The sequence below is a fragment of the Prionailurus bengalensis genome, chromosome B4, assembly GCF_016509475.1.
Source record: "Prionailurus bengalensis isolate Pbe53 chromosome B4, Fcat_Pben_1.1_paternal_pri, whole genome shotgun sequence".
NCBI lineage: Eukaryota > Metazoa > Chordata > Mammalia > Carnivora > Felidae > Prionailurus > Prionailurus bengalensis.
In genome coordinates, this window is record NC_057358.1 from 93,085,187 (window position 1) to 93,157,275 (window position 72,089).

Genomic DNA, 72,089 nt, shown 5'->3' on the forward strand with positions numbered 1-72,089 from the left:
TGCTAGAAGTAAGTGACAGTCTTTCCCAAATTGGACCCAGACTTCCAAAAGAAAAAATAATCTGCTCTGAAACTAATAAAACATTCTTCTGTGACCTCATTTGGAAGTCGCTGAGTGGCTGAAGACAATAGATAGCTGTCCAAGAAAAGATCTGCCATCTACTCGGAAAATATAGACAGAGAAAACATATGTCCTGCGTCTGTGATCCTCAGCACAGTCTTCTCCACCAACGGACTGGTTGAACAGCAAGAATCATTTTCCTTAAAACATTGTTTTACTATGAGAATTATTACTTTTATCCTCAGAGAACTGACCGTGCCTCTTTCCATCCTGACATACTTGTCGAAAACTTTGCCCTCTGTAATAAATAATGCTTTGGGGCGCCTGGGTGGCTCAGTCGGTCAGGCATCCGACTTCGGCTCACATCATGATCTCGTGGTCCGTGAGTTCGAGCCCCGTGTCAGGCTCTGTGCTGACAGCTCGGAGCCTGGAGCCTGCTTCAGATTCTGTGTCTCCCTCTCTCTCTGACCTTCCCCTGTTCATGCTCTGTCTCTCTCTGTCTCAAAAATAAACATTAAAAAATTTTTTTTAAATAAATAATGCTTCATTCATTCATTCCTATGACTTTTTGAGCCCCTACTAGGTTCTAGGCTCTCATTAGATGTTTGCAGTACAATGACCAGCGAGGCATAATCCCTACTCTTTTCGTTTTGTTTTGTGTTTTCATTGTGTTGTTGTCATCGGTTCTAACGCCTGCTCTTGCTGAGCTCTTGGTGGGACGAGAGAGCTGGACAAAGGAGTCACAGGTCACAATATAGTGTGTTAAGTGGCACAGTGTAAGCATTTTTCAGGCATCGTGGCAGCAAGAAGAATCCAGAGGAGGAATCTCACTAGGCCTGCACTGAGGGTTAAAATAAGAGAGGGGCCACCAATGAATAGATAAGTAGAGCTCTGAACTACTTGGACAAGACTTATGATCTTGTAGAGATAGGAACAAATCTGGAAGGAAGGGACACTGGAGCTGAGACCTGAATGGAAGGAGCCAGCTGTGCAAACAGGAGGAAGACATTCCAGGGAGAGGAAGTAGCAAGAAGAAGGGCCCCAGAGAGTGACCTTGAATGCTTCAGAAACAGAAAGGTTGGCAAAGAGATGAGGTCACTGAGAAAGGCCAGGCAACTCATGCAGGAACTTCTAGGCCAGATAAGACTGTTCGTTCCCAATGCTAAGGAGACCACTGAAAGGTATCACACAGGAAGGAATATGCTTTCGCTTTACACTTTTAAAGTCCTCACCGGAGGGACGCCTGGAGGGCTCAGTCGGTTAAGCATCCGACTTCAGCTCAGGTCATGATCTCACAGTCCGTGGGTTCGAGCCCCACGTCGGGCTCTGTGCTGACAGCTCAGAGCTTGAAGCCTGCTTCGGATTCTGTGTCTCCCTCTCTCTCCGCCCCACCCCCACTTGTGCTCTGTCTCTCTCTGTCTATCAAAAATAAATAAAATGTAAAAAACAAAAAAAAAAGTTCTCTCTGGAAGCTGTGACAAGGCTGGATTTGGAGGCAGGAGGCAAGTGGAGACAATGAGACTAGTCAGATGGGAGGCTTTCGCAGATGCCAGTGACACAGGCTGGGGAATACTAAAGCAGGATTTAGGGTATATTTGGGGCATGCTGATAAATTTGGTTTGGGGTATGAGGAAAGAGAAGAAGTCAAGGATAACCTTAGATTGTTGGCTTTAGCAATTGAGTAGGTGACGATTTATCACATAATGATAATAACTCACACTTTATAGTTTTTATTATGGCCCCGTCATGGCTCTAACTACATCACATATATGACTTCATTTAACCCCCACTGACACCACCACAAAATGGGTACCATTTCCATCACCCTTATTGTACAGAGAAGGGGAGGGAGGGATGGAAAGATTAAGCTCACTCAACTACTGGGGCGCCTGGGTGGCTCAGTCAGTTAAGCGTCTGACTCTTGGTTTGGGCTCCGATATGATCTCACAGTTTCATGAGTTTTGAGCCCCGCATCAGGCTCTGCACTGACAGCGCGAAGCCTGCTTGGGATTCTCTCTCTCCCTTTCTCTCTGCCCCTCCCCTGCTCACATGCTGTCTGTCTCTCTCAACGTGAATAAATAAACTTACCAAAAAAAAAAAAAAAAAAAAAAGCTCACTCAGCTTTTAAATTCCAGCCAATATTTGAACCCAGGATCTGCTGGCTCCAGAGTCTGTGTGCTTGCCATGATGTCATCCTGTCCAGCATTTCCAAGTTGCTGCACACTAGAGGATGAACTGATCGTAGAAGGCGAAACAAAACTTTTGCTTTTGACATTCTGTATGCAATGCCTCGTGGGGCAATGTCAACTACACAGCTGGACGTGTGAGTATGGAATTCAGGGGCTAGGTCAGCCTGGAGATACCGATGGAGTCATCAGCTCATGACAGATAGTGTTTAGAGGCATGGGGTTGAACTGGATATATCTAACAGCAATCTCTAACAAGGTTCAGAAAGCCAAAGCCAAGCCCTGGGGTCCTCCAGCTTGTCATGTTTAGATAGGAACTCACTTGAGAGCCTGAGAAGCAGTAGCCAGGTGAGGTAGAAAGAACCCCAGAGGACCCTGGATTTCTAGAACCTCCGAGATTGAAGTGTTGGCTTGATTCTCTGCCAGGCTCTGTCCTCATGGTGGCAGCTGGGTTGCAGTAGTTCAGCTTATATCCTTTCAAGCTTAAGGCTCATAAAGAAGAGAGAGACTCTCCTCCCAGGGAGAACATCCTAGAACTCACTCTGACTGGACCTTCTTGGGCTTATTCCAGAATTCTGTACCAATCACTGTGACTAGGGAGCCCTAGTGTAGGGTCCCACCCACAACATATGGAACGGCACTATCCACTATAGTTTATACTTTGCGTGACATTATCACCAGAATTTCAAAACCACCATGGCTAGAAAGTATACAGAGACACGATTTCTATGAAGAGAATGCTTTCTCGCCAGTATCCAAGAGCCAAAAGATTAACTTACCATGCCAAGGCTGCTGGCACTCATGGCTGTCCATATCTAAGCTCCAAATATGCCTTCTCTGTCTCAGCTACTCTATGCCTCATCTAAATGGTACAAGTAAATGGAAAATACAAAGTCACCAGAGCTTCATTTCAGATCAACTGCTCTGCAAACAGTTCTGGTTAAAAGAAATGTAACCACATGATTGGGAAGCCATTTCACCCACTCTCTTGTAGGAGTTTCTATCCTGTCATAGAGGGTAAGGTCAGGAACCGGCCATGCTTAGAATTTGCAGCATTCTTGGCTACAGAGGTCCTTTGACCCTTTCCCCTTATCTCTTCTCCTTATCCCCTTGACATTCACTCACTCATTTATTCATTCAACAGCAGTTTATTGAGTACCTACTGGATAAGGCACTGGTTAGGTCCTGGAGACAGAGTAGTAAAAGAATCCAACAAAACCCCTCCCATCATGAAATTTAAATTCTAATAGAGGGAGACAGATGACACTAAATTAAAATAATATGTAAGTAATTTACACAGTATGTTAGGGGTGATATATACTATCAAGAGGGAAAAAAAAAAAAAAAAGGATGTGGAGTGCCATGACAGGAGATGTGCAATTTTAAAGAGGATGGCCGCTTCTCTTAGGTAATTTTTCTGTGCCAACTATCTTTTTTTTTGAAATTATTATTATTTTTCTTAATGTTTATTTTTGAGAGAGACAGACAGAGTGTGAGTGGGAAAGGGGCAGAGAGAGAGTGGGAGGCACAGAATCTGAAACAGGCTCCGGGCTCTGAGCTGTCAACCCAGAGCCTGATGCGGGGCCCGAACTCGGGAATGGTGAGATCATGACCTAGGCTGAAGTTGGACGTTTGACCGACTGAGCCACCCAGGCGCCCCGTAACTATCTTTATGTATAGAGAATTTTTTCCTGATTAGTTAAAAGCTTAACATCAGTGATGCGTGAAGACATTTAATGGAAGGGGACAAGTGGGGGTCCAGAGGACATCAGTGGACCATCCCTGGTCCTCAACGGCTATGGATCAGAGTTTATTCTTGGGAAGGTGGGCCAAGCATGACTTATCCTAAATCCTGGAATTATGGCTTGTCTAGTTTTGAAGGGTGGGGAGTAAAAGGAGTTGGAGGAAGCTTTGGATAGGAGCTGACTAGGCAAGTGGAGCCTCCTTCCCCCTGGAGAATTTTCAGTCCCATCCCTACTCCCCACAGCAGATGCAAACACCTGAGTTTATGGCTGGGGTTCTCCCTCTCCCTCCTACACCCAAAGCAGCAGAGAGCTGGGGTGCGGCACCCTCCAATCTCAGGGGACATAGGGAGAAGCCATTGCTGGGCAATCTCTGGCTGAGCAGAGTGGACTTTGTGTGGGTAGAAAAGAAGCACAATGTATTATCCCGGGCATGCTTCTCTCTATTAAAATTATGTGAAACATTAAAATCAACTACCATTTGTAGTTAGGCTTGGCTGAGATTTCAAACTTATTGTTAAATAAGTGGCCCATAGGACATTTTAGGGTATGTCCCTCAGACCAAGAAAAGGTAGAAGGAGTATACATGTGAAAAGATGATCAATTTGACAAGTTGCCAGGGAAATGCAAGCTATAACAACGTGATGCCATTTTTGGTCATCAGGCTGGCAAAATGGAAAAATATTGACAATATCTAATGCTAGCAAGAATTTGGGGGAAATTAGCAATGTAAGAATTATAAGAAATAATTCGGCAGTATTTAGCACATCTGGTGACCCTACAATCCTGCTTCTAGAAAACATCCCTATAAAAATAAAAATACAGATGAGGAGACACACACACACATACACACACACACACATGTACGCTTATTACAGCCTGTTTTGTAGGGACTATAAAACCAAAACAACAAACTAAAATAGTTGAATAAATTATGCTGTCCTCATTCCATGGACTATTTTGCAGCTATTAAAATGAACATACATATATTTGGAAAGATGCCCCTGATGTGTTGAGTTGTAAAGTTGAAAGGTAGAATAAATGTGATGCTGTTTGTGTCTCTAATAAAAAGAGAAAGATATGTGTATATATCTCTTTTATTGTTGTTGTTGATAAAAACAGAAAAATCATGGCAAGAACTAGCAAACCATCATCACTGGCTCATGGAAGGTGGAGGTAAAGAGACAGAGAGAGATGACGATTTTCTTTATATGTCTTGATATTATTTTGATTCTACAGCAACATATATATATATTTTGAAGTAATAAATTATAAAAGAGAAAAGCAAAAGAATGTGAGAAAATATGGCCCAAGAGCCCAACAAGGATTCACTAACCGTTGGGAATGCATTTGGAAGAGAATAATCCCCTGACATTGAAAGCGCCCATGGGGCGCCTGGGTGGCGCAGTCGGTTAAGCGTCCGACTTCAGCCAGGTCACGATCTCGCGGTCCGTGAGTTCGAGCCCCGCGTCGGGCTCTGGGCTGATGGCTCGGAGCCTGGAGCCTGTTTCCGATTCTGTGTCTCCCTCTCTCTCTGCCCCTCCCCCGTTCATGCTCTGTCTCTCGCTGTCCCAAAAATAAATACACGTTGAAAAAAAAAAAAAAAAAAAAAGAAAGCGCCCAAAACCATGCCATTGGAAAACAAGTGGGGGAACGTGGAACCATCTCATCCAGAAGAGAGATGAAGGGAAGAAATGATGGAGCTGAGACGGAAATGAGTGAAACGCTTGCTGTTTGCAAATGTTTAACATGTGGATGTGTCACCCAATGTCCATTCTCCCCCTCTCTCTCACAGGACAGAACCCTTGATTTTTAACTGAATGCATGCCTCCCCAAATACAGACTGCATTTTTCTACCTCGCTTGGGGCCGGGCGTGACTCTGTAACCAAGTTCCGGCCCTGCTCTGTGCACACACACAGGGTGCATGTTAACTTCCAGCCTGAACTTTTAAAGGGAAAGGACAGAGCCTCTTCTTCCCCAACATACCTCCCAACTAATCCACCTGTCCCATGGAGGATGTGTCACAAGTACTCTGAACCTCAAATTTTGGAACTAGGAAAACAGATGATGAATTTCAAGAGGATAGATTTCAGGCCGATCCCAACAAATTTCTAATAGGCAGAATTGGAGATAGAAAGGGCTTTTCCGGGAAGTATTGTGTCTCTTTTAAGTGCAAGTGCTGTATGAGAGCAGTGTTATAAAGACGATTCTGGTATAAGATGCAAAATTGGACAATACGGTTGGATTGGTCCTTTCAAGTTAGGAGGGTCTATGTTCCTGTGAAGTCCAAATTTCAAAGCGTTTCTGTGTTAGGCTAAAAAAAGATGACGGACGTTCATTACAGTGCATTTTTCTGAGGCCGCATTTACTACACATCAGTGGAAAATGTGAAACTCCAGAGTCATCCTAGACTGCTTCCTCAATACTGATCCCCCCTCAACCAGTTGGTCTCCAAGTTCTTTCCGTTTGACCTCCTAAATATCTCCCAAATCCATTTCCTCTCTTCCAGCTTCACTGTCACTATTTTGCTTCCCCATTGTTTCACTCCAAAAACATTTCCTGAATATCCGTTGCACGACAAGCACCATGTTAAGCACTGAGGACACAATGCTGAACAAGACACTGTCTGTGCCTTTAAGAAAGAGATAAGCAAGCAAACAAAAAATTACAATCTGATGCGCTAAATGCTATTCTGAAAATACGCTGTGCAAGGGGCACAGCCTGGGAAGAGGGAATCAAGCAAGGAAGGCTTTCTGGAAGAGGTGACACAGCTGAGCTGAGTCTCGAAGAAAATCTCCCCAAATATTGCCTCCTCGGTGGAGGAGTGAGTCTTGCCCTCCACCCCATGCACTCTGTATATTTCCCCATTTTGCTTACATTTCACCGTATATTTATCTTCCGATCTCCCTTCCTAGGTCCTAACTTGCTAGAGAGACTGTGAGTTTTATTTATCATTATTAGCTTAGCCATGACTGCATGACAAGCACATAGCACACATTCAATCAATATCCCATAGAATTGATTGGTTTTCATTTTAGCTAATAACTCACAGCCCTGGTGAAGGACTCCATTTTTATGAATCCTTCTCATGTGTAGTAATTCGCGGCACAGTTCCACATCAACCTTTGAGACTCTCTGCTCAGCCTGACTGAACTTTCACTTTTTGTTACTACCATCGTGTATACATCTGACCGTTCCAGAAGACTCCCTAACAGGAAGGACAGTGACTCTCATAGCCTTCCTCCCTGGGAAGCTGCATCAACCATGGCCTACCTGGGAAGACAGTGCTCTCCCAGAGGGCCGCAGAAGGAAGGACGAGGGCCACACTGCCATCCCAGGATCCTCTGTCAAGAGCGTCAGTCATAAGTACCGTGGAATGACTGACTGGGTGAATGTGCTTCCGTACCTTCATCTCTGGAAACAATGACAAGAGCTCTGAAACCAGTTTGAAACCTGAACATCGTGGCTTGACTTTTTTTTTTTTTTTGCATGTTATCTGTGGGCAGGTTAAAATGATCAAGTTCTATTTTCTAAGCTGGACCAGAATGAGGTAGTGGAAATTCATTATAATGCAGTGTTTCCCAATGTGTAAGACACATTCCACCCAGGGTTTGCAAGATGATTCTATGTGGTACGCAAATGAACGTGTTTTAGTTAAGAATTTATCTGTTTAAGGGGCACCTGGGTGGCTCGGTCGGTTAAGCGTCCGACTTCGGATCAGGTCATGATCTCACGGTCCGTGGGTTCGAGCCCCGCGTCGGGCTCTGTGCTGACAGCTCAGAGCCTGGAGCCTGTTTCAGATTCTGTGTCTCCCTCTCTCTGTGACCCTCCCCCCTTTCATGCTCTCTCTCTGTCTCAAATATAAATAAAGGTTAAAAAAAAAGAATTTATCTGTTTAAGTTTAGCAACCTATTTTAAGAGCCATATATGTATTAACAGTTACCTTTTACTGGGGGCAAGTAAACATATATGTTGATTTAAACCCATTGTTATGCAAATAATAGCACAGGTATTCTTAGAGGAGAACCACTGTTACATTACATTCCTGAAGATTCATACCAACCAGTAAAAATTACGGCAGGAGATGTGCCAGAGCCAGAAGAAACCTTGGAGACTATCTAATTCAATTCAATACTTCATTCACTTATTCACTCAACAAATATTTATTGGGCACTTACTGTTTATTAGGGTTTGGGCAGAAGAACTACAGCGAACCGGAGATAGTCTAATGAGTGAAACAGATATGAAATATACAGAGGAATTATAATTACGATAGGTTCTGTGAAGAAGTAAAGCATATATGAAACCATTAACAGTAGAATAATGTTTGAATGAAATCTTAAAGGATCAGAAGGAGTTAACCAGGCAACCCGAGCTTGCAGGTGGTACTGAAGGCAGGCGGTGGGAAGAGAGGAGGGTGTGTGAGACCCAGACAGAGCAGTGTACCTGGACTAAGGGACAATCCAGCCCCTCAGTATGCAAATATCTGTATAGATCACCTGTGGTAGTTAATTTCAATCAGGACCAATCCAGAAATGGAGGCCCAACAGTGAAGTGACCTGACATTGGCCACACATCCTAAGAGCAGCAGGACCAAAGCCTCAATCTATTCCCTCCTGGGTCCATACATTTACCACATGCTTAGGTAGCGTCCTATATTTGGCCCCTGTACTGGGTGCTGGGGATTCTACAGGGAACAAAACAGACAAAACCTTGCCCCACACAGCTTCTACTCTGATATGGTGGAGACAGCCAATAAACAAGTCAATGTAAGTGTGTCTGTCAGTGGGGTGATGAGGGGTGAAAGGGTGGCTCTGGAAGGGGTTGATACTTTGTATGAGTGACCCTCTGATGATGCGGGCAGAGGCCTGAAGGGAGACAGAGAGAGCACAAGTGGGGAGGGCCAAAGAGAGAAGGAGACAGAATCCAAAGCAGGCTCTAGGCTCTGATCTATCAGCATAGAGACCAACGCAGGGCTTGAACTCACAAACAGAGATTATGACCTGAGCCAAAGTCGGACGCTTAACCGACTGAGCCACCCAGGTGCCCCAAGACTAGTCAGGTCTCTTAACCCCACTGTGGCCTATTCCTACCACTCCATGCTGTTCACCGGCCTTCCGGCTCCTTCTGTTCTACCTGTGCTAAGAGCAGGCTCAGCTCCTTCAGCTCTAATGATATGCTGACCTACACAATGTTTTCATAGGAAATTTAGTTTCCTGGGTATAATATAGGAGGGATCTCTCAGAAGGAATCTCCATCTATAAATGCTAAATGGCTTTAGGGTTCATAGAGCACTTTGTGGGTGTTTGGGGGTATGTGTCCATTTCCCAAAATGTAACCATCTCTGGTTCTGATAAAGTCCAGAGTAGGACCTATAAACCAAAGGGAAGGCTTCATCCAAAGCCCAGTGGCCCCACCAAACACTTTTTCTCACTGTGCCTCGGGACACCAGCTTCTCTCTTCTTGCCTTTTCAATAGTCCAGTCTCTACTCAAACACACTAAAACCATGCTTTTTCCTTAGCATTTGAGAAAGTTTGCTTGTGAATAGGCATTGAGACATGGATATTGATTGGTTTCTTACTGGGTGATGACCTTTAGAGTCCTATAGTGCTTCTGACTGAGTTTAGCAGCCTTTTGACTATTCTGGGCAAATGAACGATTTTGGGAAATAAACAAACACATTGAATTCAATCACCAAAAATATTGGGGAGCACGAGTGAAATTGTTTCCTTAAGGACCTCAGGTTTGCTGACCAGCAAATGAATATTTCATAGCCCCGCTGATGTCTGGAGTCCATAAGCAATGCGGCAGGTTAGGCACGGTTTGCAACCAAGACTGGAGACCCTGGGCTCTGTGGAAGGACAGCGTGGTCAAACTGAGGCACGAGGGGCAGCTTCTAAAAGTGGGGTAATGACAGGCCATGGGTACACCACCTCCTCTCAAGTCCATGGCAAAGCCAGGGGGCATATTCCTCATCGCCAGGATCCCATCTCTTCCAAACGTTCCTCAAAGAAAGTAGGGGGCCCAAAACAGACCCATAACTAAATACGGAGTACAAACTGATGGTTGCCAAGGTTGTGGGGTGGGGCAAAAAGGAGGAAGGGGAGTGGGGAGGTACAGGCTTCCAAGTATGGAACAAATAAGTCAGAGGAATGAAAGGTACAGCATAGGGCCTATAGCCAACGGTATTGTAATAGTGTTGTGTGGTGACAGGTAACGGGAAGCCCTAGGTCAACAGTGCAAGATGAAGAGAGTCCTCCAGGCTCCCCCTTTCCATTTCCTTCTTCTCTCCACAACTTGCCCTCTCTGGGGCGTCTTAATAGAGATAAAACATGGGACCACAGGGTGTGGATGGGGAAAGCAGAGAGGAGGAGTGGCAGGGGACAAAGAAGTGATTTTTGGAAAATGAGCTAGATCGAGAGAGGCTAGTCCCTAGCGAATAGAATAATCAGCATATGATTGAAAGGAAGAACTGGTTGGTGGGAAAGCAACAAAGAGAAGAGGGGCCAAGGACCAAATCCATACGGACCTGGAGGAGGCCCTGCCTATTCATATCACAAAACACCAAGTCACAGTGCTGTCTGTGTGCCTCGGCGGCACGAGGAACACTTTGCAGAAGTGAAACCGGCCATCACACAAACTGCTCGCCGAAATGGCCCGGGTCTTGCAGGCCTCTAGGTGAGAAGCCGAGTCCATGTAATGCAAAAACAAAGGCCCAGCCATATTATTCATTTAACTGAAGGGCTAGCTGGCAAGTGAGGCTTTTAAGCCCTGAAAACTTTCCTGTAGAGGAATTTCAGCCGCATTGAGGCTTTTATTTGACCTCCATCGACTTTCCTAACTGTACAGCACCTGGGAGGAGCATGATCAATCTCCGACAGCATCTCAGGTTGGTAGCTTGTGGTCTTTGAGGCTTGAGTTATCTGTCAAAGGCCTTCCCGTTAAACCATTCCGAGCAGTTAGTTTACATGTCTGTCCCATTTGATCTGATCTGGTTGTTACCCACTGTACTCAAAAAAATTCCAGCACGCTGTCATAGAAAGGACATCCAGCAGAAGGAAGCACAGTTTACTTATTAACATGAAGATCTGTTGGGAGCTAAGTTCACACCAGACATAATTAAAAGTCATAAAAACCTGGGGCGCCTGGGTGGCGCAGTCGGTTAAGCGTCTGACTTCAGCCAGGTCACGATCTCGCGGTCCGTGAGTTCGAGCCCCGCGTCGGGCTCTGGGCTGATGTCTCAGAGCCTGGAGCCTGTTTCCGATTCTGTGTCTCCCTCTCTCTCTGCCCCTCCCCCGTTCATGCTCTGTCTCTCTCTGTCCCAAAAATAAATAAACGTTGAAAAAAAATAATTTATAAAAAAAATAAAAGTCATAAAAACCCTTAAGTAGATAATAATCACAATAGCATCTCTGAAAGTCTCGATAACATTATATTGTATTCCAGAAAGCTGTCATTTTTCCTCCACAAATATTACATGAGTTAATTCTGATTATGCAGCTTTAAATTAAGTGTACTTGAGGATAATAAAACATGTCCAGGATGAAAGTATTCTTTGAAAATATAGAAAATGTACATATGAGAGATAATTTATGGATCTCCAAAACTTTATCATGTTAAATTTACCTAGTCATCTAACTTGGTATCAGTACCATGTACAAAAGTTTTTTAAAAGCAATACAGTCTTATAAATTTATTTCCAGTGGTTCTCATTATATTCCAAAATAACAATCAAATCCATGCACTTGGCTTCTTGCATTACTTAATGCTTTCCAGGAATTGTTTAATCCAGGAAAGAAGAATATCCAGTTCACTGACAGCTTTGTAGATTCCTTTGTTTCCAATCTGCAGATAAAATAGAGATATAAAAGCAGAAATGTTCACATTTTAAAAAAACAAAGTACAGTATTCAAAAACACTGATTTGAAATCCTTACCCCATAAAATGTTCTTTTCATCCTGGTAATTGTTTTCATCTCTCTAGCTGATGAAGCACATGAAATCTAATAAATCAACAGAAAATACCGGTTATATTATTGAAGAGGCTGTAATAATACTTTTCTACCCATTCAATAAACATTTATTGAGCAGGTATAATGTTCTGGGCATAGATGTGCACTGGCAAATAAATAATAGTTGGTCTCTGTCATCACAGAGCTTACAGTTCCATAGGAGACGCAGATGATAAATAAAGAAACTAACATTAAGTTACAAATTACAAGGTACAAGTAAATCTGTGTTTGTAATGCCGGGGACTCTATGATAAGAATTTACAGGAATGGCCTACTTTCAACTGGATGGTCAGGGAAGACTCTTTTGAAGAATGACATTTAAATTAAAATCTGAAAAATGAGAAGGAACCAGTAGTCTGGGAGCATGAAGAAAGGATAAAGGGCATTTGGGGAAGATGCACAGGAGAGATGCGTGAAGGCCCAGAGGCAGGAAGACAACAAGACTAGAGTAATCCAATCAGAGAGACAAAGGAAGCATGGGAGATGTGGGAACTTACAAGAACAAATTCCCTTTTTGGAAAATCATCCTGTCCACTACGTACATCGCACAGTACGGTATTCAGGCACTAACTGCCAGGAGAAAACATCAGGAAATATTAGTTTCTAAAGCAGGAGAAGGAGCGTTCAATGTTTTGAGAAGATGGCTTGTAACCAGGCTAGGAGAAACTGCCAATCTCCTTTGAGGAGGTGAATTTTCAAACCCTTTCTGAGCACAGAAATCACTTAGTAGTCAAGTAGGAGGTCATTAACATTGTCTTTTGCTTGCCCATGACTTTAGTTTTTACTTGTGGAAACTCAGTGCAAGAACAGACCAAGGAGGTGGTATAGGCCAATTCTTCTCGATTTACAGAAAAGAAAGCCAAGTCCCAAATGGCTAAGTTGCTTGCCAAAGGTCCTGTCCTAGTGATAAAATCGTGCTGGGCACATCAGTAAAGGTAACAGTTAAAACTCATGAAATGGAGGGGCTCCTGGGTGGCTCAGTTGGTTAAGCATCCGACTTTGGCTCAGGTCACGATCTCATGGTTTGTGAGTTTGAGCCCCGCATCGGGCTGTGTGCTGACAGCCGGGAGCCTCCTTCAGATTCTGTGTCTTCCTCTCCTTCTGCCCCTCCCCAGCTTGCGCTCGCTCGCTCTCTCTGTCAAAAACAAATAAAAACTTAAAAAAAAAAAGAAAACTCATGAATGGAAACGGCTAAAAGACAGCACTTTTGAAACCAATAAGACATGGCCAATGTCAATCAGCAGGTCCCTTTAGGCCAGAACACAAAGAGAAAAGTGGGGACAACGGGCAGCATTCAGGCTCCTTTTCTTGCCAAGCAAAATAGCTGAAATGATTTGACAGTTATATCCTGAATGCTGTTACCGGGCCTAATGGTGGTGATGGTGTCATGACTGCCCAAGTGGGGACTCTACTTTCAAGTATACGCTGTGCAGAAGGAAGAGACCCCTCTTGGGCAAGGGGCCTCCCCGATTAGGCACAGAAGAGCTTGCAAACACAGAATGTTCGGGTTAAGGTATAATTTACAGGACTCACACCACGACATTGGATTTTCCTGTGGTAAGAACCCTGAATTAAGAAGAGGACATTTCAGGGGCATCTGGATGGCCCAGTCAGTTGAACATCTGATTCTTGGTTTCGGCTCAGGTCGTGATCTCACGGTTTGTGAGTTCGAGCCCTGCGTCAGGCTCCTTGACAGTTAGAGCCTGCTTGGGATTTCTCTCTCCCTCTCTCTCTCTCCCCCTCTCTGGCTTGCTCGCTCTCTCCCTCTCTAAATAAATAAATAAATATTTAGAAGAAGAGGACATTTGAACCCAGACCAGATTGCGTGACAGATCCTGGACAGTGGTAGGCCATCTCAGAGAGTACAGTCAGAAAGAATCCATTCATTCATTATGCAAATGATGAAGTGCTCACTATGTGTCGGACTTCAGTGCTGGACCCTGAAGACATAATGATGAACCAAAAGAGTAAATAAAGAGCTGCGGACAGGAAATTAAAAAAAAAAAAAAACAAAAAAACAAAAAAAACACACCAGGTCAATATTATTAGGTAAAAATTCAGCAGCTCCAGGAGCTCTCTACTTTATCTCAATCCCCCTGCAACTGAAGACAGAAACACTGAGAAGATTGCTAGGTAAAAATAATAACAGTCAACAGGTATTATGTTAGTATTATGTATCAGGCACTAATCCGAAGGCTTTGATTACAGTACCGCATTCGGTCCTCACGATAACCCTGTGAGGTAGGTGCTATTGTTATCCTCATTTTAGAGATTCATAAGCGGAAGCACAGAAGTCAATAGTATGATTGTGTACACACAGTAAGTGGAAGAACTGAGATCCAAACCCAAATATTCTGACTCCAGAGTCTGTATTTGAAACCACTCTATTATACCAAAAAAAAAAAAAAAAAATCAGCATAACTTGGAAAAGATATTCCAATTCCGCCAAACTCTTGTTGAAAACCTTCAAAATCCAGTTCCAAAGAGAGATTAGTTCAAAGATCTCTGTTCTGCATCATAGAAGGGAAATGCTGGAAATGGCTTTAGAGGACGAAGCTGATCGGCAGAGACAGAGACAGAGAAGATTTCTACGTGAAAATGGGCGATGTGATGATAAGCAGAAGAAGAAATACTGTGGGGGGTGTGTGTGTGTGTGCGTGCGTGTGTGCGTGTGTTTCTTTGTTCATTTTGTTTTTCAGACTGGAACTACAAGAGTAAATTCGAGAAATAACCAAGTCTAGGTCCAGCCAAGAGAGTAGCTATGGAAAGAAACTCAGACAGGTCTGCCCATTATCGTATAAATAGTTTGATTAGATGCTGATTCCTTCTGACCTGAAATTATCTAATAGAAAAGTAGTTGGTCCAAATCTTGCAATGGGATGAAAGAGAACTTCATAAGAGAATCAACATTTGCCTAAATCCAAGGCACTGTAGCAAAGTTCTTAGGTGCAAGGATCGACCACAAAGTACAGAACCAAGTTACACGGCACAATATCCAGTATGCCTGTGCTAGGATGTGAAGATTTAACACCAAAAGTGGGAAGCCAAAAAAACCAACCAAATTCTGGACCTTACGGAAGTTAAATATCATTAAGGCATTCCTTCTGACTGTGTCTCTGCCCAGAAAACTCCAGCCCGCAGCACATCCCAGAGCAGGGTGGGAAGGACAAGAAGGACTTCTGCCTTCACTCCACCTAAGAAGGGCGAGGAGAGTAAAAAAGGAGAAAAATAAGGTTTGGCAAAAAACAACAACAAGAACCACCTCCACCACCAACAGCAACAGCAAGAAACACTTAATAGTGCCAATGATGCCACGGGAGCGTGCTGGTTTATGGGATGCTTTCTGGTGCCTTGAGATCCATTCACTATACGTGGCCTCCTAGTAAAGATCTGATGCAGAAGGTTCTCGTTTTCCTCACTGCTGTCAACATGTCTACAGACCCAGCAGGGCAGCCAGGTTTTACGGTCACAAGTCAGATGGCTTTGCCATCTAATACGCAATTAGAGAAATTTCTAATGCAGTGATTTCCTCTACCTTATATTTCCATGTATAGTTGCATTTGCTGAAAACAATGCACAACAAAGGGTCAGCGACATTACTGTAGGAACGGATGCATGATTTGACAAACTCAACCAAAGCAGATGTGATCTAGACTGGAGGCCATTTGTTAGTAGAGCTAGAATAACTAGGGCTCAAAGAAAAGTATGAGATGTCAGAAGGCAACAGCCTAGTCATGCATCATTAAGTTAATACATTTTTATTGCATAGTTATTATACACTAAGCATACAATAGTGCCTCCACCCATATGACATTAATTTAATTTTTAAAAGTAGCCTGCCAGGGGCACCTGGGTGGCTCAGTAGGTTGAGTGTCTGACTCTTGGTTTCAGCTCAGGTCATGATCTCATGGTTTGTGGGTTCGAGTCTCACCTCGGGCTCTGTGCTGACAGCATGGAGCCTGCCTGGAATTCTCTCTCTCTCTCTCTCTCTCTCTGCCCCTCCGCTGCTTGCTCTCTCTCAAAATAAATAAATAAACAAACACAAAAGTTTTTTTAAAAAGTAGCCTGCAAGATAGAGGCACCTGAGTGACTCAGATGGTTAAGTGTCCAACTCTTGATTTCAGCCCAGGTCATGATCTCACGGTTTGGTTCGTGAGACTGAGCCCCTCCTCGGGCTCTGTGCTGACAACAGAGTCTGCTTAGGATGTTCTCTCTTGAAATAAGTCAGTCAGAGAGAGACAGATTTCATATGATTTCACTCATACGTGGAATTTGAGAAACTCACAGATGAACATAGGGGAAGGGAAGGAAAAAGAAGATAAAAACAGAGAGAGAGAGAGACAAACCACAAGACGCTGTTAAATACAGAGAACAAACTGAGTTCATGGGCGTTGCAGGGGGATATTAAATGGGTGACGGGCATTAAGGAGGGCACTTTTCCAGAAAAGCACTGGGTGCCATATGTAAGAGATGAATCACTGGGTTCTGTTCGTGAAGCCAAGACTACACTGTATGTTAACTAACTTGAGAATAAAACAATTTTTTGACTTAAAAAGTTTTTTTTTTAAAGGAATGTTCTCTCTCCTCTCTCTCTCTGCCCCTCCCCCTGCTTGCATGCACGCACGCTCTCTCTCTTTCTCTCAAAATAAATAAATACACTTTTAAAAATAAAATACAGTAAAATAAAATAAAACAAAATAAAATAAAAGTAGCCTGCAAGATGAAAAATGGCCTTGGCGCACAAGCGATGGCTCACTCATCTGCTCAGACAAATGGTGACGCAAAATTACAACACTGTGTGATAAATATTGTGATTAAAAAAAAAATACAATTGCTCTAAGAAGTAGAGGCAGCCTGACTGTGGGATTCCATAAGACTTCCAGAAGAAAAACTCCAGTTAGCTGCACCTTGAAGGGTGAGTGTGGTGGAGTGCAGAGGCAGGGAGAAGGGCCAAGTGGGCAGAGGAAGCTCAGTGCTCCAGACTGAAGAGCGCAGAGATGATCTGGACACCCTTCAGGTCTCAGCTAAAACGCCCAGATTCAAGGAGCTGCTGTCTGGCCCCCAGCTTCCAGCCCCGCCGCAGCGCCTCCTGCCGCCAGCTCCCTGCACAGCACCCAGCCCGAGCTGAGACCCGCTGAAACTGGCTGGCAGCATTTTCAAGGAGTTCTAAAAGGACAGAGATATTATATGTCAATTTTGGTTGTTCCAGCATCTGGAATAGTGTTCAGCAAGTATTAGATGCTCACTAAATGTTTGTTGAGTGAAGGGATCAATGAACACAACGCAAGCACCAGCTTACAGCTTTGGGGTTCACAGGGCCTCTGGTTTAACAACAGAATGAAGCATGTCCCGGGCATCAGTGAGCATTTTGGTTTCTTAAAAACAACGGGATGAACAAATACAATCCGTAATTTTGTGTCCCCAATCTCCTCACATTTTGAATAATTATACAAATTTAGATTAAGTATGACCGCTAAAACACAAATGGAAAATCCCTCTCCACTGATAATGCTGTGGAAATGAAATACGTGGGTCAGGGACTAGACAGCTACACATGTTGTATTCCTGCACAGAACTAACTGTACATAGTGTATTCTCCAAAGAACGACCTCAAATTCTTTCTATGAAGAGTTTGATTAGCTTATATCCTATCATCAACAAATGCAGCATTTTCACAACCACTGGAGGAATGTAAAATCGTACATAAGCCCCTATATTTACCTCATCATACGACTTCAGACTGGATTGCACCATGTTTTTTTTTTCACACCACATTTCTCCATGTTCCATAGAAAAAACTAGAAAGAGTTTCCAAATACCTTCACTACAAACTCTTAAACGCTCTCAATGTAACTGTTTATCAGAATGAGTCCATGCATGCGTGTTAACTAGACTTATTGTGGTGATCGTTTCATAATTGATACAAATATTGGATCATTATGTTGCACACCTGAAAACTAATATAATGTTGTATGCCAATTATATATCAAGAAAAAAAAAGAATAATTCCACGTAACGTAGCCCATGGAAAGATAGAGCTGTGCCCCATAATTCTGACAGAGAACCTATATACCGCTAACTAAGGAGCGAATTTGGCAACAAAAAAATTCTGTAATATCATTAGAAAATATATACACCAAGATTTAAACCTGTTACTCAAAAATGATCTCTTTATGTTTAAAGAACTACTATAAATTGTACACATTATGCAAGTTAACACTAACATGGGCACTGAAAAGGAATTTGTTGTTTAGGTGACCCATTCCTTTGGAAATTGTCGCCAAAATGTAATTGGAAGAAAATTAGTGTTGTGTGTAAGGAAAGCAATAAGGAAAGACACTAAGAATTTGACAGCACCGTTATATGCTAATAGACACTAGCATATGCATTTAATTCTTCCAACAACCACAAGATGAGATTATTCATATTGCTAAAGACAGGTTTTGGACTGGACTTTGCGCTTAATGAGAGAATAACACAGGGCTGGTCTCACTTTCTACTTCTGGTTTTATCAGTTCAATCGGTTGCAATGAAAACAACTTGAAACTGCCAGGATAAGTAACAGGCATGTTTTGTAAGTTGATAAGCTAGTTGCAATTAATGACACAAATTACCTGTTGAATACACTACAAGATGTGGAGACACAAATATTCTCTTAGCCAAGACTTACCAGACTTTAAAATTAAGTACATATAATAAATATAAAGAAATGTATTTAACTGAATGCCAATTAAAGGAGATAATGAAATCTTAAAAACTAGTGGAGTTTTTTTTCAGTTTCAGTTTCAACTTTGATCACTAGCGATTAGGCAAATTTTTCATGAATTCAACTAAGCAACTCGTAAGTTCCTTTTTAAGTCTGAGAGTATTTGAGCTCCATGAGAATCTTTAGGGGCACCTGGGTGGTTCAGTCAGTTAAGTGTCTGACTTTGGCTCAGGTCATGATCTCACAGTTCGTGAGTTCAAGCCCTGTGTCGGACTCTTGTGCTGACAGCTCAGACCCTGGAGCCTGCTTTGGATTCTGTGTCTCTGTCTCTCTCTGCCCTTCCCCACTCATGCTCTCTCTCTCTCTCTCTCTGTCCCTCAAAAAAATAAATAAACATTAACAATTTTTTTCTAAAAAAAATCTTTCATGTGTTTTTTCACATATGCGTAGGTCAGCTTTCCAAATACCATGTAGCCAAATACTATGGCTAGCAAAGATTATAAAAATAAAAATGTTTACATTCCCCATAACTTATTTCCTTTGAATAATTATACGATCTGAATAGCCCAAATCAGACAAATTTTAAAATATAATATTTTATTAGGTGCTGCAAAATACCTAGAATGTTACAAAAAAAAAGGAGATGACATTCAAATACAGTGGTACCAGAATTCCAGACCAAATAGCTTATCATGATAATTATCATGGTTCTGTCTCTTAGGAGCAGCTTAATAACACGCCAGTCTTGGTGGACTTAAAAAATGGAAGGCGGGAAGCTGGTAGAAGCCAGAAAGAGTCCTCAGAAATGAAAAATAATTTAAGTCCATGAGTTAATAACAACTCTAGGAGAAAATAACAACTCACTCATCACCTGGGAAGAATGTTAGAAAATCAATCCCTTATATTGAAAACTAGTAAAGAAAGAAAAAGAATTAAGTATTTGCTCTGCCTTTCTTCTATGATAAATTTCTCAGGAGAGCCAAGTAGTAAGGGTAGGTTCTGTTTGTGGAATTACCCCCATTTATAAATAAAGAAGGTATAATAGAATTTTTAAAGTATCATTTTGCAATGCCTCATGAATAAATATATCTAGACAATAATTAACGACTGTTAATATCATAAACATAAAAGCCATATACTATGTGTCTCTGATGAAAAGTACACAACCCTACATATGAAGTGATTCAGCCAAAACATCAAGCTGAATCTGATCAAGTATCTATGTGTAATTACCAATGTACGGAAAATAAAGAAAAACAAATTAAATGACAATGAAGATTCAATCCTCAAACTGCGGACTATGAGAAACTTTGTAAGGCAAACAACGCTATATCTTTAACAAATAAATTGGAAGAAGAACAAGAAGAGGAGAAAAGAAAAAATCTGAAAGAATTCATCCCTAATAGAACTGTACTACAAGGTATGTTAAAGGAAATCCTTCAGAGAGAAAGAAGATATTACCAGATAGGAACCTGGGTCTACGCAAAAGAATGAAGAGTCTCAAAAAAGGCAAAACACGGAGTTATAATTAATAAGTTAATAAAAGGGATAAAATGGAATCATTTAAAAAATCAATCGAAAAGAAGTCAGAAAAAGAAGAAAATGGAACAAAGGATAACTGGATAAATAGAAGAGAAACAACAGGGTGCTAGATTTAACCCCAACCATATTAAACCCCCATCACATTTAAGGTAAATGATCTAAACCTACCAATAAAAAGATTGTCGGCGTGGATAAAAACACACAGAACCTAAATATATGCTGCCTAAAAGAAATCCACTTTAAATAAAAGGCACAAACAAGTTAACAGTGAAAGGGCAGAGAAAGATATATCATGCTAACACTAATCAAAGGAAAGCTGAAGTGGTTCTATTTTTATCAGAAAAAGTGGATTTCAGAACAAAGAATATTATGAAGGACCATAGGGTACTTTTATAAAATAAAGGGGTCAATTCATCAAGACGATATTGTAGTCATAAATATTTACGCACCTGATAGCAGAACTTCAAAATACATGAGCTTCTACCATGAATACTGATAGAGAAATAGAAAAATTCACAATTAATGCCAGAGATGTCCATAAATGATAAAATAAGTAAAAAAAAATCAGTAAAGATATAGAAAAATTGGAAAATAGTAACAACTAGATCTAAGTGATATTTATAGAACACCCCACCCAACAGCAAGATATCAATTCTTTTCAAATACACATAGAACGTTTATCAAAATTAACCAAATTCTGGGCCATAAAACATGGCTCAACAAATATAAAAGGATTTGAGTCACATAAAGGATGCTCTTTGACGAAAATGAAATCAAATTAGGAATCAAAATCAAATAGGCATCTGGAAAAATCCCCAAATATACAGAAACTAAAGGATTCACTTCCAAATAACAAATGGATCTAAGAAGAAATCAAAAAGGAAACTAGAAAGTATTTCAAGGTAAATGAAAATAGCACAACATATCAAAGATTGTGGGATGTAGCTAAAGTACTTTGTACCAAAAGGGAAATTCAAAACACTGAATTCCTATACTGAAAAGATTAAAAAAACCTCAAACTAATAACTTCAGCTTTCACCTTAAGAAAACACTGAAAGATCTCAAATTAGTGACCCAATCTTTCAACTTAAGAAACCAGAAAAAAAAAGAGTAAACTCAAATCTAACAGAAGAAAGGAATAATAAAACTCAGAATGAAAATCAGTGAAATCAAAACTGAAAATCAATAGAGGAAATCAAACTAAAAACTGATTCTTTGAGAAGTCAATAAAATTGATGAATTTCAATAAAATTTCAGGGGAAAAAAGGGTGAAGACAAAAAATACTAATATCCACAATGAGAGAAATGACATCATCCCATACTATTACAAACATTAAAAGGATATTAAAGTGGGTTGCCTGGGTGGCTCAGTCGATTAAGCGTCTGACTTCTGCTCACGTCATGATCTCACGGCTCTTGAGTTTGAGCCTCACCTCGGGCTCTGTGCTGACAGCTCAGAGCCTGGAGCCTGCTTCAGATTCTGTGTCTCCTTCTCTCTCTGCCCCTCCCCTGCTCACACTCTGTCTGTCTGTCTCTCTTTCAAAATAAATAAAAATTAAATTTAAAAAAATTTTTTAAAAGGATACTAAAGAAATAACATGAACAATTTTGTGGCTAAAATTTGGTAGATTTGATGAAATGAATAATAAAATTGAAAAACACAAATTATCAAAGCTCACTCAAGGAGAAATGAAGAACATCAATAGCCTTGCAGCTATTAAAAACTAAAATACTTAGTTTAAAATCTTCCCATACACAAAACTCTAGGCAAAAATGGCTTCACTGGACCATTGGCTTCAAAAAATGGCTTCAAAGGATCAATTCTATGCAAGCCCTTCCAGAAAATGGAAGAGGGGAGAATACTTTCCAACTTACTGAATGAGATCAGCATTATACTAATTCCAAAAATGAGACAAAGATATTAAAGGAAAGGATACAAATGTCCCTCATAAACATAGATACAAAACTTATTAATAAAATTTTAGCAAGTTGAACCTAACAATACATGATAGGGACAACGCATTATTACCAAATAGAGTACATCCCGGAAATGCAAAGTTGGCATAACTTTGAAAACCAATGTAATTGGTATCAACCATCTAAAAAATAAAAATCACATGGTCATCTCAACAGGTGAAAAGGCATTGACCTAGATGTGAAACCTAAAAGTAGAAAAAATTGGGGCGCCTGGGTGGCGCAGTCGGTTAAGCGTCCGACTTCAGCCAGGTCACGATCTCGCGGTCCGTGAGTTCGAGCCCCGCGTGGGGCTCTGGGCTGATGGCTCAGAGCCTGGAGCCTGTTTCCGATTCTGTGTCTCCCTCTCTCTCTGCCCCTCCCCCGTTCATGCTCTGTCTCTCTCTGTCCCAAAAATAAATAAACGTTGAAAAAAAAAATTTTTTAAGTAGAAAAAATTGTAAATGAAAACATAGTAAAAGTTCTTTGTGACCTTGTGTTAAATAAAGATTTCTTAAATGTGGCACAAAAGGCATGATTCGTTGAAGAAAAAAAATTGATAAGTTAGACACCATCAAAATGTAAAATGTCTTCTCTTCAAAAGACACTGTTAAGATAATGAAAAGATGTCACAGACCAAGAGAAAAATATTTGCAAATTATATATCTGATAAAAGATTTGCATGCAGAATATACTTGAAAACAAACATACGCAAAACCCAGTGAGAAAATGACCAACCTCTTTTTTTAATGGGCAAAATATCCAAACAGACACTTCACCAAGGATATACTGATGATAAATAGGCAAATCAAGAGATACTCAACATCATTAATGACTGGGGAAATGCAAATTGAAAACACAACGTGATACCACAACTACACTGGCTGGCGTGTGTAGACATTGACCATACTAAGCGATAGCAAGGATCCTGAGTAGTGAACTCTCACACACTACTGGTGAGAACATAAAATGGGACAGTCACTTTGGAAAACAGTTTGGCCATCTCTTACAAAACATACACCTAACTTATGATCCAACTATGCCACTCCTAGGTATTTACCCAAGAGAAATGAAAATACCTGTCCAAAGACTTGCATACAAATATTCATAGCAGCTTTACTTGTGATAGCTTGAAAGCTGGGGGGAAAAAAACCCATCGGTAGGCAAACAAATTGTACTACATCATTATCATAGAATACTACATGGCAATAAAAAAGTAATAAATGACCGATACACTCAGTAACACGAGTGAATCTCAAAATAATTATGCTGGGTGGAAAAAGTCAGACATAAAAGAGTGTAACATATAGGCCATTTACATTAAATTCTAGGAAATGCAAAAAAATCTACAGTGACAAAAGGCAGATCGGTGATTCCCTGGGGACGGAGACAGATCACAAAGGGGCACCAAGAAACTTTTGGGGGTGATGGATATGTCCATTATCTTAATTGTGGCGATGGCTTCACAAGGGTATACGCATGTCAAAACTACCAAATGACACACTTGAACTATGTCCAGTTAATCGTGTGTTGATTATATCTCAATAAATCTGTTAATAAATACATCATAAATACTAAACATACCCAAAATACATATGGAAAGCTTACATACTACTCCTATGATTACTCTGATGCGTGGGACTCCTGAAACTTCTAGCAGGTCTGAGAGCAGCTCATTTACCTTACTCCAAGCTTTCTCCTTCTCTGTTTAATGAATGACACCCCCTCCCACTCAGCCCCCCAAGTAAGAACCTTAGGCTTATCCCAGACTCTCCTCTCTTCCTCAGACTCTCCTCGCCCTTCCCTATGACCCGAGTGTGTTCACTCCAGCCACATTATTGCAATGCTTTTTATATACTTTTTTCTCCCTAGAGCCTCACCCCCCCCCCCACCTACATCCCTCTACCTTCACCAAAGAGCTTTCTCTGAAACATAAGAGTATGTGATCTTGCCCTGCCCTTCGATGGCTTTACATTTTTCTTCAGGACAATCCTTATCCTTAGCCGGTGTTATCATGCCTCTCTTAACCAGCCCTTCATTAGCATCTCCCGGCTAAAATCTAAACAACCAGCCTCCTCTAGACATTCCCCAAGCCATTCTACATTCATACTCAGTTACTTGCTGTTTCCTGAATATGATATGTCATTTCACACCATCAAGCTTTATTCAAGCTTCTCCCCCCGCCGTTCCTGCCCCCTCATTCCCCAGGAAACCCAATGCAGTCACCACCTCCTTCAATAATACATGCTCTCCACACCTCAAGGTGGACAGAATTAACTACCTCCCCCTTTGTGCTTCCACAGCGACCGGGTCACACAGAAAACTCAGCATCACACATGTCACATTTCATGATTCACTGGCCTTCTTTGTTTACATCTCTCTGCCGGTAAGAAGAGTACAAGCACCAGAGACCGGGGACTTGATCAGACTGGTCTTTCTCACCCAGGACAGAACCTGGAAAATACAGAAGTAGGCCACCTGCTGTAAGCCAATTTGCAAAAATTCAGTTTACAAAACTGACTTGTTTCTCTTAACCATTTAGTTCCAGTTGATTGGGTTTTCATTTGTCTTTACAACACCATTTGCAGGAAAGTTCTACATTCATAAGAAGAAATCATTCACTGACTAGAGCAGATGCTCAGTAAACTTATATTAAACAGATACCAGCTTCTCTTACCAAAAATACAAAATTATCATTGGCCAAAAGATTAAGCCAGACGCAAGCACCTATTTCCCCGACACAATGTCTGCGAAGGCTTTCCGAACTCAGGCTAATCCTCTGATTTTCTTTTTCAGTTTCGCAGAGGTGGTCGGTCTACCTCTCAGCATAAATTCCAAAGTCTGTGAGACAAATTAACTGGGGCTAGCAACGCTTGACTTCAGGTGGGAGAAAGTAAGAAGGAAAGCCCAGAATTAGGTGGCGCTCAGGGAGGTTGAGTGGACGTGTGTGCTCCTATTTGGCCACAAGGGGGAGCCAGCCACTTTGGTACGCAGTCACAGCCCGCGCGGGAGGTACCCCACTGCTCCCACAGGCCGTGTGACCCAAGTCCCTGAAAGAAACATCTCTGTTGGCAGAAGTATCTTTTTTGACAGGTCTCTTTAGGGAAAAAAACTTCTCCAGAAATAAATCCAGGCAAACCAGAGTTCCTAGGTAATTGTATTTTTCATCTAGAACGTTTCATGGTCTTGGTTATAGCCATCATTGAGTTCTCTAGCTATTTGAGCCGAGGAAACCCAACTGATGGGAAAATAGACACACCTTTTGGGGCTCCGGGCGTCTAGATACACTCTACAGCATCAGGCAAGGATTTATTCTAGTGCCTCACCACCATTAACAACTTCATTTGAAATAACACGATATGAAATCGACTGACTGATGCAATGAATAGCACCTACACAGAGGAATCGGGGTGAAAACAAAAAGTGAAGAGAAACAGGATGCATTTAAAAGAAAAAGAAAAAGAAAAAGAAAAAAAGAAAACAGGCTGAAGAGGATCCTGGTCTCCAGACACCGAAATGGAAGCGGCTCGATTGTTCGTTTGAACTCTACCCCAGGCTACAGTGGCTGCCTTAGGTCTCATTATTTCCCCTATATCAAGTCCTTCAAGAGGTAGTCTCCTCCTCCTCAAATCTTTTAGCGGCGAAAACGCTCTTACTTATAACCTAATAGGCTGGTGGGAGGGGGAATGAAATATAAAACTTCATAATAATTCAACTTAAATTTAAGAGGCTATTTATATTATTCACTATCTTAACAAGATGACCTCAAAGGTAAAGTATTAAAAAAGCCAAAGACAAGTGAGGATCTTTCCATTAGTCTAAGCAAGGGAATTGGCCCAGGGCATTCCCTCTCTTCTACAAAGAGGCACCAGGTTGTAATTTTTATCGTTGCAGATACATGAATGGGATCGGAGAGTTTATAAGACACCATGCAACCCAAGCTTCAAACAAGGACATAACTTAAACACAAACTAACCAAAGAAAAAGAGAAGATAAATTCAGTGGAATTTGTTACCTACCGACCACCTCACCCACATATAATGCCTCTGCGCTGTGGTCTGCAATTTGAGATCCTGAACACTTTGACAGACCCCAAGGAAAACACATCTTAACTCTTAAGTGAAACTCCACCTGCAACTGCCCGGAATTGAAGTCTCAGTGACCATAATGCCCAAGAGTAGAGAACTCGTTTCCATCTAGCAATCCAAGGACTGCAATAATCATCACTACCCACCCCCCTTCACACCGCCTGCAAGGTACAATCATAAGAGGCTGAGAAAGCATGCTTGGAACCCAAACAGGATCATAGAAAAGATTTACCATCCCCCACAGAGGCAAGTCGACTAATATTGCACTGATCCCAGCTTAATTGTTTTGCTTTATTTTGTTTCATTGTTCTGCACCGGTCTTTCTTACTGTGAATGTTTGTAGAGAAATGTGGTCACTTTAACCTTCTTAATTAATTCCCCATTGCTTGTGGTGACAGTGGCCATACTGCAGCATCAAATAACTTAAGGGCCAAAGAAAACATACCCCTGTTTTTATAAAGTTTGGACTGAGACCGTGCCTTAAAAAGGGTATAGCTATAAAAAAAATTAGGTAAATAAGAAAAAAGCAATCTAAAAGCTCTCATCAATATGGCAAGGAAAGAAAGAGAGAAAGAAAGAAAGAGAGAAAGAGAAAGAAAGAAAGAAAGAAAGAAAGAAAAGAAGGAAATAGCCTAGAATAGTGTGTGGCACATGTTGGTGCTTAAGAAATATTTATTAAATAAGTGAATGAATCACTTGGGACTCATATACAGAGCAAACAATAAGTAAACAAACAAATAAATAAACAAATATTGAGGATCATTCCGTGGTATTTTAGATCTCCAAGATGTCGTATGTGCCACTCCTTAAGAATAATAAATATTAAAAAAAGAAACAATAAGTATTGGCATTATGAGTTACTCGTGGTTATTCAGTGCTGGTTCACTGACGATAAACTCTCCATTTGGACCACAAGCCACCAATTAGAAAGCCCCTTTTACTCACCCTTGCTTGTGGAGACAGCTCCCTACATGCTGTTTTCTAGGTAGGTTTCTAGGATCAAACTCACTGTGTTTGCTGTGCATACTTACACAGCGGCTCAATTGCTGCCTAAGGCTATGAAATTCTTCCACAAAGTGTCTTTCCTTGCAGACTTGTAATTGGAGTTGACCAAAAACATCGTCCATGAAGAAGGACAGAAGCTGTTCTTGGAATCTGCAGTTTTTCTATAAATAAGATATGAGAAATCGCATAAAGTAAACCGTGGGATATAGTTTTTGTAAAATGTCACTGCAATCCCCACCTGATTATGACGTAATGACCACTTGGAAAAATTAAAATGCAGGAGGAAAAGCATCAAACAAGTAGAAAGATGAAAAACATTTAAAAAAACCCTCTGGCTCACCATAAATAGCTTTTTTGTTTTCTTTTTTAATAATCGTATATTTTTAATGCGGTCTTCCTACAATAAAACAAAAGGAGATAAGTGTTATCCAGAATTACAAATGTCCGTTAGGTCATCATTTTAAGCAGAGCCTGATACTTACTGGAATTGTTGCTTTGAGCCATGCCGCCTTGACGTAGAGTCTGTCAACAGCTTGGGACAGTGTGCCCCTTGGGTAACAACCTTTCGCAGAGGAAGATTGCTTGTGCTTGGCGATGACAAGAGACAGAGTGGCAAACAGCAACCCAGACCTCAAAATGCAATTCGCCTGCATCTCCCTCCACCCCACTCTGGGCTCCTGTCGCTCGCCAGACAGTTTCTTGTGCTGGTTCGATGATCGGATAACCTACTTACTTAAGCCCTCAAGGCCACCTCTTCAATGAGATCCTGTGGTAGATAACTTACAGTTTACAGAGAGGAAGATCACCCCGGCTGTTCTATTTTTTTTTAGAGCTTGCTTCATAACCGAAAAAGCTTTGACCGTGCTATCTGTGACACTAAGAAAAAGCACAAGTTTACTGGGAAGGTTAAGGCCCCCTTTTCAAAAAAAAAAAAAAAAGTCAAGTCAGAACCTCAGTTGCCTATCACAACAGATGCATTGTTTTTTTTTAAAAAAATTTTTTTTCAACATTTATTTATTTTTGGGACAGAGAGAGAGCATGAACGGGGGTGGGGTAGAGAGAGAGGGAGACACAGAATTGGAAACAGGCTCCAGGCTCTGAGCCATCAGCCCAGAGCCCGACGCAGGGCTCGAACTCACGGACCGCGAGATCCTGACCTGGCTGAAGTCGGACGCTTAACCGACTGCGCCACCCAGGTGCCCCCAGATGCATTGTTTTAAACAGGTTCATGACATGCCAGTAAGGGAGACTCATCTCCGGGAGGCAGTGTGTTTTTTTTTTTTAATGTCCATATGAAAAATAAAATCTCCTTTTTAGCCAATATCCCCACCCCACCCCACCCCCCCCCCCAAATTAACCACAGGTAGAGTGGAGAGCCCTGGGAAACTTGCTCATGATCTCCTATGGGTTTTACACATATCCCTTGCAGAGTCTTTCGCCAGGCTCCCTCTCTTCTCTCAGGAGCCACCTTTCTTTAGCCAGCCAGCATTAAGACCCAAGAGAGTTTTTCAATTTTTCTCAAGAATTTTTCCAGCTCAGAAACTGTAACTCCCCTAACACACTCAAGATTTGTTTGGCATAGGGACCTGGGGTTAAGGCCCACGGTTTAGTAAATTCTCTATCATCTCTGTCCAAGTTGACTGCCCAGCTTCTAGTGCTAGACTTCGAGTAGCATGCACATTTCTTAAGGAAAGAGACCCAACCTTTCTATCTCTGAATCCTTAGCCGCTACCCAGATGACGCCTCATCTAAGGAAGCACAGCCGATGTTTGTTGAATAAATGCTTTCCTTTCCACGTCACAAAATGCTACTGTAACTGTGTTGCTTTTTATTCCATCAACAAATTTCTGTCGAGGATCTGCCTATACAGAGACCTGTGCTAGGTACCAGGGGGGCTATAAAGGCAGATGGTCCATGGAATCCCATCCTCAATTCTGCCCCAGTTCTTCTGATAGTGGTGACAGGTATGGTCCATGTGAGGGAGTAGCCCCAAGCTAAGAAGTGGATGTGGCCTAGAATCATATAAGGAGAAGCAAAGACAAGGCACCAAAGCCTAGCATGAACAGAGTTAACGTAGTACCTGAGCAAAACAGAACTGGAAGCTGGTTGTGAGCAAGAGATTCCTCAAAACTAGTCAGTGACAGACTTCAGAATTCAAGACAAATGTCTAAATCAAAGACCACCAGGCTGGCAAAGGAGCGAAGAGAAAGTAGGAGTGAGAGGTCCAAACACTGGGGAATATTTCCTGCTGCTTCAAAAAGTAGGTAGATTTTGCAACACCGGAAGTTTATGCCCACAGGACCAGCTCTGCTGTGAAAGACACACTCTCTGAGGTGAGATGGGAATGTTCACAAAGAGCTACAGCAGAAGGCAGCTGATTGGGAGCACAAAAAGAGGGTTCACTGAAATTTTACAAAAATTCAGGAAAAGGAAGAATTCTTTTTTAGCTAGGAGTAGCTTAAAGGTGTTTGAACTGGGACACGGAATATCCCAGGGTGGTGTTTCTTTTGTTTTGTTTTGTTTTGTTTTGTTTTTGAGAACAGTGATGCCTACTATTCAAAATTCCTTTATAGAAAAGAGTATGAACTACCAGGGATCAAAAGCCCAAATGCTTTCAGAGGGTGTAGGATTAACATAAACACCCTGGGTAAACGCATACGGGACAGTCGGAACTAAATTGCTTACATTGCCACCAAACCTAAAATCTGCCTAATTATACAGCCTGTTAACACACCGTGTGGGTGCACTAAAAGGACCACGCAAAATACTTCCAGGAGCTGAACACTGCCTTGAGCAGCTAATTTGGGGGTCCCTGGTGTGCGGCAACAAAACGTAAGTGCAACGCGAATCGCTAATATTGGTAAATGAATATGTGTTCTGACGAATTTTTAACTCCTGCTGGTTGCATTTGCATAAATGTCTCATGTCCCTCAAACTATCAGGACCCAAGGAAGATCATAACATCCCAGGGATGCCTCCGCTTTGATTCACAACCAACTCCAGAAAACTGGCCATTTCCTTATGTCTGAAAACCGTATCTCCCTGTGGACCATAGTCATCCTACATCTTAGTTGGCACCTCAGCCTCATTAGGGTCCTTCAAACAGTCCAATCTGGCCCCCAAAGGATGACAAGTGATAAAGGAGACTCAAAACACAGGTCCTAAAGACAATTCCGACAGGGGGTTCCAAAAGTGCCCCCAAGTAACAAAAGAGCCATTAGAATAAGTACGTGATGTCCTTGGGGTACCAGCTGAAACACAAGTCTCTCTCATTTTGGATGTATTTTTATTATGTCACTTTTATAAGTTCCTTATACAGAACTACATAAAAATGGCTATTGGTTACAAGGAGATTTGGTTTTGAAACTCAGATGCAACTACCCTACTAGTTGTATAGCCATGCGGAAGTTGTTAATCCTCTCTGAGCTTTAGTTTTTGTCGTCATTAAAATGGGACAATAATTGTACCTACTTCAGACGGCTGTCATGAGCAAAAAATATGATAATATCAATAGAATGCTGAGCACAAGGGCAGCTACAGATGCACCCTGCAAGTGGTAACTATTACATTATTATTTTTCAAATAATAAATGTATCTTAATCTGTCCAGGTACTGTACCAAAATACTACAGACTAGATAGCTTATAAGCAACAGAAATTAATTTCTCACCAACGTGAAGGCCGGGAAGTCCCAGATCAACATGTCCGCGTGGTCACAGTCTGGTGAAGCCTCTCTTCTGGGTTGCAAACAGCCAGCCTCTCACTGTGTCCTCACATGGTGGAAGGGGCAAGGGATCTCTCTGGAGCCTCTTTTATAAAGGTGCAAATCCCATTCATGAGGACTCTGCCCTCATGACCTAACCACCTCTCAAAGGTCCCACCTAATACCACCAACTTGGGGTCTAGAGTTCAACATATGAATCTAAGACACAAGCATTCAGACCACAGCAAAAGGCATGTGCAATACTCTGAATAATGTTTAAGTCTCTCACAAACTTTCAAAAGTGTTGAGAAATGGTTGAAGAAAGTGAGGAAAGTAAAGGATGAACAATGATCTGACCATATTTCAAAGAGTATGCAGGCATGAGGAATTCAATTCACCCCCACACACATCCAGAAAGCAGACCGGGGCCATTAAGTGGATATTTTAAGGCTGCTACTCCTACATAATGTACAGGAGAACATTTAAACACCTGATCTGCCCCAAAGCACAGCTGGCTACCCCAATTCCCAAATGCCGGTATGGCAGCCATTTTCCTTAAAATTCAGCTCCACCCTCACACACCCAAAAGAATGCTAGCAGCGCCCTCTGATGGTCAAGCATATCTAATGAGCAAAATGGGTTTCATGCAGAGAATCACAGCTCACTTTGAGACCTCTCCTCTGTAGGAGGAAAAAACCCATTCGGGTTCCTCAATTGCTAAACGATTTAGTTGACTCTGAGACACATTTGCGGTTTGGCTTTTTTCTTTCCCCCACATCTTAATATCTCTGAAATCACAACCCGTTTTATAATCCATCGTCTTATAATTACATCACCAAGTCAGCCCATACACAGTTGTCCTTCCCTGTGCAGTCGCCAGTCATGTCCCCACTTCAGACTGGGTGCATGGCTGTTAGTACGTGTGTTGAGTTGAATTGCTGTTCAAATATCTTTAGAAAGACTGCACTATGATTCAGCAATGAAATGAAAGTTAATGTGTTCACAGAAAGGCACAGAAGAGCAGTGGGATGCAAATCTGCTATTAGAGAAGCAAGTATTTGTCTTTGGAAGAATGACCAAAATTACATATTTTCTTGCAAGGCAACAACCAAGCGCTAAATGTTAAGCAAGCACTGCATCATAGCTTAATCAGAAGCACTTATTTCCTTTCTTAGTGATAAAATAATGGTGCAGCTTTGATCATATGGTATCTTAAATTTGTTGAAATATGATGTTTAACGACCTCAGTGATTGGCATAATTCCTAAGGATCAGAAATCCTAAACTCTACATCGCTATAAATAAGAAGTAGGTGGATCTACTTTAAACTAGTCATTCTATTTGTAAAAAACCCTGAAACCCAATATTTTTTTTCCAGGATAGAGCCAGAAGATAGAGATAAGAAATAGTCATAGATTGATAAATATACTTAATACAATGATATCTGGGTTTTGTCCTTTCAGAAAAGGTAGGTCCCTCTCTATCAGACAATTCCACCCAGGAAACATGTTTATCTTATGTTTACGTCATCAGAGGGATGGATGAGAACAGGCTAGAGAAGGAATGAAGAGGGCTCTAAATGGTCTGAAGGGGGAAGAAAGTGGATCTGGAACCTGGATTCATGGAACAGCATGAAGAGGAAAAGTGCATGAAAACCCTCTGAGCGTCTTAGCCTGTGTTCCCGGTTCTATGCTGGGTGACTTATACTCTGTATGTCTTCCCCCTGCATCATCCATTCATTCATTCACCAAATTCATTCATTCATCATTCATTTTGGGTGTTTGTTATCTCCCAGGCTTACTGGGTCTCAATATGCACTAATAAACAGAACAGAAAATGATTGATTTCATAAAACATCCTCGTGGTAGTAGAGGATGGGGAGGACAGACAATAAGTAAATATAATAGATATAACTTATGTAAGCTACAAGCCAGTTATGTACAGTTGGAAAATGAAGCTTTGGAGAAAATGGAATAGAATAAGGGGGGTGCTGGTGCTTGGATGGGGATAGGTTGTAAACAGGATGATCACAGAAGGTTCGATGGAACATTTAAGCAACAGTAAATAACGTGATGAGCAAGTCACAGAGGTACCTCTTCAGTCCAAAGGCACAGTCAATGCAAAGTCCTTAGGGAAGGTGCACGCTCAGTGTGTTCCATACACCTAGGAAGCCTGTGTGATCAAACCTAGAACAAGGGAGGAGGGTAGAAAAATGTGAGATAGAAGAGGAAATGTGGACACAGTCACAGCCTTTATTTCTTTTTTAAGTTTATTTATCTACTTTGAGAGAGAGCATGCAAGCAAGGGAGGGGCAGAGAGAGAAGGAAAGAGAGAACCCCAAGCAGGCTCCATGCTTAACCAACTGAGACACCCAGGCGTCCCCAAGTCACAGCCTTTAAAGCTATTAGTGGGACCTCAGCTTCCACCCTTGGTCACGTGGGATATTTGAACAAAGGAGCTATATTGTCTGACTTAGGTTCTTTAAAAAGGAAACAGGAACCAAATACCCAGAAATAAATGAACAGATAAACCAAGTGTGATACATCCATACGGTGGAATGTTAGTGATAAAAAGGAATGTAGAGCTGATGCACATATGCTACAACACGGAAGAACTTTGAAAACAGTACGCTGTTTTCAGTGCAAAAGGTCGCATATTTATGATTTCACTTCTGTGACACATCCAGATGGGAAAATATAGAGACAGAGGTCAGCTTCATGGTCGCCAGGGCTGAGAAGGGGAAATGGGGGAGTAGCTGCTTAATGGGTACAGGTCTCCCTTTGCAAGTGATGAAAATGTTTCAGAACTGGATGGAAGTGGGGTTTAGTACACTACGAATGTACTAAATGCCGATGGATTGTTCATGTTTAAGTAGTTAATTTTATATTATGTGAATCTCACCTCAGTAAAAAAAAGGAAGGAAGGAAAGGAAAAGAAAGGAAAGGAAGGGGAGGGAAGGAGAGGAAAGAAAGAAGGAAAGGGGGTAAAAGGGAGAGAGAGAGAGAGAGAGATAGAAGTAAGGACAGCCCGGCCACTGGTGCAGCAGAAAAGAAGCTACCGCTGTGGCATAGCTCTGCTGAGCTTTATGGGAGGGCCTGGCCCTTCCCTTCTTGTTTAATCCAGAAGACAATTGTTTTTTTATTTTTTGTGGTTTTTTTTTTTTATGCTTATTTATTTTTGAGAGAGACAGAGACAGAATGCGAGTGGGTTGGGGCAGAGAGAGAGGGAGACCCAGAAGCAGAAGCAGGCTCCAGGCTCTGAGCTGTCAGCACAGAGCCCAACACGGGGCTCGAACTCACAAGCTGTGAGATCATGACCTGAGCCGAAGTCGGACGCTCAACTGACTGAGCCACCCAGGCACCCCAAGACAATTGTTTTTTTTAACTACGTTGCCTATGTGAACATTTTAGTAGCTCTTGAAAAACATTTTTTTTTAATTTTTTTTCAACGTTTATTTATTTTTGGGACAGAGAGAGACAGAGCATGAACGGGGGAGGGGCAGAGAGAGAGGGAGACACAGAATCAGAAACAGGCTCCAGGCTCTGAGCCATCAGCCCAGAGCCTGACGCGGGGCTCGAACTCATGGACCGCGAGATCGTGACCTGGCTGAAGTCAGACGCCCAACCGACTGCACCACCCAGGCGCCCCGAAAAACATTTTTAAGAAGAAACTCCTACCTCATCCACCTTTTCAAACATATTTAGATCTGTTTGGATGCTTTTTTAAGAGGTGAAATCATGACCTGGCTACTTGTTTTTCTGCTGCACCGAGAATCGGTGGAATTCAGACAGGCCTTGACTGCCATATGTGAGCACTTAATAGTCCACGGGCTGGTTGAAAGAAGAACCCTTTCATACCCGAAAATATAGAGAGAGCTTCTCATTACGCTGGAGGCTAGGTAGTTTCAGAGCGTCTGGCACCGCTCCATTTTACAGAATCCAAGGAAGCTTAATCATATGCCCAGGTGACCCTTAGATCAACAAGGCGGAGGATTCCATCCGTGCTCACAAGACCCCAAAGCCCATGTGCTTCCCACCGCCTGTGCGGCCTCCCACCGCACTGGAGAGCGGGACATAGGGACTATCTGAGGTTGTGAGGGACACTACAGAAAATAAGAGATGGCACGGTGACCTAAGGAAAAAGGAAAAAGAAGAAAAACACTTCGAGAACAGTAAAACAATTCTTTATGGTATTTTACAGCCCTTACGTATACATTATAAAAGTATCTAATGTTATACTTCACAAAGTATTCCTTTACTCGGTCTCCCCAACGTTCTGTAAGAGGGAAAGGAAGACTTGTGTTTTGGTTTTTTTTTTTTTTTTTGCAGTTTGCAGGTGGGAGAGCAGAGATGGAAAGAGGTTAAATGACTTCCTTGAAGGCACGGAGCCAGGAAGTGGCCAACCTAGGTTTGACCCGGGTCTTTGGAAAACAAACCCAATGGCATTTCCGCTGGACCATTTTGCCTCGGGGTTTATAAGTAAACATGATTTATGTATGACTCCAAGATCTTCTGATGGGAAATGTAAAAATAAACCTACTATTAAAAAATTATCATACATCCCAAGAGCTCTTTTTGTGTAGCCATTTTTTCATGGCTCTGTAGGCTTTGACACATTGGTATCAGACACATTGGCCATTCATTCTCTGACAATGAAAGGCACGTCATCCCTAAGTCCTGCCGAAAATATGACACCCTAACCACGATTTCAAAAATTAAAAAAATCAGAAGCCGATTATACTAACGCACCACAAAGGAGAGCAGAAAACTGATCTCCACAGCTGTCCCCTTCGCTCAGACCAGCAGAAGAGAGAGAAAGGATACACGATGCACGAATCCAAGCATCCTCCAAAGCTTTGTCAGAGCACATATGACCACAAGACAGCCTTTGTACCTCATTTTCTAAGTGCATTAGAAATAAGGTTTGCAGTAATAATAGCAAGACTGGGGACAGAGTTTAGAAATCATGATTGTGAGAGTCACAGAAATAGATGTGCCTTTTCCATCAAAATGGATCCATCATCTGTCCTTCTCTTCAGCCCTGGAGACCTATGGCAATCAGCATAAACACCTAGTAGACAGTTACTCAGACTGAGCAATGCATTTGAACCTGAACTTAACAGGCCACCAGCAACATGATTTCCCCCTTCAGGACTTGCTCTCACATTCAGAGTAAAAGCCAAAGTCCTTTCCATGGCCTGAGGGCCTGCCTGATTTTGCCTGTTCCCCTTCCATTTCTGGCTTCAGCTCCTCCCGCTGTCCCTTTGCTCTCCTGCTCTAGTCACAACACTTCCCTGATGCTCTTGGAACTCACGAAGCACACATTCGTCTCGGGGCCAATGCTTTCCGCCTACATACCTGCATGGCCAGCTCTCTCACATCTTTTAGGACTTTGTTCAAATACCACCTTCTCGGCAAGGCTTTCCCAGGATATCTGCTATGGGCTGAATGTTGTTCCCCCCAAATTCGTACGTTGAAATCTTAATCCCCACTCCCCTAGAGGGTGACCATATTTGGAGATAGGGTCTTCAAAGAGGTAATTAGTTAAAACGAAGTCCTCTGGGTAGGCCCTAATCCAATATGACTGGTGTCTCCATAAGAAGAGGGAGATCAGGACACAGACATACACAGAGGAAAGGTGGCCATCTGCAGGCCAAGGAGGAGGTCTCAAGAAAAACTAGCCTTTCTGACACCTTGATGTCAGGCTTCCAGTCTCTAGAACTGTGAGAAAATACATTTCTGGGGTTTTTTGGTTTGCTTGATTTTGTTTTGTTTTTAATGTTTATTTATTTTGAGAGAGAGAGAGAGAGAGAGAGAGAGAGCATGAGTGGGGTAAGGGCAGAGAGAAAAGGAGACAGAGAATCCGAAGCAGGCTCCACACTGTCAAGCACAGAACCCGATGTGGGACTCAAACTCATGAACTGTGACATCATGACCTGAGCCGAAATCAAGAGTTGGACGCTCAACCGACCAAGCCACCAGGCACCCCTAAATTTCTGTAATTTAAGCCAGTCAGCCTGTGGTGCTTTGTTACCACAGCCCCAGGAAATTAGAGTAATTAACCACACGCCCCCCCCTCCTCTATTTCATTTTTGTTTTATTTTTTTCAAAGCCCTTATCATTCTCTAACATATGACATATTTTATTAATGCATTTTGTTTACCACCTCCTTCACTAAAAATCTATGCTCTTATCAGGGCAGGGATTTTTGTCTTCTTGCTCACTGCTGTTACACCTGTTCTAAACAGTGACTGTCACAGAGTATGTGTTCAATAAATACTACGCCCCAACGTGATCACCACTGAGTACCCTGGGAGGTGAGAAAAGACCAAAGGGCAGTCAGGGTTCGAAGGAAGAGGGAGGAAGAGATTTGGGCGCTGGCACAATAACTCTGCTTTGGGAGGGCCTTTCTAAATGTTTCTTCTTGACCCACTTCTGAGCTATGTTGGGCAGCCACAAGCAGCTCTTTATCTTCTAATGCTGTCTAGAAGATCTCTGCAGAGCCCACAGTGGGTATCCCCTCCCCTGCCTTCTGTATTGTTTCCTGTCTCTCCTCTGCATTTCAAGCCAAACCAGAAGTCTACAGAAGATATCAGACCAGCTGCCCGTCTGGGCTGGACAGGAACCTCTCATGCAGCTCTGTGATGAGTGATGCCAGCTACTCCTTGTTGTTCTGTATCTTTTCTTGTTGCTCCCTACACACCAGCTGTTCACTTGCCTGCAGTTAAACACATCTGTGCTTTTTGTATTGCAGGCCTGGGTCTCTCTGAAGGCAGGAATCAGCTAATAAGAGGTCTCTATCCTTCCCACAAACTTGTTTTTGTGCTAGTGTCTTCCAGAGGTTCCGCCCTGAATCAATGCATTCATTTTTTCAAAACATGTCTTGAAAGAATTATATATATGTATATACACACACACACACACACACACACACATACTATATATGGCACATATATGCATGTATGACGTATATGTATACATGTATATGCCATTCTGCTGCTCATAGAAGATCTTATATACGAGAGAGAGAGAGAGAGAGAGAGAGAGAAGTACCTTATATATATTGAGCACATGTTATGTGCCAGGTAACATGTAGGCAGTGAACAGAATAAGCCAAAATCCATAACATCATGATGCCTAGATTCTCGTAAAGAATCTTGTTAACCCAGGTTTCCCAGAAAATAGAGCCTGAAGCAAAGCTTGAGTGCTGATCCTTTATTAGGAGCAGTGAAATGAAGGGAGAAAAATGTGGCCAACAAGGATGGCCAGCACCTTCATGGTGGTCACTAGTAAGCTGGCCAGTGTTTTATGAAGAGGGCCAGTCTGTTGGGTGTCTCCAACAGGCTGTATAGAAACACTATGCCTGGGATCAGACCAAAGGAAGGGAAGAAGAGGATGAAAATTATATGCCAGCATCCTCCCTTGAAGATTTGCCTAATAGAGAGTTAACTTCTCAGGCCTCTGGCCCCTTCAGCACTTCAGGGGAAGCAGACACCATAATCTGCCCCACAGCACTTTTTCTGAGTTCAAAGTGACAGAAGGAGCCAGAAATGATCATTGCAGTAGCAGTTGAAAACAAGAGAGACCAAGAGAATCTGAGATGACCCATAAGATGTGTTTACAGAGATTTACTTTCCATTGTAAAAAACAAAAAAATTCATTGTTATCAAAAATAGCTAACAACAACGTAGATCATCCGTTGTGATAAATGTATCACTCTGTTGGGGATGTCAATATTGGGGAAGTTGATGCATGTCGGTGGGGGGGGGGGGATATATATGCTTATATTTGAAATCTCTATACCTTCCTCTCAAGTTTGCTCTGAACCTAAACTCTAACAAAATAAAGTCTATTTTTTTCAATGGGTAGCAAGATAAAACATTATTATAGTAATGATTACAGTTCATGGTTTTGCTATAACAACTTGTAGTTGATAGGGAAATTTAATTTTAAGTGTAAGTTTTGTTGACTCTGGTTTATACTCAATGCTGAATTCATTTGCCATCCTGTCACTCAGAGCAGATCTTATTAGTTACCCATGAAACGATTCCCTTTTAATCTTGCTGGCAGAATTTTTTTGTGCCTAATGCTGGAAAATGAACTATGAATGATCTAAGCCAAGGGTTGTCAAATTACAGCCCAAATCTGACTCACAGACTGTTTTTATAAACCCCAGGAGCTAAGAAATGGTTTTATACTTTCAAAGAATAGAGGAGGAGGAGGAAGATGGAAGTGAAGAAAAAACACGCAACAGAGATAATATGTAGCCTCCAAAGCGTAAAATATTTACTATTTTGCCTTTACTTGTGCCTGAGCAGTTATTTGTTCGTCTTCCTCACGAGGCTGTCAGCACCCTGAGGACAGCATCCAAATTATATCTAACCTTCTATTTTCATAGTCCCTAGTCCAGGATCTTGCTACCCTATGATCTCAACAGTTGCTTACGGAACTAAATTGAATTGAAACGTCTAAGGGTGTTATTGAGTCAAACAGCAATGTAAGAATCATAAAGTTCCTGGGCAGTCACTGTGCCTAAAAATAGCATCTGCTGCAATGGCAAATGGAAAATGTCATAGATGAAACAAGAGCTCAGCAGAGCATCTCACAGCATGCAGGTTTCAAAGAGAAACAGCACAGGCTAGTAAGGGCACAACAGATCGATTTCTTGATGGTATTGTGCTTATCCTGCACACGCATCGCTAAAGTAAGATATGGGATGCAGAGAATGAGCCAGACAGTTAAACCCCGTAGAAATAAGGAGAGACTGTGACTAAAATAGGCATATAGGGTCACCCTGAATATCTTGGATCAAAAGAGGAGAGAGAAGGGGCCGCACACAGGGCAGACAACCAAAACACAAGGTTGAGAGCCATGGAAATTACTCAAGTGTAATAATTCTCCATTCCCCTAGCTGGCGTAGTAGCCTGATTTAAAGATACCCCTGTTTGTCTGGCATGAAAGCAGGGGAGAGGAGAAAGACTCCAAAGGAACAAGAGCACTCCTGGCCCAGAGGGAAGGAGAGAGCTCTTTAGTTCCTGCATGTTGACGCAAGTGCCTCTCTTCCCCCATGGAGAAATCTGTCGGATAAATAGGATTTTTTTTTTTTAATTAAAGAAAGTGTTTTGATTTTAGAATTCAAAATACTATTGTTTCTGATTTTGCTTTGTTGCAGGGTCAAAATTTACAGACCACTCAGATATGCCAAAAACTGGCTTTCTTTATTGTCCATGGATGATACCTAAATTAACAGACTTCATCTTGCTGCTATGTGACTCGGGAGAGAATGGAAGAGAGAAAAGGAATATATAGATCAGAATCCCAGCAGAAAACATGTTGCATTCAAACTGGGTAATAGAGAAGAGTTTCATAAGGGATTAATTTTTCTAAGGTGTAGAAAGAGTTTAAGGAACTCCATAAGAAGCAGTGCAATGCCCTAAAGCTAAAAATAGCTGGAAGCCTATTGGGAAACAGGGTTGAGAGCAATTTCCAAAACCAGGAAAGAAAGCAACATGGAAGAGAGCTATCTGCAAGGAACTATGGCATTTGGTAGAAGTATACAACCAACCTGTGTAGCAATCTGGCAGGAAGTCCCAGAAGAATAAGTATTCCGCCCTTCTTCAATCTCCAGCTAACTTCTCCCACTTGCCACATGCAATCGAAAGCCAGAGAACAAACACATATATGAGGCATGTCGTATACGTCAGCCTCTGTGAGCACAGAGCAGAGAGTGCATGAGAACAGAAGATGGATATGGATGGCCAGATTGGCACAACCCATCTCTTTTGTCTTCAGCATCCACTCTTGGATTTGCTGAGGTGAAAAATGTAGGTCGCCAGCACAGGAAACCCTTAGAATCTCATCAACCACTGTGTAGTTACAGGACAATACCAATGTGGTTATATTCCCACTTGCAAACTGGAATAACTTCTACCGTATTCTTCATATAAGAGGTGGGGGAAAGGGAAAAGGGGAAAAAAGGACAAATGGAAAACATATCTGCTATAGTTCTTATTTTTATAGCTGTTCACAGGACCTACGTTAATAATTGTGAATTCCTTCTTCTACCACTCATTCCATTTTTCCTTTACCCTCTGCCTGCACCTCCCTTGGATGGGGTCCTTCACTTGGTAAAGTGACTTAAAACCTCATTGCTATGGAAATGAAGTTCTTGAGGATCCTGTCTTTTCCAGTTGATGTAGTTTTCCATTGACAAGACTATTGAGTGAATTGACAAGACAATCTAGCCCATACCTTTGGTCCAGTTACAGTCTACCCAGCAGTCACGGTGTAACGGCAGTATGATTTTCTCTTACTGACAAGGATCCATCATCTCAGTTTTCTCCACCTGTTATTTCAACAATAAGCATTCACTGGGGAGGAGCCAAGGTGGCGGAACAGCATGGAAGTTTTTTTGTGTCTTGCATCCATGAAATACAGCCAGACCAACACTAAACCATCCTGCACACCTAGAAAACTGATTGGAGGATTAACACAACAATCTACACAACCTGAACCACAGAATTCAGCAGGTACACAGCGCAGAGGGGTGAACTTGGGGAGCGAGAAGCCGGGCGGTCAGGGAGGTGCTTTTGCAGGCAAAGAAAAGACGGAGATGGGGGGGGGGTGGGAGGAGAGGAGAGAATATGGGAAAATCACCCCTCCCCAAAAGCAGCTGGAGAGAAAGTGGAAAATTGGAATCAACAATAAGCATTCACTGAAAGTACATTTTAAAGATAAAGTCACTGTAGCTGTGGTTGCCTCAGAGACAAGAGGACCTCGGCTTTCAGCCCTTGGTATCACTGCTTCTCATCTGATATGTGTCTTCGCTCAAATCTTAAAATCCTGACCTCTTTTCAGAACAAAATCACCTGTCTGTCTTTACTTTCATTCCTATCTGGAGAACTACATACTAGTGAATAATACAGTATAAATAAAAAGCCAGAAAAAGAACTAACAGATCACTTTTCCTCTTAATGTATATGACCTACACAGAGCCCTTATTTCCTAAGCAATCCAAACTAAGTGTCACAGAGAAGGTCACACACCAGTTTCCCTGGCTCTACTCTCATCCACTCCAGTGCAATCATTACCTCTTCCCTAAACTATTGTGCCGGCATTGTTTCTAGTCTTACCCCTGTTAAACTTAGTCTCCATCCAATACCAGAGTGATCTTTGTGAGTCATATCAAGTTTTTCCCACGCTTGAAACTCTCTAGTGGCTTCTCATCAGTCCTGAATGCTGGTTAGTGTCTCTGGGGGCTTGCATCTCATACAACCTCACAGATGAATCTCCCCAACACCCAGGTGTTGCCATCTGCTACTGGGGGAGGAAACACCCATGGCCTCTGCCAACGCCAAGAGTAAGAACAGTGCTCATAGTGCCAGCCAAATGCAAAAGAATTGCTACAGCAAGTACCAAGGATTATGTCAAGACTCCCTGTGGGAAATTTGGACTATCTCATGCAGCTGCAAAGTTTGGCAGAACCGCCCTTGAGAACTGAAGAAGATCCTGGTACCTTCTGCTTTATGTTCATCAGCATTCAGAATTTTTTAAATCTCTTTATTTTAGACTCCTTGCCCTAGATGGAAGCATTCATGAATCCAATTCTAAGGGTATTCTTCCATTTATGGTTTAATTCCTAGAAGATTGGTCAAAAATAAGTAAAACCACGGGGTCCTCCTCGGTGGCTGAGTCGGTTAAGTGTCCAACTTTGGCTCAGGTCATGATCTCATGGCTCGTGAGTTTGAGCTCCACATCGGGCTCTCTGCATCATCACAAAGCCTACTTCAGATCCTCTGTCCCCCTCTCTCTGCCCTTACCCCCATTCATTCTCTCTCTCTCTCTCTCTCTGTCTCTCTGTCTCTGTCTCTCTCTCAAAAAAAATATGTAAAATCCCAAATTTTGCTCAAATTATTACCCTGAGATTCATTTGGAAGGAGAGAGGAAAAAGTCCAAAACTCCAGCTTATCCCAGAAATAACGATAATTGTATTAAAAAGCTTAGCTGGGGTACCTCTTAGTATTTGCAGCCCACACCCAAAAATATTAACTTCAATTAACCTGTGAGTGAACTTATAATTTACATATGTGCTCACCAGTCACCACCAGGTTTGACCTAACCCTGCAAGAATTTGGCAAATGATTGGTGAGTGACCTATACAATAAACCTGGGATTCTTGACTTTTCAGAGGAGGAAATACTGTAAACAGTCAACCACTGACACACTGACCTCTCCTGACCACTGGCTTTCACCTTCTGTGGAAAGAACTGTATATTCCTCAACGCTGGTGTCATTTGTCCATTCTTCTAGATAGAGCTCATCCAACTAGCTCTACTTCTTTTCTCTTTTTGAACCATTGCACAAATTTGGGAGAGTCCCCGAACTCAGTCCATTTCCCCTTTACTTTGTTTCCTGACTTACAGGAACACTGGAGAATGCCTTCCTTAATAGATTCAGTCTAGTTCCACCATAGCACCGGGAGCTACGTGTATTTCTCTGCGAGCAACATCACCCCATTCTTTTATCCACAAACTGGTAATGATGCCAATGGATTCTTTTCAGTGTCTTACTGTTTTCCTTTCAGAATTACATGCTGGATCAACATAATAAATCTACATAGGCAATATAAAAGAAAGCCCAGAAATCCCATAGACCTAGCTCAATACAGGTCAACTACTTAAAGTTACCCAATGTTTTTTTAACATGTCTCTGATTCAATTTTCTCATCCTTAAAATAGAGATAATACTAACAGCTACCTAACTGGCTTAGATTCAAGAAAAAGTATATAAGGTTCTTGGCCCATTTAGCAAATGAGAATGTTTACATGATGATGATGATATTAAAGGGAAACAAATCACAAAGCCACAAGATTTAGGATATCAAAGTGTTTATTGAGGTCAAATAAACATAGCTCCATAATTATTGTCATAAATATTAGCTTTTTACTTAAGTAGCAATATCACGTAATACTTCTATAAATAAATCTATATTATTAAAATGACATAAATAAAATGTGTACTTACAACAATAAATAAATTCATAAATATAAATATTGATTCTGGAAATGAAGTTATTTAGGGCTTTTTTTTCCCTAAAGGAATGGGAAGTGATATTTTTTATGGGAGTAGACAATTGTTTTAAAAAAAGTAAGTTTCTGGGTATCAAACACCAACCACAATAAAATTTTATCAATAATTCTCATTAAGCATGGAAGGTCTACCTTCTGATCCTGTGGACACAGGTGACATTGTTCTCTTTTTTAAGCTAAGCAGCGGTTTACTTAGAATTCACCCATGATTAAAAAGTTTGTCTTCCCATTTTCCTTTTGGTAAAAGAAACCTTTAAGGGATCTTGTTATTTCTAAGGGGCAAGAAGGGTTAGTCATCCATTTTCCAGCTTTGCTCTGTTCAATTACAGGCATTTCTCAGGGCCATAAACAGCAAATCCAGTTCTCCAATTACTTTGATCTCTCCATTCTCTCCAAGCTGTAAAAATAAGAACACATGAGTATTTGAGCATTCATACCATACTTTTTAAAGAGGAATAAATTAGAAAAAGATGGTTGGGTTGCTGGAGACAAAAACCAAGTTTTTGCCTTTTGTAAAAGACTAATAACAATACCCTTTTAGCAGAATATAATACGATTTGCCATAGAGCTTAAAATTATGGTTAACTGAACTCTAAAGGCACCAACGGGCATCAAATCTCAGTTGTATCTACACTAATGAAGCTGTTTAAAGCCACTTCCTAACCAGAGCAAGCGGATGGGAGCTGTGCAGACATCTGCAGGACCGAATGCCCCCACTATGCTCTGCCCTCCCTCATAGCCTCACTACAGTCTATGACCACCTAATTATAACAGCTCAGCTCACACACTTTTGTACCAAAACTATACATTTACCAGTACACGTGAGCTTCTTCTGTTCTCACCTCCTTAACAAAGGGGGAAAACAACAGGTTTTCACTTTTGTAGGGAAAATACCAAATAAGTCCCATCCAGTTGCTTTAACTAGTAGAAAGTCAGATACACATTATAACACCACTTCTCTCCTGCTCCTTCCGGGTAGGCTGTAAATGAGGCTTTCAAACTCCATAAGAGAGAGAACTTAGATTCAAGTTCAAAGCATTCTCCTCTGAAATTCATCTAATCTATTAAATGTGCTCTAGAGTATTTCAAGGAAAACCGTAAGCCATCATTGTCCTCTCTGCTTTGTTCTCCTTTCTCTTCCTCTTGTCTTCCATCATTCCACCTTTCCATACTTCCTTTGACATAATGCCAAGCGATATTTCTTATATCTCAAAGACTGCCAAGACTATAAAGAATGTTTGAAGTTAGCTTGCCCTACTGTCTATCATCCATTCTACCACAGCCTGCTCTCTGCTTGTACCTGCAGTGGCAGGGACATAACACCTCCAAGACCGCCCTCCCATTTCAGCCAGTGTTGAACAGTTATCTCTGGTGTTGAGCTTCCTCTGGGTAATGTTCCTCTCTCGCCTATGCTCTCTGGAGCTACAGGGTTAAAACAAAAATACCATAACCGCTCTTCTAGGTGGCACCCCATTGCAAGAGTTGATTCTCCCAAAATGGATTAAAATTTGTTTTAAAAAATGCATTTAAAAAATGCTTTAAGGGGCGCCTGGGTGGCGCAGTCGGTTAAGCGTCCGACTTCAGCCAGGTCACGATCTCACGGTCCGTGAGTTCGAGCCCCGCGTCGGGCTCTGGGCTGATGGCTCGGAGCCTGGAGCCTGTTTCTGATTCTGTGTCTCCCTCTCTCTCTGCCCCTTCCCCGTTCATGCTCTGTCTCTCTCTGTCCCAAAAATAAATAAACATTGAAAAAAAATTTAAAAAAAAAAAATAAAAAAAAAAATAAAATAAAATAAAAAATGCTTTAAAATTTGTTTCCCCACATGGATCACCGTCAGATGTTTCTCTCCCACCCTGCATTTTCCTAAAGCCAACAAAGTAAACTGACGTCAGGAATTTTTCAGACCAGAAGTGCAAGGCAATTCTTTGCAATGGCATGCTAATATCCAGCCCTCCACATCGAGGTAATCGATATATGACAAGAGAATTGATCTTCACAATGAAAGGCTACAAGCCTTCCACTATCCAAGGAAGAAACAGACACATTCGGGAAATCATGATCAGGAAGAAATCCTTTTTTTCAAGAAACATCAAGGTGGGAAGGAAAAGAAAATTTAGGTTACACCTGTTAGTGAAAATTCCATCGGCTAGAGCTTTCGTGCTTCTGAGGTATAACTGTGCCTGCCTGCAAAAGCATCACTTTCGCTGCTAGTAATCATTCCACTGGTTTTTGGATGAGTCACAACTGCTAGTCTCAGCTTTCTACTGTTGTTCTTTTCCCCAAATAGGTCACGTGACAGTATCATTCACTGTTCAAATATACAGTAGCCTACATAACATAAATGCTCACTGGGAATTTGTTGAGGGAAGGAGGAGACCAGAAAGGAAGGGGAAAAAAGAGAGGAAGAAAAAATTATTCCCTGTTCAGACTTTCATTCACTATATGAAAGCCATTACTAACATTTCATTCTATTTGAAACTGTATAAAAGAAATTAGGGGTGGCTCACTCTTGCTTTTAAATTAAAATCTACAGCTGTTGGGTATTGTACAATGATGATTAAATATAAGCATGAATCATTCCAGAGATTCATCCCCTACATAAGCCCAGCTCTTTTATTATGATTGTTCTGGGCTTCTCTCTCCAAGTTTTAAACCATCAAATCAATGACTTCAAAAATCACCTCAAATAAATTTTCCCCCAGGTGCTTTTCTGTTTTTTGAACAGGTGCCTGTTCAGATTACACGCTAATAGGAATCTCAAATTTCCTGAAGAATTAATAAAACTAAAACCAACACAAATTGCTGCTGGAAATAGTGTTGCATAGAGTATTCAGGAGATCTGCCTCGTAGCCCTGGCTTTGCTACTGGCCATGCCCAGAACATGGGGTGATGAGCTTAGAAGACCTAATTTCCCAGCCGGGTCTCGGATTCTAGGATTTGCAAAATTGGGAAGTTTATTTATAAATATACAGACACATCTATGTATATGCACCTAAATGATCAACCCAATGGTAAGCGAATCAAGTAAAAAATTATCCATAGGGGGAAAAAAGTAAGAAAGGGAAGAAAAAGAAAGTGGCACGTGTCTCTCCTCTTTAATAATTTAGCATTAATAGTTATTAGTAGTACCTTTTTCACTGTGTCCTTCAGGTTTTGCACATTTCTCTGGATATGCTGGTCATCACTGTCAATATGCTACAAAATGAAAACCAAAACACTTATTTTAGCTTTATGAACTTGAGTGTCCCTAACCGAGGTGCGTTACAACGCACCTGGAATTAAAGTTCTTAGCAATTTTGCCCACAATGACCCAGATTTCACCAGTGACCTAGATTTGCACAGCTCTTGAATTCCCTTGGACACCCAAATCCAGTCATTTCCCTTACATGGAACCTCTCTTCACCTTTGGGAAATCCTGCTGAGGTTTAAGTGTGTGGAAAGAGTGGAGTGGTTTATGCAAATTCTGTGAAGAATAAAACCCTAACTCTCCCTCACGAAAAATGCACGCTCAGAACAAGAAACGGACATAAAGTATGTCTTGGGTGAACAGTAGGCCCTCCTTAATAAATACTGAGTCCCGTCGCTCCACCCAGTCCACCCCAATCTTTTTTCAAAATTGTAAATATTCAGAGCCATCAAGGTCATACCCTCTTGCAGCATCCAAAGGGCAACCATGTTTGCTCACCCAGCACCGAATGTTAAATCTTTCCATTACCCTTTCTCTTTCCCATCCTTTCCATCTCTACTCGAACCATTTCCACATCTAGGCATTTTTTCCTACAGCTCCCAACACCTTTCTCTTCTCACATAACTTAAGTTGCTTTTTCCCAGGAACAGAGGAGCTTTCTGTGCTCTTGTCTTTCAGATACCCTTCATCACCATAAATTCAAAACGTGACTCAATTAAAGCAAAAACAAACACTCTGACTCCAAATCACTCCTGTAATGGTGTTGCTGAGGCACCTCTTGCTGCCAGCCTGGGTAGGGGCAGTGAGGGTTGGCGTGGAAGGGCTCTAAAGGGAAGAAGGGGGGGAAGGCGGGCTAGGAGTGGGTGGAGTTAGGGTAGGAGAAGAACTCACACATGGGCTTAGTTTGTTGCTGAGCCTGGCCAGGAAGGGCACCACCTCCTGCATGTAGGGCTGGAACCTATCAGATTGGGGGAGCAGCACTTCTTCAAGGGTAAAGTTCAGCACCTGCTTCATCAGATAGCAGCGCTCTCCCATCTGCAGGCAAAAGTGGAACAGCAGGGGTCATGGTAGGGGGCATCCAGAAGATCCAAACCATCATCACCACCACCCAAATAACCATGGATGACACATTGCCTTGCTCATCATGACTATGACTTACATTGACTTCGTAGAACAGTTTCTCCCCAATGAGACGAACATCTGTGTTGTTATCTGCCAAACGAGCCTGGAAGAGAAGAAAAGACAAAGTGCCTGGACGTCAGGGAGGTAGGAGAAAAGTCTGTGAGTAGAGATGCATTCTATCCACGTTCCCCAGAGCAGCCCCAGGAAGACTAAAGAAAGAATTCAGATGTGTGCATGCGTTTAAAATAATGCACAGAGGAGTAAAGGGAAAAACAAAAGTCAGGTGGGCTAATAAATGGATTTTTTGGAGTAAAGCTCAACCTACATATCCTCAAGGCCAAAGTGGAAGGTCTTCTGGTAAAGCCCAATCTCCAAAAATTCTCTAAAGAGACATAGAAAATAATCTCTGGTCTACCAGTGAGGATAGATGATGGGTTCCTAAAGATTTTAGTAGTGTCCTGGAGAAAATTTTTGGAACTCTCAGGTTCCAAGTAGATAGATGTGAAAGAGAGAGAGAGAGTTTGAGATGAGTACCTCCTTAGCCAACATGAAGGTGCGGTTGGTGATATAGGGCTGCTGGAAGTTGGACCCGTCAAGCCTGCAGTGTGAATGGATGGGCACAGCCAATCCTCCCTGCGTCCACAGGGCAATGAGAAGGAGGCAGCTAGCGGCCAGAGTCCCCATAAGGGAAGAGCTCCCAGGTTTCTGCAGGGCGGCCATCGCAGACACCTCTAACTTAAACAAATGGCGACTAGAAAAGGAGAACCTGGTATGGAGAGAACAAGAAGCAAGATTACAAGGGAAAACAATGAGGTATCAAGAAGTTATCATTTCAAACCAAGCTTGCTGAAACACTTACCTGTTTCAACGATTCTGCTTGAGATGGAAAGGGAAAAGCTGCTGCTTTTATAGCCCCCAGAACACGTTTTTTTGTGAAAAAGATGACATCAGCAATTATCTAATTTCCAGTACTGTCTTCTGAGAACTACCTAACCACCAGAAGAGCCCACAAAACGCTACCTCCTATTTTTCCCACCCCGAAATGTGAGTGTTTCCCTAAAACGTCACTATTAGGGCCCAGAAGGTGTTTTTACAGATAAATCCCAGAAATTTTCTGAACCCCACTTATTTTTCAAAGAAAACAATTGCTTTGTCTTCGCAGATTCTGGATTCTGCATACTAGTTTTTGATCTTCCGTAGTAGCTGAGTAAACATTTTGGTTGTGGACTCATTTTCTTACCAGCTTCATAGATTCTTATCTCATTACAGGTGATAAGAAATAAAGGACCCATGTCCTATATCCTCTGCTTTAAAATAAAGAATAATGATAGCTTGGAGATAATCCCATTTTTAAAATTAATTTTATCTCTTTTTTTCAATATGCTGAATCCTGAGGAAGACTTAACATTTTAAAATAATAGTGTTGGCTAATCTAAGCACTGTTTCCCTCCCATTCTGTGACTTTTAAATATTAACAATTATGGTGGCTGCAAATACATCGTAAAATTTTTTATCGAGGGGTGGGCGCCTGACTGGCTCAGTCCGTGGAGCATGTGACTCTTGATCTTGAGGTCATGAGTTCAAGCCCCATGGTGGATGTAGAGATTACTTAAAACAATTTTTTATTGAATTATAATCAGTATCAGTTTAAATTTGGAGACCTTAATGCTAAACAGTCTAATTGCCATTTTTCTTAACATGCAAATATTTTAAGAATACAGTGGCTATAGTAGTTTATCTTAAAATTTTACCTGTTCTCATTCTAAACAACACACAAGTTAAGTCTCAAAATAATATTTCCAAAAATATTTATTTTTTAATGTATTTATTTTTGAGAGTGAAAGCATTAGAGGGGGAGGGCAGAGAGAGAGGGAGACACAGAATCTGAAGCAGGCTTCAGGCTCTGAGCCACCAGCACAGAGCCCGAAGCGGGGCTCGAACCCACAAACCATGAGATCATGACCTGAGCCGAAGTAGGATGCTCACCCATTGAGCCACCCAGGCGCCCCTCCAAAAATCTTATAACAGTTTTTATTATGTGTATGGATGTCTAAGGAAGAGAACCTGGCAATATAGTGATTATATGTTGACTTTGAATTATTAAAAATACATTGAATTCTTTTTTTAAGTTTATTTAAGTTTTTTAAGTGTATTTAATTATTTTGAGAGAGAGAGCACAAGCAGAGGAGGAGCAAAGAGAAGAGAGACAGAATCCCAAAGAGGCTCCGCACCTACAGTGCGGAGCCCAACTTGGGGCTCAAACTCACAGTGAGATCATCACCTAAGCCAAAATCAAGAGTAGGAAGCTTAACCAACTGAGCCACCCAGGCACCCCTAAAAATACAATGAATTCTAAATAACACCTAAAAACTCAACTGGAACCCCTCCCAAAGGGTGGGAATGGGGAGCATGTGCTAGGGGAAAGAACTTGCAAATTAGTTTGTTCAGATTTTTCTCCTCCCAACTAGTTAAGATCAGGAATGTTGAAGAACTGGAAGAAGGAAAGCGAGTAATTGAATCTTGAGCATTGGTAGAATGGCACAGACCCAGATGAGGAGCCACAGGAAGGATTAAAACAGCATAAGGACACTGAGCATTAGGGAGGGTGCCTTAGGAGAAAGATGCAAAAGGGAAGATTCAGGAGAGTGCATGAAACTAGACCCATTCCAAATGTTTGCTTGAGGTTGTTTATGAGTCCACGATGAGGAAACTCTTTTTCATCCAATTTCCTATTGTATGAGATATGGCCATTTTTTCCCAAAATTCTGTATAATTATGTTAGCACTGATTTATTCTATATTATGGATTAAATAGTCTTTTGTTAGCTTGCCTGGGAATCTGACCAGCATACATAATTTTGTTCCCATGGGAAATAAGGTTTTTTTAAGTTTGTTTATTTATTTTGAGAGAAAGAGAGAGAGCTTGGGATGAGCAGAGAGAGAGACAGGGAGAAAGAGAGAGAATCCAAAGCAGGCTCCATGCTGTCAGCGCAGAGCCCAATGTGGGGTTTGAACCCACGAACCATGAGATCATGACCTGAGCCAAACCCAAGAGTCAGACATTTAAGTGACTGAGCCACCCAGGATCTCTGGGAAAATAAATTTTGACATTATCGAATTATATGCTTCCCAGGGAAGAGTCTCAGTCTTTTTTATCTTCGTATCTCCAATACTTAAAACAGCTCCAGACACATAAAAAGAAATCAACAAAAAAGACGTTGATCTGTGAATTTAAATAATTCACTGAATATCTTTGGGACACTCATGGAGGTAATTTGGAACTGCCTTTACAGTACTTCTAAAGTTGGGGTTGGTCCAGTACTACTTGCCAGCTTCATTGTTATTCCTGAATAGGGAATAAATAGCTGTGAAACAAAAACAGAGTGCCAGAAAATTGCAAACCAGTCTTTAACAGCAGCAACATGCGTGTTATTCACTATCTAGTCCTGAGGGACAAACATCACAAAGATAGCGTTGGGACACCTGGGTGGCTCAGTGGGTTGAGCTTCCGGCTTCAGCTCAGGTCATGATTTCATGGTTTGTGAGTTCAAGTCCCACATCAGGTTCCCTGCTGTCAGCCCAAAGCCCACAGAACCGGCTTCAGATCCTCTGTCCCCCTCTCTCTGCCCCTCCCCCACTTTCGCTCTCCAAATAAATAAATAAATAAATATTAAAGTGCTAATGGAGCCAAGATCTTAGGGTTCAGTGAACTTGACCAAAACCCGCTAACGTGAAAATCTGCTCTAGGATTGCTGAACAAGAAGTCTCAAAAACCCTTGTTGTGAGGAGAGGTTGTGGATCCAGTATAAAACTGCTCCTGTGAAAAAACAACTGGAGACAAATGGGTGCTAAATAATTTCAGATCATGAAAGGCCTTCTCTTCAGCTGTTCCCTTGTGAATTTTCAAGTGTCTTCCAGCAGTCACCCTAGATAAACAGCAACCCTGGCTTCCCAGACCCAGACAGACATACCCATTGTTCATCTTTGATTTATGCAACAGTTTTCCTGCTCTAATGCCAGGAAGGGCTAACCGGAATCCCTAACCAGAAGGTAGCCTTCTCTGTCTCACTCACTCTGCTCTCCCTAGCACCCGGAATAGTGCCTGGCACATAAATAATCACTGCATGATGAAACTATTTCTCAATTCATTGACTGATGCTCAGAAATCCACAATGCATTCTTTTTCTTTTTAAGTTTATTTATTTATTTTTAGAGAGACATAGCACTAGCAAGGTGGGGGGGAGAGAGAGGAAGGAGAGAGAGAATCGCAAGCAAGCTCCACACTGTCAATGCAGAAGCCAGTGCAGGGCTAGAACTCACGAACTGTGAGATCATGACCTGAGCCAAAACCAAGAGCCAGACGCTTGACCAACTGAGCCAACCAGGCACCCCAAAACAATGCATTCTTTTAAAGTATACGTCTCTCTGGGGCGCCTGGGTGGCTCAGTCGGTTAAGCATCCGACTTCAGCTCAGGTCACGATCTCACAGTCTGTGAGTTCGAGCCCCGCGTTGGGCTCTGGGCTGATGGCTCAGAGGCTGGAGCCTGCTTCGGATTCTGTGTCTCCCTCTCTCTCTGCCCCTCCCCCGTTCATGCTCTCTCTCTGTCTCAAAAATAAATAAAAACGTTAAAAAAAAAATAAAGTATACATCTCTCCAGGAGAAATAGAACTTCAGGTGTCTGGTAAAAAGTTGTGTATTCATCATACTCCTCAGTATAACACACATGATCATTGTTCCCTGCAAGTTTCTCTCTCTCTCTCTCTCTCTCTCTCTCTGTCCCACTGTGTGTGTGTGAGAAAGAGAGACACGGAGACAGAGAGAGAGAGATCTCACCCTCCTAATCCTCCTTCCTTCTGCACCACACAACATCACCACCTCCACACCCGCCATAGGTCATTGGGCTAATGTATTTATACACATTTCTGAATCCTTGTAAAACGTCAAGTGTTGTTGAGCATGCGTAGGTATTTTTATTTTATAGGAATGGTTCTCTTTCTTAATCTTTCACTCAGCACTGTGGTCTTGTAATCTATCCATGTTGCTATGTGCAGACCCTTTTTCTAGCATGCCACTCAGCAGGGTATATCCACGCTTTACTTATTTTTCCCCCCCTCAGTGGGCACCTAAACCGTCTCCAATTGCACTCTACAGACACTGCAGCACTAAGCAACCTCATCCAAGTCACGTAATGGTATATTTTTGAGAACATCTTCGGGATAGTTACCCAGGAGTAGGTCTACCTGGTCTTAAAGATAAGTTCATTGCCTTTTTCTAGATACTGCCAAACTGCTCTCCAGAAAGACAGCACTAAGGTTTGTTTTCTTTGGTTTTCTTCGATTTTGAATCCAGCTTTGATTTTGCCAACTTTTGGAAGTTTAAAACGCTATCTCATTATTGTTGTAATTCTTTTTTCACACACTTGGAGCCTCTTGAGTTTCCCCCCTCTCTGAATTGATTGTTTACATCTGTTGCCCATTGTTCTAGTGGGCTTTGGGGTTTTGTTGTTGATTTCTGGGCGTTCCCTGAATATTTCATACATTATCTTCTTTGCTTGTAGGCATAACAAACTCTCCTCTCAACGTGCATTCTACTAACTTCATTAGTTTGGTTTTTGTTGAATAGAAATTTGATTTGGATGACATCTAAGACATTATTTTTTATTACACGGTTTGCACTTTCCAAGGCTTTGTTTGAAAAGTCTCTCTCCACCTCTAGGTCACAGAGATATTCTTCTGTCTTTTCTTCTATTTATGGTTTTACCTTTTACAATCAGGTCTTTAATGGCTTTTTGTAGATGACGGAAAGTAGGGAATCCAGTTTACTTTCCTCCACGTAGCAAGTCAGTTATCCCAACACAGTTCACTAAATGGCGAGTCCTTTATTATGTACGTATTTCCCATATACAAATAGCTCTGAGCTCCCTGTTTTGTTCCATTGGTTGGTTGGTTGGTTGGTTGGTTTACTTATTTATTTATTTATTCTTGAGCCAGTTCCATAATATTTTTATTACTGAGGAATATCTTTATATCTGGAAAGGAAATTCTGCTCTCTTTGCTCTTTTTCAAGACTGACGTTGTTATTCATGGGCTTTCATATATTTTTTACATAAATCTTATAATAAATTTGTCCAGTTCCGGAAGGGTGGAGACTCAGAAGAAACTTTGATTGGGCTATCACTTAATTTGAGGAGAATTGGCAACTTTATAAGATGAATTCATTCCATCCAAGAGCGTTTACCTGTTCTCTACTGCTTAAGATCTTCCTTCATATCCTTTGACAGTGTGTCAACATTTTTTTCATTGAGGCCTTGTGTATTATTTTTAACTCCTAGTCACTTTATAGGTGAAGTAAGACATTAAAGTGTTATTAATCATTTTCCCCTTGGTGTGAATGAGTACCAAGTTGGATTATTGGGATATTCATCTCCTGGGAAAATGAAGAACGTATGCTTTTTTTCACGGTCAGCAGAGAGGAGAGTTAGAGGTAGCCAGCAACAAAGCTAGAGATATTTTACTTCCCCATTATGCTCAGAGCTGACCCTGCCAGTACTTAGGCCAGCTTTCTTCCCTGCCTACCGCACCCTGTGAACACCCGGCCCAAGGGCACTTTTCAACCGTAGCCACCTTTCTCTTCTTCCTAAGGACGAAATCTTGTGAATTCATCTTAAAGGGGAAGACTATACCCCAGGAATGTGTCATAATATAAATGAGTATATTTTCCTCTCTAGTAAGACCAAGGACTGAAATCAATTTAAATGACAGAAGGAAGCAACATTTATTCAAACGCCTCACTACTCCAGCACATATAAACAATTCGGCATCAAAAAAAAAATTAAAAAAAAAAAAAAAGGGGGGGGCGCCTGGGTGGCGCAGTCGGTTAAGCGTCCGACTTCAGCCAGGTCACGATCTCGCGGTCCGTGAGTTCGAGCCCCGCGTCGGGCTCTGGGCTGATGGCTCGGAGCCTGGAGCCTGTTTCCGATTCTGTGTCTCCCTCTCTCCCTGCCCCTCCCCTGTTCATGCTCTGTCTCTCTGTCCCAAAAATAAATAAACCTTGAAAAAAAAAAAAGGGCAATTCTTAAAAAAAAATAAAAATTAAAATAAAAAAATTAAAATTCTTAGTCACCACTGTATCTTGGTACAGATTTACTAGACTCTCTTAGTCTCTGAAGGAAAATTGTGGGCCAAATAAACTAGATATTTCCTACATTCTCACCACCCTGTTGAAAGTTTTAAAATACATATAACCATAGCTGGGGAGAGTAAGACAGTTCCAATTCTGAGGGGATTTGGTTTTAAAATCTCATAAACATCATCGTGAGAAAATATTCTTTTTCCTTTTTCTTTGTCATTATCCTAATTCAAAAGCTTTGCACATGCTATTAATGGAGTGAAGTATCACTAATTTAGTTTAGTTGGAAAAGATGTCACCCTGAATCGATGGTAAGTCTAAAATACAATGTGTTTTTGAAGAGGTATATTTTGGGGGCACCTGGGTAGCTCAGTTGGTTAAGCATCCAACTTTGGCTCAGGTCATGATCTCACGGTTTGTGGGTTCAAGTCCCGCATCGGGCCCTGTGCTGACAGCTCAGAGCCTGGAGCCTGCTTTGGATTCTGTCTCCCTGTCTCTCTCTGCCCCTGCTCTGCTTGTGCTCTGTCGAAAATAAATAAATAAAAAACATTAAAAAAAAAAAGCCTAACAAAAAAGAGGTATACTTTTGTTATCACTTCCAAATTCATACAAACAAATCAACTAGGCTAATAATATTTCATTCTATTTAATAAATATCTATTTTGTTGTTTCAATATTTTACCACACAGAGGTTCTTAGACTCATGTTTAATACTTCAAAGAAATACAGTAATAGGTGACATAGTAATTGTGTTGTAGCAGCCTTAGGATTAATCTGAAGTGGGCTTACTTTTGAGAGAAAACATTGAATGTACCTAAATACTGATTAGAGAACTGCAATTTAAGTTGTACTCATGTTAGTTAATTAACCTGATTTTAGAAAAATTAAAGATCGACAGGTACTTGAATGAGTAGGGAGGGAATTAAATATAAGAACTGGATAGAAATAGTGCTTGGTACACATAATCGCCTGACAAAGGGAGGAGTTACAATAAATGATAAAGCCATAGATAAGTGGGATCATTTGTTAGAATACACGGCTTAAACGCAGGAGAATAAGAGGAAATGCCTGGGTGATGTTTGCCAGGAAATAAAACTGCAACAAAGAGCTATTCACAGGGTGCCAGGTTGGTGCTGGATGAGAGAGAAAGGGGCAATATGCTTTATTCACTCATTTAGTCATTCATTCCTTCACCATCAGATCAGCTCCATAAGAGCACAGACTCCCTCTAGCACAACCCTTAGAACATATTGAGCCCTCAATAAATTGTAATCAGATGATCGAGTGAATTACAAGCAAAGGTGACCTGATTATTGTTGCAATAATTATATTTTGACTTTTCAATGCATTAAGCTTCTAGAATAGTGCCTGGCATCCAGCAGGGCACTTAATAATTGTTCTCTTGGGGCGCCTGGGTGGCGCAGTCGGTTAAGCGTCCGACTTCAGCCAGGTCACGATCTCGCGGTCCGTGAGTTCGAGCCCCGCGTCAGGCTCTGGGCTGATGGCTCAGAGCCTGGAGCCTGTTTCTGATTCTGTGTCTCCCTCTCTCTCTGCCCCTCCCCTGTTCATGCTCTATCTCTCTCTGTCCCCCCAAAAAATAAATAAATGTTGAAAAAAAAAATTAAAAAAAAAATAATTGTTCTCTTAGTTGAGGGGACAAATGAACATTTATTGGGAAAATAACTCTCAGTACTTTTCTGTTTTCTCATCTTTGCAGCCACCTGCTAGACACCCTAATGTAGGAAAGACAAGCAGTTTTACCCCCTTTGCAACTGGGAGAGTAAGATTTGTTTGCGACCTACCCAAAGCCACAGAGTCATCATGGGAAAGCCAGAACTTGAGGTCAGGTTTTCTGATTCAATGGCCACTGTTTTTACTATCTATCTCTTTCTCTTTCCATTCTCTGCAGTCTGGTTTCCTCAAGTTCATTGCTGAAGATGGCTTTGGGCTATACATTTAATAAGACTGACATTTGATATGAATTAACCAACAAAAGTCCCATGGTTGACATAAGGTCAGCTTCGTATAGCAGGAAGGCAACCATTGAGAGTATAGTCTCTCTAGTCAGTCTGCTTAGATCTGAATCTGGCTCTACCTCTTACTAACTGGATAGCCTTAGCTAAATTATCTAAATGTTCTGTAAAAAGAGAGTAATAATAGCACCTACTACATATAGTTTTGACAATCTGTATGAAGTGCTTGGACTTTGTTCAGAAAACATTTGTTATTGCTAATAATTATTATTATCCAAAATATGAAACAACCAGGAGAAAGGAATGGAGATAGTCATAAGGTAGCCAAGAGTTGGGAAACAGAGGTTCAGTAACTTCACTAGATGTTTACCTTGCACAGGCCAAGTCTGTCGAATGAATTAATGCACCATTGTTCTTGAATTCAGATTTTAGCATGAGTATCCCTTCTCCTTCATCCACTATGGTCAAGCTGTCCTAAGTCCTTTTTTTTTTTTCTTTGAAATATCTCTCAATTTAGGGTCTTTTCATAAACATCTACTGACACTTGTAGTAGAACCACCACAAGTGTGAGTTGTTAAAAACAATTCCAGAAAAAATATTTGTAACATATCTGAATTTCAGAATATGTAAAGAGTTCTTGCAAATAAATAAGAACAACCCTAGAGGGGGGGACAAAGAAAAAGACAAGATCTTGAACAGATGTTTTTCAAAAGAGAATATGCATATAAAAGGGGTAAGACTTCATGAGGCATAGGGAAAGGCAAAATTAAAACCACACACCCACCAGAATGACTACCAATTGTTGGCAAGCATTTAGAACAAATGGAACTCTCATAAGCCACATGAAGGGGTATAAGTTGCTACAATCACTTTATTTTTTTATTGAAGTATAGTTGACATGCAATGTTACATTAGCTTCAGATGTACAACAGCAATTCGACAAATCTACATGTTAGGCTATGCGCACCACAAGTGTAGCTCCCATCTGTCACCATACAATGCTGTTACAATACCATTGACTATATTCCCTATGCTGTACCTTTTATCGCCATGATTTGTTCATTCCATAACTGGAAGCCTGTACCTTATATGTAATATAATATAATATAATATAATATAATATAACATATAAAAGTATATATCTTTTTGAATTAATGTTTTCATTTTCTTTGGGTAAATACCCAGTGGTGGAATTAGTGGATTATATGGTATTTCCATTTTTAATTTTTTGAGGAAACTCCACACTGTTTTCCACAGTGGTTAAACCAGTTTGCATCCCCACCAACAGTGTCCAAGTGTTCCTTTTTCTTTGCATCCTTGCCGACGTTTGTTCATTTGTTATTGACTTTTCTTATTAGCCATTTTGACATGTATGAAGTGATATCTCATTGTGGGTAAAACCACTTTAGAAAATTGTTTTTGCAATAACTACCAAAGCTGGACAGATAGATGTCTATGACAAATTATTTAGTTTCTAGCTACATACCCAACAGAAGCGAATTTGTTAACAAGAGACATTCACAGAAATATGCATTGTAGCATTCTTTACAACAGCCTGAGCCAAAATCATTAGAATAAAGTATAGTTATATATTGGAATACTACACAGCAATGACAATATACACATAACTACAGGCATGAATCTCACAAATAACTGAGCAAAAAAAAGCCAAATACGGAAAAATATAAACTATGTAACTCCTTTCATATAAAGTTCAAAAGCAGACAAAATTGGTCTATCAAGTTAGAAGTCAGAAGAGTCACCACCTCTGGGGGTGGTTAGACACTGAACTAGGATGAAAGGGCACGTCTGGGGGTGCTAGTAATGATTTGTTTCTTTATCTGGCCGATTATTTGGGTGTGTTTATCTGGTGCAAATGTATTGAGCTATGTATTTATTATTTATTCATTTTCTATATATATTTTATAGTCTAATAAAAATGTTCTTCATGTCATTATTCCTCAAAGTCAGCTAACCTTTTCACTTGTGGCCTTGTTCACATTTTCCCTAATTGGGGCAATAATTTCCAGGGCTTCCTCTGCCCAGTTGTGTACTTCCTTGGGTATACAGCCTGGAGTAAAATGAAAAAAAAGAGGAATATAAGAATATAAGTACTCTACATAACTTCCAATAAATTATATGACTATTCAAACTCAACAAGAAGGTTTTTAATAGGAAAACTCCTCCTTACTTTAGAAACAAAGAGAGGATGGCAAGGAAGAAGAAGTGACCCAATGACAATGACTACCCAAAGTCACCACTGATCTGCTCTTTCCACATCAGTGGTGGAGCCACCCTGAGGGCACTCTAGATGAAAAACCTCTATGGCAACCACACACCTCTTTACTAGCTCTGTTTTCCTCTTGCTCTGCCAGCCCTGGTCACACTTATGTTGACCTCCATGCTGTTCAGGCTCTCCAATGCCTCCTCTATAGAAGCACAACCTCACTAGAAGCACCCCATGCTCTGGACCTTCCATCCTGCCCCCAACCTTATATATATATATATATATATATATATATATATAATCTACCTAGCCTAAGTTGCTACTACCTAAGGTACCTAAAGTAGCACCAAGTAAATGAGACTATCATAACCAACTAATCCATACCTAGGTATAAATAACTAAGAAATTCTAAATGCAGATAGGCATTTTTGCAGGATTTTTTTTCACATCTTAGCTCAAAGGAATGACTAATGAGAAATTTGGGGAAAATGACAGGCTTATAGAGGAAAAATTGGATAAATATCTCTTGGTAACTCTTTGTCTCTTTCACATATGTTGGGCTAGGTCTTACCTAGCCCTGACCCTGTGACTTTCTCCTAACATTAAAACTTCTGTGACCTCTTTGGAAATATTTGTGGTTGGTTACACTCACTGTAATTGAGAAAAAGTAGAGAGTGGTTTTATAAATTTTGCATAGAATCCCAGAATATATGTTATTTGGTACCAGGTTGACTTCGGGGACCAACAACATAATTACTACCAGGTAGCCATTAATTAACTCCCCAGGGATGTCCGGAAAACCTCTCCCAGAGACTCCTCTGAGGACATGTTCTCATATCATGTTTGCCAGTGGGATTCCCCTGTATCACCCTGGTGGTTTAGTATTCTCGACAATGACTTACAAAATGAAAAGGATTGAGGGAAAGAAGTGGAAGCTAGCATCATTTTACCTCAAGAGCCACAAATGCTTCCTTCTTTCATTTTTTGTACCCACAGATAGAACCAAAACTCTACCTTGATCTTTTGAAGTAATCCACTTTCCTAGATGTCTACCTTTGTCACATTGTGTTGCTAGGTCATTTATTTCATGAACTGGTGAAACTCCAGTCACGCTGGCAAGAGCTTTGTTCATCAAAATAAATTAAAAGTTCTGGCATTCTGGTAGAAGTTCTATCCTAAAGTCCTAATCAATCCACAAAGTGCCTTTCCATGAATTTACCAAATTCCCCACAAGTCAGTCTCTCACAAGAGCATTTGCTGCGGGAATTCTATGTGCCCGGCCCTCTGCTAGTCTTTATTATGCAGGAGAGAAGAAACATAGGGAAAGTTCATCATTTTATAATTGAACTAGTGAGACAAATGCAACGAAAAAGCGATTAGGGAGCATTGAAGTAACAAAAGGTATTGACCTTAAGTATAATAGAGATTCGGGTCAGAGTGAGAAACAGGTACATATACAGATTTCTTGTTTAAGGTCCCTCTGTGTTTAGAACACTGCCATCTTCCTTTTTCTGTTTCTATTAGAAAATAAAGAAATTTGTCTTTCAGGGTCCCAAATGAAGCTAAATATTATCAGTGTCTGTTCACAATTCTGCTCTGAGAAACACTAATACAAGGTTTCAGAATACAATATAACATTACTTTGGAGTAACGGCCTTCTAGGCCAGCAGAAAGTCAGCCAAAAACACAGGCTCTCCCTTGATTGACCAGGTCCTGAACACTGAGAGAATAATCCAGAATCATTTGAAATTGGCAGAGAGTGGAAGCAGTGTAAGAACTTATACTTCTTTGAGTTGTTATCAACACAGAATTAATAGAAAGTTAAAAGCCCTTGGTAGCAAGACCACCTACATTTGTCAAAATTCAAAGAACTGTACTCCTAAAAAGGATGAATTTTATTATGTGTAAATTATACCTCAATAAACCTAATGAGGAGGAAGAAAGAAAGAAAGAAAGAAAAAAAAGAAAGAAAGAAAGAAATGAAGAGTTTGGCTAGTATTTGTTTCTTGTGTCCTAAAATATCCACCTAATTGTGATTGAAAAATTAAAATGGGCCTTACCCAGAGAAGGTACTAATCCCCAATTTTGCCAGTTTTAAAATAAGAGTTTTCTCCTAAGTAGAACTGCTCAATAACGGATGGAATGGACTGTCTTATAAGAGAACAAACTTCCTATCTATCACTAGAATTTGGCATTGCTTATGTAGAACTTCCCCTGCTGGGTGATTTACATAGCCCATTTATGATCCTACCATAATGCTCCAAGGGGGAGCACGTTACAAATGAGCCTCAGAGGGTGTGTGTGCCTATCACTTACAGCTGTGTCCTTCAGGTGTCCGTGACAAGGCTCCCTCCTGGTGAGGCCTCCATCAGCCACCATGGCAACTGCCAATACTTCCTAATACATATATTCACTATTTTCTTTTTGTCTTAGTCACCAATTGCCGTATAACAAATTGCCCTCAAAATGTAGCAGCTTAAAACAAAAACATTTGTTATCTAATATAATTTCTAGGCATCTGGCTCTGGGTCACTCGTGATGTTATAGTCCAGATGGCCAGGGCTGCAGTCATAGGAAAGGTTGGCGGGGCCCAGAGGATCCACTTCTAAGAAGGCTCATTCATGTGGCTGCTGTTGGAGGCCTTGTCTCATTACTATATGAGGTTCTCCAGAAGGCTGTTCGTGATACGGTCTCTAACATCTCCCAGAATGTGAGATCTAAGACAGAGAAGTGGGGAGTCACAGTGCTTCTCACGACCTAGTCTCCAAAGTCACACACCATCACTTATGACTTACCCTATTCATTTGAAATGAGCTGCTAAGTCCAGCCTCCACACGAGGAAAAGGAAATTAAGCTCAATCTCCTGGAGGGGGGAATATCAAAGGATTTGTAGACATATTTAAAATCATTACATCTTCCATGATATATTTTCCTCCATGGCATTCATTACCATCTGACATAACACATTTTATTTATTTGTTATCGTCTGCCTTATAGCACTGGCATATAATCTCCAAGGGACTTTTCTCTGTTTTATTTACCGTTGAGATCTCAAAACAGTGCCTGGAACACAGTAAGCGCTCAATAAATATTTGATGAATAGGCTGATAAAGGAATAAATCAATGAAACAAAACTGAAGACATCAGCAGAGGCTAGACTGTGGAAGACCCCTTAGACCATGTCGAGGAGTTTGGACTTTGCCCTAGAAACGTGGGAAACTATCAAAGAGTTTTAAACAGGTCATGTCATGTCCTGGATGTTACAGAGTGATTCTTGCATCGGTTGTGGTGTTTGAACTCCATTCCTCTCAGGTCCTTTCTGACTCAGAGTGTGGCCCAAATTGCCATGACAGCTCTCCTCAGCTTCACTGCTGGAGATGGGCCCACCCGCAGAGATCCACCTACTGTTGAAGTAGTCTCACGATATGGAAATTACGTGTTATAAGTAATTGACAAACTTTAGTCTCATGATAATGGAAATTGCGCGTTATAAGTAATAGACAAACTTTAGTCTCACAATATGGAAATTACGTGTTATAAGTAATTGACAAATAATTTCTGGCAAATTATTATTGACTGACTTCTAAAAGTCTAAGACTTTTACAATATAATCATGTTATTGTTCGACGTTACAAAAAATTTTAGAGTAGGAGAATTCACAAATATAGACTCTGCAAATAATGAGGATGGGCTGTACGTATATTCAGGAGAAGGAATAGTCATTCTCGAAATCAGTGCTGTGGAAGACTATCAGTAAAAGGGGAAAGCAAATAATTGTGGCACATTCCACATAGCATTCAAGTAAAATGAAGACTGAAGTCTCAAGAGTCCCCTGGATGTTGTGAATACAAAGTGGCTGGTATTTCTTAGAGCACTTTCACCGGAGTAGTTGAGACAAGGATTTGGTTGCTATGACTTGGGAAATAATTAGGGGGTGGAGAAATGGAGACAAGGAAGATGCAACTGTTTTAGGAAACTTGGTCGTGCACATCAGACTGGAGAATATTCACCATTGCAATGTATGTTCTGTGAGGGTAGGAGTTTTCTTCTCTGCCGTTCATTGTCGCTTCCTCAGCATTTAGGACAGCACCTGAGACACTGGCGCTCAATATAGTTCTGTTCCCGATAGGCTTGGTCCGATAGAGCTGGGAGGGACCTTTGAGATCATGTGCCCCACCTGCTGACTTTACAAAGAAGAAAACTGAGGCCAAAGAGACTGAACAATTTGCCTACAGTCCCATGGCTAGCCAGTGGCAGAATTATAGCCAGAAATCCGAGACTCTTTAGCCTTATTTCAGTGTACTTTTTTTGGCTATACTATGGAGCCAAAAATAGGAGAATGGAAAGGAGAGGGAGCAAAAGTATTTGGCCTCATTATTACAACAGGGATTTCAGCACATGGAGAGGCTGGGAAGTTCTCTTCAGTGAAGAAAGCCAACTGCAAAACAATGTGTATAGCGTGATTCCACTTTTGTAAAATATGAACAATCTAGCCAGCATACCCTTTTTGACAAAATGGGGAGTACTAGACTGTTAAAATGGTTTTCTCTGCAGGGTGGGATTACAAGGGACCGTCACTTCTAACAGTACGTATTTCTGCAGTGTTTGGGTTTTATCCAAGGTATACATTATCTTTGTTAAGAGAAAAATGAAAGAAATACTTTTAACGCCTACGAGAAAAATCCGCTGCTGTTAGAACAGTACAACGTTGGCTACGTAGAAGATTAGTGGACCTCTGGCCAACGAAGAGAACAAGTTTTGTGAGGACGCCTGCCTGGAACCGCCGCTTGAGTTTTCTTCAAACACCAGAGGGATCTAGAAGGAGAATGGGAGAAGATAGAATTTCTATGCAAAGGGGGAGAAAGAGAGGTGGGGGAAAAGAGATAGGGAGGCATTCCCACTATGGCAAGGGGGCCGAGGTATGCTAAAAACAAACCACAGATAATCTAGGAATTAATAACATGGGCACCTACTGAGAAAGAAAATGACTCAGAGGTTTGCAGTATCAAGCACAGAGGGTTTCCTGCCCGCTCCCACATCTTGCTCCGCTCACATTCACACATGCACGCACAAACAGCTCGGGCACACTCCCGCTGTCTGCACCGTTTATAAATTACCAAACCCGCAGAGCTAACTTCATCATCAAGGCTGCTTGAGGAGCCAATGAAGTGATGCATGCAAAAAGTAAAGCACAGCGGCAGACTCATCAGCACAGCTGTTATCATGGTGGCTGAATCAAAAGGCGATCCTCGGAATGCATACACCTTGGGGAAATGCACAGATTGCTTTTCTGGACACGTACGCTTTCTCTTAATTAAGCACCGTTGTACAGCATTGTCTGGAAGTGGGAAATGTTGGGTGTATCCTGACTGAAGATGATGCTGGAAAGTCTCCCAACAGGCAATTCTACTTTTTGAGGACCTGGTGGACAAGAGAGGATTTAGGGGGCTTTTTTGGCCAAAGTTCAGGGAAGCACTCTCTTTTCTTTTCCAGGCTGTAAAGTAAGAGGATCTTTTTAAAAGTCGGTGAGCAAAAAATTTAAAGCTCTGAGAGACAGGCATCAAGCGTAAGACTTTCAACTTAGATAGCACTTGGGAGTGATTAAATATTCCCTGAGTTGGCTTCTCAGCGCTCCTCCAGGGAGGCTCCTTTTCAGGAACTATTTCAAACATCCAAGCAGAGCAGGAGATCAACACCTCCCTCGGCCCCAGCCCCAATACTGGATGAGTAAACAAACGGACCAATGGAAAACAACGGAAAGTCAGAATTAGAACCAAATTCTTACAAGGATTTGGTGCATGACAAAGGTGGCTTCTCAAGTAAAAATGGACTAGTTAATAAAATTGCTGGGGCAATCGGGTACTCACCTTCAAAAAGACAAGGTTAGATCCATAACTAACATAACACTCATCAGAACATCACCAAATAAAAATTTATACATGGGTGGAAAACAGAAGAAACTACAGAAATATGACAAGAAAACACAGGCGGAACATCAGAGTAAGAAAGGCTTGCTAACGGTGACTCAAAATCCAGAGGTTATGAGAGAGAATAATGATGCCTTCAACTCTATAACCAACAAAAGCCCTCTGAATGGCAAAAGAATAGCAATAATAATAATAACAAGGGCAGGGGCGCCTGGGTGGCGCAGTCGGTTAAGCGTCCGACTTCAGCCAGGTCACGATCTCACGGTCCGTGAGTTCGAGCCCCGCGTCAGGCTCTGGGCTGATGGCTCGGAGCCTGGAGCCTGTTTCCGATGCTGTGTCTCCCTCTCTCTCTGCCCCTCCCCCGTTCATGCTCTGTCTCTCTCTGTCCCAAAAAAAATAAATAAATGTTGAAAAAAAAAATAATAACAAGGGCAAAATCAAAAGATAAGTGACAGATTTAGATATGTGTCCCTCATAGGCAACATAATCTCCCCACTACATTGTTTTTTTCACAGAAAGGAAATACAGTGCCCTTAGACATATGAAAAGATATCAACTTTGGTCATAAAAAGAAAAACAACAACTGTAAATCAGAACTACATTAGAAAACCATCTCTCGCCTATCACATTGGTAAAAATCCAAGAGTGTGATAACATACGCTATAGGCCGGGCAGTGGAGAAAGAGGTGCTTATGTAATGCTGGTGGGAGAGTCCTATAAGGGACAATTTGACAATAACCATCAAAAATGCATTTGGCTTTCAACCTACCAATCCCACTTCTGGGAAGTTATCCTGCAGATACAGCTGCATGGAAAAGAAATGCCATTTTTACAGGTCTATTCACTGCCATGTTGTGTATAATTACAAGATCTCAAAAATTTTAATATCCATTTAGAGTATCTTAATGCTCTGAAGGCCCATTAATTGGGACTAATTAGATAAATCACAGTTCAGCCACACAATGGAATACTACACAATGTAAAGAGTAAAAAGTGAAATTTGCACAGAGTACTCAATAAGTCCTAGAGATCTAATGCACAATAGAGCAACTATAGACAACAATTCTGTGTTAGAATTATCAACTTGCTAAGAGACTACATCTTAACTATTTCAACCACTAAAAGGAAATGATGATTATGCGACATGATAGAGATGCTAATTATTGCTACAATGGCAACCATATTATAATATCGAGATGAATCAAATCAACATGTTGTACCTCTTACATTTACACAATGACATATGTCGAATATATTTCAGTGAAAAATAAAAACACATGCAATGAAAAAAAAGAGTAGAAAGTAAATGTTTTCCACGTATTAATATAGAAAGATTACCATGTGTAATATTGCAATATAATTAGAAATATATATTTGGTCCCTGGCACAGATCTCATAACACCCTTGTAATTTCCTGAGTGATAAGGGTGGTAGGACCATCTCTTCTTATATCATTTGGGTTTTGTCCCTGATTCCTGACAGAAGACCTTCTAAGACCCTTGGAATCTCCAGTGATGAGTCCTTTTTTGAATGCTAATGAGTTGACTCCCGGTGGGTCCCTTGGTAGCTTCAGGATTGCATGCTGGTGACACAGAAACCAGACCAAGGGATGATTAGAGGATTGAAATGTTCAACCCCATCTCCCAAACCTTCAGGGAGGAGAGAGGGACTACACATTGTGAAACTCACCAATGGCCAAAGACTTAATCAATCATGCCTATGTAATAGAGCCTCCATAAAAACTCTAAACAAAGGGGTTTGGATAACTTCCAGGTTAGTGAATGTGTCCATGTGCTGGGCGGAGTGGCATATCCCAGACTCCATGGGGACAGCTTCTGTCTTCTGTCCCAATCTGCCAGATAGTGCCTTATGTAACCCTTTATCTGGATGTTCATTTATATTCTTTATAATAAACCATAATAATAAGCAAAGTGTTTCCTTGGGTTCTGTGAATCATTATAGCAAATTATGGAACCTGAGGAAGACTACACAGCCACTATATATCTCCAAAAGAGGGAATCAAGGCTATCTTGTGCACGAAAGCTGAACAAAGCAGGACTCTCTATAGTCAAGGGATGCAGCTTGTAGATTCAGTCCAGCTGAATCAATCAGTCCATTATTGGTTACTTTTTCTGAAAGTCAATATGTCATGGTGGTAAAGACTGAGATGTCCAAAATCAGTTGGGTTTGGATTGAGCCCCAAGTATACCATTTATACCGGATGTGAACTTGGCCAAGTTACTTAATTTCTGTAAACCTCAATTTCCTCATCTGCAAAATGCAGGTGATAACAGGGAAGATTATCCACCTATGAGCACTTGGCACAATACCTGGCACATAGTAAGGGCTTAGTAAGTGGTTACCATGAATATTATTATTTGGCCAGGGTAAAAGAGGCCTGTTGTTCCGTATCTCAGCAGGCAAAATGTCATGCAGAGTCATTACAGTTTTGAAGGAGGGATAGCAAATATTTTCACTACCTCTCTTTCCTTTTATGTTTCAGTTCAGCTCATTTAAATTAAGAGGCCCTCATTTGTACAGTTCTTATGGGAGACAAGTGTGTAAAGATATGAGTGTGAGTGCGGCAAGACTTCCAAATGAACCCACCCTATGTTCCAGATGTAGAGGGCCACCCCTTACAGCGGGAAACAAGCCACTTCTAGCGATTTAATCATGTGTGGGAGAAAATCTCAACTCTACTTGGACGTCTTTGATTGAAGTCAGCAAATCTTTCAAAAGCAGTTAAATCATTTGGCTTCAGAAAATCTTTTCAATACAGGTGCAAATAGCAGTTTGGCCTTTTTTCCCCCTACTTTATTGTGATATTGTTGACATATAACATACGTAAGTTTAGGGCGTACAATGTGATGACTTAATATACATATATATTGTGAAATAATTACCATGATAATGTTAGTCAACACCTTCACCCCTTCACATAATTACCATTGTGTGTGTGTGTGGTGATAACAGTTAAGATCTACTCTCTTAACAACTTTCAGGTATATAATACGGCATTGACAACCGTAGTCATCATGCTTTACATTAAATTCCCAGAACTTATTCATCTTACAGCTGGAAGTTTGTACCCTTTGACCTTACATCTCCCCATCTGCTTCCCCCCCCCGGCCCAGGCCCCTGGCCACCATTCTACTTTCCATGAGTTCTGCCTTTTTAAAAAAATTTTTTTTCAACGTTTATTTATTTTTGGGACAGAGAGAGACAGAGCATGAACAGGGGAGGGGCAGAGAGAGAGGGAGACACAGAATCGGAAGCAGGCTCCAGGCTCCGAGCCATCAGCCCAGAGCCTGACGCAGGGCTCGAACTCACGGACCGCGAGATCGTGACCTGGCTGAAGTCGGACGCTTAACCGACTGCGCCACCCAGGCGCCCCAGTTCTGCCTTTTTAGATTCCATACATAACTGAGATTACACAACATTTGTCTTTCTCCACTGACTTACTTCACTTAGCATAATGCCCTCAGGGTCTATTCATGTTGTTGCAAATGCCCAGATTTCATTCTTTTTACGGCTAAATAGTATTTACTATATATAATAGTATATGCTATATATATATATATATATATATACACACGCACACACACACTACATTTTCTTTATCCATTCATCTACTGATGGACACTTGGCTTGTTTCCATGTCTTGGCTTTTGTCAGTAACGTTGCAATGAACATGGAGTTGCAGTACCTCTTTGAATAGTGTTTTCATCAGGGCACCTGGGTGGCTCAGTCTGTTAAGCTTCCAACTCTTGATGTCGGCTCAAGTCATGATCTTAAGTTTCATGGGTTGGAGCCTGCCATTAGTGCAGAGCCTGCTTGGAATTCTGTCTCCCTCTCTCTCTGCCCCTCCCCTGCTTGCTCTCTCTCTCTCTATCTCTCTCTCAAAATAAAGAAATAAACATTTAAAAAATCTTTTTGAAATAGTGTTTTCATCTTGGAATATTTACTCAGAAGTGGAATAGCTGGGTCTTATGGTGGTTGTATTTTAATTTTTTGGAGAAACTCCATACTGCTTTCCATAGTGGCTACACCAATTTACATTCCCAGAAACAGTGCACAAAGTTTGCCTTTTCTCCACATCCTCCCCATCACCTGTCATCTCTTGTCTTTTATTAATCACTTTCTGGCAGATATGAGCAGTTTGGGTTCAGCTCTTGTTCACCATTTTCATGGTGACAGAAATATGTATACCCTATGAGAAGATTCAGTAAATACTGTATTTGGTGACTAAGAACTGAGCTACTACCCAAGAAATCATTTCACTGCCACATCAGTGCAGGGGTGTTTATCTGTTATCTTCTGAGACATTGTGAGCTCTAAAAGGCTGGTGCTTATCTGGGAATCTCATTTAGGGAAATTTAGCCTATTTAAGTCCAGCGCTATTTCTATGGGCATTTTGCAGTATCACAAAGAGGAATCAAAGTTAGTAAGACCTTTGCTGGAACCAATGCACTTGATGCCTAGTTTCACAAGCAGTTTGGCAACTCTGCATTTTCAAAAATCAACAGCATTTGCAATTAATGTCCATGCAAAGATGTTTACCAAGTCCTTAGTGAGACTGGCTGAAATATCAGAGAAGATGAGGGGATGCTCTTTGATCTGGACAGGCAGGATAGAAAAGGCAACAGAATGAAATAGAGAGCTAGCTTCCTACTTAGGCACTGAGGCCCCAAACTGGGTCAGTCTCATTTCAATCTGCTCCTCTGCCTCTACTAATTTTGAGAACCTCAGGAAATGTTTGAACCTCTTGCACCTTGGGGGTCCTCCTCTGAGGAATGAGGAGGACATTTATCTTATAGGTAATAAGTAGCATTTAACTTATAGGTAATGAGATCATTCACGTAGAACATTTAATACAATGCTTAAAGCTGCTGTATACAACTTGATAAATTTTCAAATGGAAGTAATAATAATTCTTATTCCACACGGTTATTGTTGTATTAAATGAATTAACATACTACCTCGGACGCAGCAATTTCTTACTTGATGTGTCACCGAAGGCAAGGGAAACAAAAGCAAAAATGGGACCATTGGGACCTTATCAAGATGAAAAGCTTCTTTGAATATATACATATATACACAAAACACTTAGACTAGAACTAGGGGCATTGTAAGAGTTCAACAAGTATAAGTGCCTGAGACAACAAAGCCTCCTCCTATTGCTATGATTATTGTCCAGTCCTATTTTGGGAAAGAAGAGATGTTCATCAGGAATCAAGATTTAATTTAATCAATAGTTTGAGCCATGTGAACTGTTAATATTTGATGATTCGGGACTTGCAGATATGGTGATTTCTTAAAGTTCAACCTAATAATTTAAAGCCTTTTTAAGTTTAAACCTTGCTAACTCAAAGAAGCAAGTGGAACTTTCCCCATTGCAACTCAATCTCCCCTGTGATGTTATGGATTGTACTTTTTTTTTAATATGAAATTTATTGCCAAATTCGTTTCCATACAACACCCAGTGCTCATCCCAACAGGTGCCCTCCTCAATGCCCATCACCCACTTTCCCCTCCCTCCCACCCCCCTTCAACCCTCAGTTTATTCTCAGTCTTTAATTAAGAGTCTCTTATGGTTTGTCTCCCTCCCTCCCTCTCTAACTTTTTTTTTTCCCCTTCCCCTCCTCCATGGTCTTCTGTCAAGTTTCTCAGGATCCACATAAGAGTGAAAACATATGGTACCTGTCTTTCTCTGAGGATTGTTATCTGTCTTTCTCTGAGGATTGTACTTTTAAAGACAACCTCCTTAGACTCAGTGTTTCCATTTAGGTCAACATTTTGGCGTTTATGTAGCCACCACCAGATGAACAGTGATAATTAGCCTCAACCAGTTGGGCTTTCCTTGGGCACGGATAAAAGATAACTATATTAAATACCCAGTATAATTATCAAGCTCTAACTACTTAGCAAAAACAAAGAGGTATGCAATTTAGAGTAAGATATTAAGGTATTTGTTAAAAAATAAATACGTGGGTTCACTGTAACACCTTTCTTAGACAAAAGCGGTTGAACTGGTATCTTTGCCTATTTAGAATAAACTCTTTTTCTTCTCTAATGAAAACCTCTTAGTTTTGACTTATATTTCAAAAGTCAAAAAGAATGTATGTAGTTTCTCATGATTTTAGAGTCAGAATCTCCCACAGGCCATTTAAGTCTGCCATTTGGCTATCAAATTGAGTTGAAAGAAGTCTGTAAGTGCCCTTTGTCCATTTTTCCATGGCAGTGAAAAGGATTGTTAGAAAATTAGTATTTGGATTTCAACTTATCTTAGCCTCAATTTTCTTACTGAGAGAAGGGAGACAACACTCATAAGATGGTTCAGGAACATGAATTAAATCATGTAGTCAAAGGACAAGTCACATAAAATGCATCGATCACTGTTACTTCCCTTCTAATAATAGCTAGAGTTAACTGAATGTTTGCTGT

General features: G+C 41.2%; 2 protein-coding genes across 2 annotated transcripts; both read right to left on the reverse strand.

The window, feature by feature from the left end:
- Positions 1-11,403: 11,403 nt before the first annotated feature.
- Positions 11,404-28,166, reverse strand: IL26 (interleukin 26). Its single transcript, XM_043563403.1, has 5 exons — positions 27,778-28,166; positions 27,636-27,692; positions 27,322-27,456; positions 11,927-11,992; positions 11,404-11,835 (listed from the first exon to the last, which is right to left on the reverse strand). Exons 1-5 carry the CDS (start codon positions 27,946-27,948, stop codon positions 11,749-11,751), a joined length of 516 nt encoding a protein of 171 aa, XP_043419338.1. The 5' UTR covers positions 27,949-28,166; the 3' UTR covers positions 11,404-11,748.
- Positions 28,167-44,402: 16,236 nt separating this feature from the next.
- On the reverse strand, positions 44,403-49,110 carry IL22 (interleukin 22). Its single transcript, XM_043564283.1, has 5 exons — positions 48,925-49,110; positions 48,428-48,493; positions 48,160-48,303; positions 47,211-47,276; positions 44,403-44,480 (listed from the first exon to the last, which is right to left on the reverse strand). The coding sequence occupies exons 1-5, from the start codon at positions 49,108-49,110 to the stop codon at positions 44,403-44,405; spliced, it is 540 nt and encodes a 179-aa protein (XP_043420218.1).
- Positions 49,111-72,089: the final 22,979 nt, after the last annotated feature.

Excerpts from the sequence above, each read along its gene's own strand:
- IL22 (XM_043564283.1), bottom strand. The coding sequence starts at position 49,110 with ATGGCCGCCCTGCAGAAACCTGGGAGCTCTTCCCTTATGGGGACTCTG. Across the intron at positions 48,304-48,427 it reads AACTGTTCTACGAAGTCAAT|ATGGGAGAGCGCTGCTATCT; the intron begins GTAAGTCATAGT and ends TTTTGCCTGCAG. Across the intron at positions 44,481-47,210 it reads TGAAGGACACAGTGAAAAAG|CTTGGAGAGAATGGAGAGAT; the intron begins GTACTACTAATA and ends TTATTTTTACAG.
- IL26 (XM_043563403.1), bottom strand. The coding sequence starts at position 27,948 with ATGCAGGCGAATTGCATTTTGAGGTCTGGGTTGCTGTTTGCCACTCTG. Across the intron at positions 27,457-27,635 it reads AAACAAAAAAGCTATTTATG|AAAAACTGCAGATTCCAAGA; the intron begins GTGAGCCAGAGG and ends TCTTATTTATAG. Across the intron at positions 11,836-11,926 it reads TGAAAAGAACATTTTATGGG|ATTGGAAACAAAGGAATCTA; the intron begins GTAAGGATTTCA and ends TTTTATCTGCAG.